The sequence below is a fragment of the Zalophus californianus genome, chromosome 2 (genome assembly GCF_009762305.2).
Source record: "Zalophus californianus isolate mZalCal1 chromosome 2, mZalCal1.pri.v2, whole genome shotgun sequence".
Lineage (NCBI taxonomy): Eukaryota > Metazoa > Chordata > Mammalia > Carnivora > Otariidae > Zalophus > Zalophus californianus.
In genome coordinates, this window is record NC_045596.1 from 20,467,089 (window position 1) to 20,539,177 (window position 72,089).

The 72,089-nt window shown below is 43.6% G+C and overlaps 1 long non-coding RNA gene across 2 annotated transcripts; it reads left to right on the plus strand.

Moving 5' to 3' along the window:
• Positions 1-5,408: 5,408 nt before the first annotated feature.
• LOC113925904 lies at positions 5,409-20,205 on the plus strand. 2 transcript variants are annotated; one of them, XR_003521087.1, is made up of 3 exons: positions 5,409-5,458; positions 6,096-6,342; positions 20,092-20,205. It is a non-coding gene; the product is annotated as an uncharacterized LOC113925904 (long non-coding RNA). The 2 variants fall into 2 exon arrangements; XR_003521086.1 differs by having other exon boundaries at positions 5,431-5,601.
• The last annotated feature ends 51,884 nt before the right edge of the window (positions 20,206-72,089 follow it).

The window sequence follows — 72,089 nt, forward strand, 5'->3', positions numbered from 1 at the left end:
TTGCCACAATGGGCTCGGCACCGACCTGGCCCTTCGGACCCCTGCCCTCAAAGCTCGCTTCCTGGAGGAAGAGACAGATAATAGATAAACCACCCCACAGACAGTGAGAAGTACTCTGAAGGAAAGCTACATAGTGGAGGAGCAGAGAAATGAAAAGCAGAGGGTGTGCTCCTAGGGTGGTCAGGAAGGGCTTCTGAGCAGAGACCTGGATCCAGCCAGGGAGGGAGCCAGGCATGGGGCGGATCAGGGCACGTGTTTGAAAACAATTGTCCAGCAGTTGCCGGCGTCCAGTGGAATGGACGGCCTCCAGGCATGTGAATGCCTCTGAGTATTCAAGGGGTGAGCTCCTTGTATCGGACAAGGAGGAAGATGGATGGTGTCAAATGGTCGAGCCATGTGGGTATCAGGGGAAGCTCAGTCCTGCACAGACAAGACAGGAAGTACCAAAGTCGAGAGATGGGAATGTGCTGGATCTGCTCAAGGAGCAGAGAAGGCGGCAGCGCGTCAGGATGGCTGAGAGAGGGGCCCGCGTGGCAGGGGTGAGGCTCAGATCGCATAACACCTTTTAGATCAGGGGAAGGATGCCGGGTTTGTTCTCAGCAGGATGAGAGCCACGGCGGGTTGTAGGTCACGAAAGGCTCATTCCACCTGTTGCTTGGAGAGTTGGCAGGAGGCAGGGAGGCCAGTTAGATATCATTGCAGGAGTCTCCGTGGGGCTCACGGTGGTGGGGACCAGATAGAGCAGGTGACAAGTGGGAGGTGGGCTCAGGCACACACCTCCAGTGGGCGTGGGTGGATGGCTGGTTCTGCGTAGGGCTGGTTGGGGATGGTGTCCTTTGTTGGTGGGGGGTTGGCTGTCACCCAACACTGGGGTTGTATACACGCCAAGCCCCGTCTTGGATGCTTTGCCCCTGTTGTCTGAGCCTCTTGCTCTTCGATGACTCTGACCTGCTTGGAGGTCCCCCGCCTCTTGAGGCTCCTCCAAAGAAACGACTGGATTCGTTGACTCCCACTGCTAGAGCAAGTGCCCCACAGCCTGGGTGGCTCAAGCAACAGAAATGTTCCAGAGACTGGAAGTCTGAGATCAAGGTGTTAGCATGATGTGTTCCTTGGGACGGCCAGACCTCTCTCCTTGCCTCGCAGATGGGTGTCTTCTCCCTCTGCCTTCACACCATCTTCCTCCTGTGCGTGTCTGTGTCCAAATCTCCTCTTCTTATAAAGACACCAGTCACATTGGGTTAGGCACACGCTAATAACTTCATTTTAATTTAGTTACCTCTTTAAAGACCCTAGGGCTTTAAAAAATGGGTACAGATATCTCCGGATATGGCTACATTCTGGGGCACTGGGGGTTAGGACTTTGACAAAGGAATTTTGGGTGGGACACAAGACAGCCCATAGCAGTGACCCGTGTTCCCTGGGATGTGGTTTTGTGCTGGTTTGTTTTGGTTTACCTCTATCTCCAAGAGGCTGGGAGAACATTGCCCCACTTCGGGCTCCTTTCCTGTTGGCTCACTCCTTCAGTCGCCTGGACCTCCATTTCCACCTCTTTCCCTGCCTGAGCTTGCAAACTGCCCCCAGAACAAGCCCAGGGTTGCTGGAAGCCGGATATTGTTTCTGTCGTCTGCCTGCCGCCTTCTCATTCACCAGCAGGCAGCCCCAGCCCCAGCAGTGGGGGGTACTTTTATAGGCAGGGGTGGCCCAGTAGGGTCCAGGGGGCTTTGTCCTCAGTTTTGCAAGGTGTCAAGCCAGATCTCGTGGCAAGGCTGGGCTCTGGGGAGTATGGGAAGCCTGGTGTGCTCTGGTGTTTCCCTGTTTGACCATCTCAGGACCAATATTATCCTAACTTTCTTGTGCTGTTGATTTTGGCTTTGGATGAGCAAAAGTTCTATTGTGATAAGGCCAAGGGTGTAAAGTGAATCACACAGTATCTGGTGAGTAATAGACCCAGGTATACAGAACTCTTATTATTTCACTCTGTCTTTATGAATTTTTCTTTTTTTTTCTGTTTTAAGATTTATTTTATTTTAGAAAGAACAGGAGAGTGAGCAGGGGGAGGGGCAGAGGAGGGAATCTTGAAGCAGACTCCCTGCTGAACGTGGAGCCTGGCATGGGGCTCGATCCCAGGATCCTGAGATGATGACATGAGTTGAAACAAAGAGTCAGACGCTCAACCGACTGAACCACCCAGGCACTGCTACCTTTTTGCTTTTAGAAAGGGACCTGGAAATGCTCACATCCTCTGAGGCTACCCAGTATGCTCACACCATTGAGTTCCAGGCCACTAGCATTTATAGATTAATCACTATTTGTACCCATCACCTGAACTACCCCCATCTGTACGACATGGACATTTTCACCCTCTTCTGAAAGGTGAAAAAATCTGAGACTCAGAAAGGTGAACTGACCTGCTCAAGCCACACAGTTAAGGGGAAGAGGAGGGATTGGAGCACTCTGATGTCTCTTCTTATGAGGGCACTAATCCTATCTGATCAGGGTCCCACCCTTATAACCTCATTTAGCCTTAATTCCTCCCTTACTCCAAATATAGCCACACTGGGGGTTAGGGCTTCAACACAGGAATTGTAGGGAGACACAATTCAGTCCAGAGCAGGTATTTGACATCAACTCAAGCATTTGCCACATTGTTGAAGTCAAGACTCCAAGTATGCATTCTGAATCAGGCAGAATTTAAGATATTTCAGACACAATCATGGGGAACTCTAATTTATCATTTAGCAAACTATGTCCTGGGTGTTGGGATAAACAAGATATTCCATCATGTGAATAGGAGGCACTTCCTCTTAAAGTCTTTGGGGTTAAAAAGAAAGCACCTCTTCAAAGAGGGCACTCAGGGCTGAAAGGGTTTGGAGCTGGACTAACACTGAGCTGCTGTCGAATTTGGGGCAGGCTGCCTCTCATCTCTGCACCTCCATTTTCTCTGTAAATGGAAATAGAACAGCATCCTCAAATTGTTATGGAATTAAATGAGATCTGTGGCTGCTATTATTATCAATAACAACAAAAACCATGCCCGGAGAAAGTGTTGCCAGATGCCCAGCGAAAGGTCTAGAAAGGGCTACTAAGCAGGTGATTTTGTGGTGCTGGCTGAGGAGAATGGAGATTACCTGAAAGGCAATGCTGCCTGATTTAGGAGCAATAGCTAGCTGGCTTTGGCTGAGCAAGGAGGGCAGTAATACCCCCACTTACCAAACATTTGGAATTTATATGCGGGGGGGTGGGGGTGGGTGGGCGGGGGGGGGGAAGCGGGATTTAGAGGAATTTGCACCCATTTAAACCATTAATGAATAATCTTTCACTATAATGAGGGAAAAAAAAGATAAGCTTGCCTGAGAATCTATGCCCTGAGGCTCACGGCTTTGTTCACCTAACTTGCCGGGAGCCCACACTTGACCTTGGAGGGACCTTACATCAGTTCTGGGGCTCCAAAGTGCCTGGTTTAACAATGTAGGAGGCCAGAAGTCTTCGGTTGCAGGGCCCCTGTAGGAGAGCTTTTGTGCATTTTCTCAGAAGTTAAGAATGAGGTGGATGACTCATTAATGGCCTGATTAAGGAATCCTTCTAGGAAAAACAAAGGGAATGAGAGAAACAGATGAAACATTCATTTTCTTAGCCTGCTTAAAGAGCCAGAGAGAATGGCCTGTAAGCTATATTTCTTTACTAGGAGAAAAAATGGTACTGAATTTGGCTCAGAATGTCCTTGTGTTGGGATAAAATAATAGTTTTTCTACTTAATGTCTGTTTGACCGCTTCCCTTTCTCCAATCTTTTTACTTCAAATGTGTGAGGGGTGTGTTCTGTGCCAGTCTTGGCCGATCAATAACAGGGTTTTTTTTTTTTGGACCAGTCCTTTAGGATCTCTTTATGATCGCAAGATACCCTGTAGCAAAAACCATAAAACTTTAAAAAACCAGGAAACTTTAAAAAAAAATTAAGGTTTGTTGCTTACAGGACCTGGAAATTACACAGCATACCTGGGGCCGTATAGCAAGGTCTCTGGGTGGTGTGTGTGTGTGTGTGTGTGTGTGTGTGTGTGTGAAAGAGAGAGAGAGAGAGAGAGTGAGCATAGTGGGGTGTGAGAGATGGTGGTTAGGGTTAAGGTTGGGGAGTTCTCCTTTTGTTGGGGCTGAGCATGGGGACCTAGGGTTTCTCAGGCTCACTCCTTATTGGTGAATTTTAAATGTAAGAGCAGGGGCGCCAAGGTGGCTCAGTCAGTTAAGCGTCTGCCTCTGGCTCAGGTCCTGATCCCAGGGTCCTGGAATTGAGTCCCGCGTTGGGCTCCTTGCTCAGCAGGGAGCCTGTTTCTCCCTCTGCCTGTTGCTACCCCAGCTTGTGCTCTCTCTCTCTTTCCAGATATACAAATAAAATCTGAAAAAAACAAAACAAAACAAAACATAAGAGCAGGAGTTTAAAGTGTGGCAAGAGCAAAATCAAGTGGCCCAAATAGTCTGTTATCAAAATCAACCAAAATCTCTAAAATAAAGGAGCGTCAGTGTGGGGAGGTGGCCTGGCTCTTTATCTCGTCCTGTGGCCGACCATCTCTGAAGTGGGTGCCTTGGCAATCAAAACTTAAATCAGGCACTTGCATTACAAAAAAAGAGAAAACCCAACCACTGGGGCTTGGGCTTGCTTGCACTACAAGGTGTTAAGCAAGGGACACTGGAAATGGCTGGCTGGGACCAAGCCATGGGAAGAGCTTGCCTGAGAAATGTGAGCTTCTCTCTAATTCTGTTTTTTTCTTTTTTTTTTTTTTTAAGATTTTATTTATTTGAGAGAGAGAGAATGAGAGATAGAGAGCACGAGAGGGAAGAGGGTCAGAGGGAGAAGCAGGCTCCCTGCTGAGCAGGGAGCCCGATGCGGGACTCGATCCGGGGACTCCAGGATCATGACCTGAGCTGAAGGCAGTCGCTTAACCAACTGAGCCACCCAGGCACCCAGCTTCTCTCTAATTCTGTACACAGTGGAAACGCATGGAATTTTTTGGAGCAGAAGGCAGTGTACTATTGGCCGAGGAAGGAGTTTGGGATCTCATCTGACACCAGACTTCGATGGAGAAGCTTTCACTGGCTGTTGTGGTCCCATGAGCTGGAGTACTTTGTCAACCACAAGACTGGTTTTGGGTCTCTCCCCCAGCAGAGTCCCCTTTTGGAAAGATTAGTCAGGCCAAGGCATACAGGCTGAGGTGGAGTGAGGACCCAGGGGGGCTGGGGCCATTGCTGGCAGGCCATTGTTGTGAGCAGGGATCAGGGCGGCTGAGGAGGGCAGGGGTACAGGGAGAAGGAAGGGTGGATCAGAATGATGTCACAATTGAGGCAGTGTCCATGCGACAGAGCATCACTCGGAATGGAGAGAAGACAGCCAACCACTGCAGGGTTCAGGGTGGGTGATGGGGAATTATACAGCACGACACCAGATGCCTGGGACAAAGGGAGCCTTAGGTCTGGGGGAGAGGAGGATGTGTTCATTGTGGGCCATGTTGAGTTGAAGGTGCCTGGGTACACCAGCAGGGAGACGTACCAAGGGAAAGCTAGGGGAGCCATTAACGCAGGGCAGAAGGTGGTCCAGACTCCAGAGACGAGAGGTGAAGGACTGACTACAGTCTCTGAAAAGGGAAAAGCAGATGCATACCCCGAGAGCCAGACCTTTGCGTGCAGAGTCTGAGCGTGGCCTTGAATTCATTTCCCTTGGGCGAGTTGCCTGACCTCCAGCTCTCTCCTTACTAAAACTGGGGCTAAAAGCCAATCCCCTTTGTTGGGTTGTTACAGAGAGTAAATAATGCACTAAATGTTAAACTCTTGTTTAGACTCGTGCCTGGCACACAGCAAGCACTCAATAAATAGGTAATCTTAGAATTGGAAGGTGAATCACAGGGGCTTGTCTACTTGGAGGCTCCTCAGAGGAGCTTCCCTCTATTTATTTCTTTGGCTTGCTGTGGCTCTGCCTAGAGTTTACACCCCAAAACCAAACGTGGACTTCTCCAGTATCCTGGGAGATAAATTAGCATTTGAATGAACAAAGGCTGCTCTAGGAAGCCACGGTCATTCATTGACTTCAGATCTCTGGCATTAATAACAGGTTTCAGTACCTGAAAGTGTTGCCCAAATCCAAGAGTCCCTGCTTCGCAATGCAAGACCTGTGAAAGCCAAGCATGCCGATGGACATGCAACTGCCTCAAACATATTCACGTACCTGTGACTCATGGCTTTAACCAAGATCGATTACTTCACTTGTAAAGACATACAACCCATTGATTTTGACTGTGGTCAGAGAAACCAGTCATGATGAATGAATCTGGCCATAGCTCTTCTTAACAATGTCACAGGTAGGAGCTCTGATCTTTCTCAACTGGAAATGGGCGCTTGTGCATATTAAAATGCTGGCATTTGGGGTGCCTGGGGGGCTCAGTCATTAAGCGTCTGCTTTTGGCTCAGGTCGTGATCCCAGGGTTCTGGATTCGAGCCCCGAGTTGAGCTCCCTGCTCGGCGGGAAGCCTGCTTCTCCCTCTCCCCCTGCTTGTGTTCCTGCTCTCGCTGTGTCTCTCTCTGTCAAATAAATAATATAAATTTTAAAAAATAAAATAAAATAAAATGCTGGCAATCACAGGACACCAGCAGTCCCCAGGCCTCTGGCAGGATGCCATCTTTGCTTATTGCTTTAATAATTGAATGTAACTGAAAGGTCTTTTCATATCTACTAAATATTTATGAGGATCGGCTGTAAGTTAATGAAACATTTTGTTTGTTTGCTTTAATAAACAAATAATCCAGAGTAAGGCATTCAACTGACTGAGCCATTTGGAAGGGCCACTTTGACATCCTTGGGGATACTCCAAACACTCTGGAGCATCTTTTTGGGGATTGCCTTCCTGGTTCTTGGTACCTTCTTTCAGATATCATTATTGGTGGAAAATTTTTTCCTTTAAAGGGAAAAGGTTTTGAAAAGACATGAAGGTCGTTGCGATTTCACTGAAGTCATGCCATTTTTGTTCAAAGACAAGGTGTCACAAAAGTAACAAGGCTATTTTTCTTGCCTGGATCATCTCCTGGTTTGGAAGGCAATCTTTAGGGAGGAATTCTAAAGCACACTTTCCAAGATGAACCTTATTTTTTTTCCAGAAACAACTGTCTTCTTCGTAGATGACCAGCTTGTCCCAGTTTGCCCGGGAGGGTTTGGTTTTAACCCTGAAAGTCTGCAGTCCCGGGCAAACCACGGCAGTTGGGCTTCCTACTCTGAGTCCGGCATATTTCTCTAGTCGACAGGTCTTTGATCCTGTCCCTGTGACATGATGGTCCAAGAAATTTTCTCATCCTGGTTTACTTCCCGTGGGTATAGGCTCCTAACATACAACTGATTTCAGTGTGTACATGGCAGCAGGCTTCTTTGCTCGTGTGTTGGTTCGTTTTAAGACCAGTCTAGTTGAACCACGTGTCGTTGAACTTCACGTTGTTATTTGGCGCAGTGTTTGGAATTCTTTTGTGATTTGTAGCTGCTGCCTCTCGGCACTGTTTTTGCTTAAGAGGAGCCAGCTTGTGGGGTCCAAAGAGTAGAGTCAGATTTCTAGACCAGGGCTCCATTTATTAGCCACGAATCCCTTAGCCTATCTGCATCTTAGTTTCCTTAACCAGCAAAAGGAAACATTATTGCTTTTACTATTTCCTAGGGTTAATGTGAGGATGAAAAGAGACAATATATGTGAGTTGCAAAGTTATTAATTTTTAATGATTAATTTAGTCACAATTTATTGAGTGCCCGCTACATGCAAGACCTTCTAGAAACACATAACAGACACACATTGCATGTTTATGTATCTACATGACTGACCACTAGGTGATATTTGTAGTGCTGTAATAGTTATCTGAACAAGGTTCTAGGACTTCAAAAGAGAGCCAGATTAATTCTGCTTGGGGCACACCTGAAGTCTGCCCGGAGGAGGTGAGGCTTGTATTGGATCCCGAAATCTGACAGAGGAGAGGCATGAGCAGGGACAGGGAGGTGGGCATGTTTGGGGAGCTGTGCATTCAGAGGGAGGCAGGCTGGAGCCGGACCTTATAGGACCTTAAGTGCTAAGCTGAAAACTATGAACTTTGACCTAATCAAAGCCTAATCAAAGACCAGTTATTGAAGTGTATTGTGTTCACCCAGGAAAGACCAGGGCAGAAAACATGAGTATATATATTCGTGTTTATTGTCCATTTCCCCCACTATAACGGAAGTTCCACAAGGCAGGGCTTTCGTTTCATTCTTTACTGTAGACTTGGGGTCAGACCAGTGCCTGGTATACAGTAGGTGCTCAACACATATTTATTGATTTTAAATATGTAAGTAAAACAAGCTTGCGGTCTTTCCCACTGACTATGGGAATCAGCTGGGCAATATGGTCAATCGGCGCCCATTTTCATGTATGGATTAAACGTGCTTCATTCTAAAAAGCGTTTGACGTGGCATTAGAAATATATACACAAAGAATGATTCAAGAAGACAGAGATAAATCAGACCTAGAGGAAAAAGAGAATTGAATAGGCTACTGAAGCACTGAGAATCAGTAGGCAGATGCGGGTGTCCCCGGGCTCACTAACATTTTCAAAGCGGGAAGCCAATGCCTGTCTGAGCTGCTTGACAAGCCACGGCAAGGAAGGAACCGTGATCAGCTGTGAGGTCCACAGTCCACCTTAAACAAAGATGTCGCACTCTCAGAAGCGCCCTGGTTCTTTTTCATGGATAACGACAGCGCTGAAACCATCAGCTTTAGTCTTCATGCCATTTGCGATGGGGCGGTGGCGGGGGAACTGCTTGATAGCCCCTTGGCTGTTTTGGACGGAGCTTAATCTACTGTGTAACAACATTCATTGACGCTAAGAGGTGACAGGAAACTTACCCGAACCAGAAGCAGCTGGTGACAGGTTAAGTGATACTCCCTCAAGGGCAGGATTGGGTAGGTAGAGGAATGTAAACAGTCAGTTCCGGTCCTAATGTCCCCTTGAGAACATTTATCAATCTCCAGGTCTTATCTCCACTAATAAAGAGGAAAGTTACATGTTGTACACCTGAAGCAAACATCACGTTATATGTCAATTATACTTCAGAAAGGAAAAATGAGGGAAGTGAACGAAAAAATCCAGCAGAGGTTGTTGAAATCTGCATCCTCTGAGTGTTCTGCTTCCTTTGATTTATTCAAGTGCTTTGGAGGTACCCCTCAAGTGAGAGGCTGAAGTAGAGGTTTGGTTTGGCTGATGGTGTATTTTCAAGAGAGTGAAACCAGGCGAGAAGGGGAGAGAAAGCTGATTCGACAAGTGATTTGAAGGTGGTTTGACTCCAGTAAAGAATGTTCTTCTTTACAAGATGTTTGAAAGGATTTTTGAAAAAGGGATACATCCACATGGTAAAACAAAAATTCAAAGGGTGCAAAAAAAAGTCAACTAATAATGCTGCCTTTTTGTATATTCTTGCAGAGATACTCATATTTGCACACATACATAAACACTTTTTGTTATATAAGTGAGAATTTATGATACAAACTCTTTTCTTGCTTTTTTTTTTCCCCACTTAGTAAGTCTTGAAGAACACTCCCCAGAAGTTCCTATTAAGCTACTTTATTCTTTTAAAGTGTGGAATGGTATTCCATTGTATGAGGACCGTCATTTATATATCCAGTTTCCCAGCTGGATATTCGCTGTTTCCAGTGTTTTTGTTTCAAGCAGCACTTCGATGAAATCAATGAAATTGGAATCTGCATCAGTCAGGGTTCTGGAAGGAAACAGCACTGCAACTAAGAAGACTCGCACTAAGAGACTTATGAAAGGGACTTCCTGGCAGAGGTGTGGGCAGGGTGAAGGGAATATCAGTGGAGCGGTGCCTGGGTGGCTCAGTCGGTTAAGCGTCTGCCTTTGGTTCAGGTCATGATCCCAGGGTCCTGGGATGGAGCCCCCCCACTGCCCCGGGGTTCCCTGCTCAGCGGGGAGTCTGCTTCTCCCTCTCCCTCTGCCCCTCTCCCTGCTCATGCGCGCGCGTGCGCTCTCTCTCAAATAAATAAATAAATTCTTAAAAAAAAAAAAAAGGGAATATCAGTGGATATTGAGGCACCCAGGGACTGACAGCATCAGGAAGCTCTTACCACCCCCAGGCCCAAAGGGGAAAAAAGGGGCCTTGGAGCCTCCAGAGAGTGGGAGCACCAAGGAAGGGCTACTGGGCAGGCAGGAGCTGTACACTTCCAGAAACACAGCATCAAAGGACGGTGTGGTTCCATCACTCTCTTCCTGCCCTGCAGTGTCTTGCCAGTGCCCCCCATTAGCCAAACCCAACTACAGAGGCCAGGTGGCATGGGACCTAGGTGACCAGAGTCGTCACCCTCCTGACATAGAGGTGGGCACAGAGAACAGGCAAGGGATCTGGGTTGGGAGTGGAGCATATGTACAACCTAGAAGAAATTTCTAGAAGTAGGATGGCTGACTCAAAGGTGTATGCATTTTTATTATTGTTTTGTAAGTCAGTATTCATTTAAATTTACCCTTTTTTAAGTTTTCCTTCCCTTTCTGTACTTCTGTATTTCTCTTGGGAATAATTTTCCTTTTAGCAGAAGAACATCCTTCAGGATGTCTTTCAGCGCCGTTCTGCCGGCTAAGAAGTCTCGGTTTTGCTTGTCTTTGAAGGGTACTTTAGTTTAGTTTTGAAAAATAATTTCATGGCGCATACCATTCTAGGTGGACAGTAATTTTCTTTTTGCACCTTGTCCTCTGAGTTTTATTGTTTCTGTTGATAAATCACCTCTGAGTCATAATGTTGTTCCATTGAAGGTCCTCTTTACTTTCAAGCTTTTCTCTTTCTCTCTTTCAGCAGTTTGACTATGATATGCCTCAGTGTGGTTTTCTTTGTTTTCATCATGATTGGATTTGGTGACCTTCTTGAATCTGAGTTATAATATATTTCATCAGCTTCATCAGAAAATTCTTGCCTGTTATCTTTTAAGATATTGCTTCTGCCCTTTTCTCTCTTTCAGTCTCCAATTACATAAATGCTCTTTTTCACCGTGTGTCATTTGTCTTTTACACGCTTTTCTGTATTTTTCATTCTTTTTTCTCTTTGTCTTTAGTCTAGATATTTTCTATTTTCTTTAAATTCACTGATCTATCCTTTCTGGGTCTAAATCTGCTCTTAAACTTACCTAGCAAATTTTAAATGTCCACTTACCGTTATTTTTCAGTCCTTGTGTTTTGATTTGATTCTTTTTTTGTAGATTGTGATTATCTGGTGAAACATTCTTCGTCTGTTTTATCCATTGCTTTTTGCTATTTAAAAAGAAAACATTCATTTGTAGGTCTATTTCTACTTTTTTTCTCCTCTTAGTTTTTGCCCTTGTCTCTTAGCGTGTCTGGTAATTTTTGAATGAACAACGAACATACTGTATGACAAAATGTTGAGACTACAAAGGATGTTGTCTTCCTCCAGAGGGAGTAATCCTTTTGTTAGCTGGTCAGGGGGAGTGGGCGTTGATCATCTTAAGACGGTCAGAGATTGGGCCGACTTTAGGCTAGGTCGCAGTTTTGACAAGCTTCTAAGAAATAGCTCTATTTCTTTCCACTGTTAGGATAGATCTCTGCAGGGATCCCAGCTGTGAATCTGGGGGATTGAGCAGGGATCCTCTCTTTTAGTAGGTCTTTTTTTTTTTTTTAAGATTTTATTTATTTGACAGAGAGAGACAGTGAGAGAGGGAACACAAGCAGGGGGAGTGGGGGAGGGAGAAGCAGGCTTCCTGTGAAGCAGGGAGCCTGATGCGGGGCTCAATTCCAGGACCTCGGGATCATGATCTGAGCAGAAGGCAGACGCCCAACGACTGAGCCACCCTGGTGCCCCTTTAGTAGGTCTTGAATCTTCTACTTGCCCTGGCACCACTGTGAGATTGCCAAACCCTGCTTTTACTTCCTGAGGCTTTCTATTTGTCTTCTTAGCCTCCTGCCCAGACAGCTTCAGAAGGTAGCAGATGTCTTCTGGGAGAACCGGTAGTGTTGAACTCAGTTCATTTAGAAAGGCAAAGTAGATATTTTGGGACATGTAAGGACAGAAAACTTGGCATCCTCAGAGTCTCTGGGAAAAGACTACTTGGGGCTATATTCCAGTAACATAAAAAATAAATACAGGAAACAAGAAGATGAAGGTTATGAGGACCAGTGCAAAGCCAAGAAATGTGTAAAGTTAGTGTTAAATCTAAATGAGAGGCATAATGTAAAAAAAAAAAAAAAAAGAAGAGGAAGAAGTAACAATCTAGATCTGATGGGAAATGACTACAATGTGAGCAGAGGTGAGAGGGGGCGTGAAACTGTGAAGTTTGCTATCCTATTCAAAGTGAGAGATAATGCTCATTTTTAGGTAGTTATGGAAAATTGGGTATTAAAAATCTAAGGGTGGGGTGCCTGGGTGGCTCAGTCGTTAAGTGTCTGCCTTCGGCTCAGGTCATGAACCTGGGGTCCTGGGATCGAGCCCCGCATCGGGCTGCCTGCTCTGCAGGAGGCCTGCTTCTCCCTCTCCCCCTGCCTGTGTTCCCTCTCTCGCTGTGTCTCTCTCTGTCAAATAAATAAATAAAATCTTAAAAAAAAAAAAAAGTAAGCGTAGCCATTAACAGGGTAGATATAGGATTTGTAAGTTCCTAACCAGAAGCATGCAGCGGGGAGGCGGGGGGTGTAGACATAAAACTGATCCAACCAGACCAAAGGAAAAATATAAATAGAAAAAGAAAAGAAACAATAAGAAAACATAAAAAATTGCAACACATAAAAGAGGGTGGAATGGTTCCAGATATAAAAATGAATTAAAGGATACAAATCTTTTCAATGGAAAGGATTTTAAAATTTTAAAAAATAGTTTGAAAACTGAGAGTCACTTTGAAAAACTCAATCCTAACAAATGAAAATCAAGAGGAATTGGTGAAAACTGTATGTCAACACAGCAGATAATTTAGGTGAAATGAATAAATTCTTAGAAGACACAAACTACTGCAACTGACTCAAGAGTAGAAAATCTGAATACACCTATAACAAGTAAATATACTGAATTAGTAATGTAAAAACGTCCCAAAACAAAAGCCCAGGTTCATGTAGTTTCACTAATGAACTCTACCAGATATATCAAGAATAATTAATACCAATTCTTCACAAACTCTTCCAAAAAAAAAAAAAAAATAAGTGGAAGGGAACTTCTCAACTCATTCTGAGGCCAGCATTATCCCAATACCAAAAACAGACAAAGACATCACAAAAGAAGACAACTATAGACCAATATCTCTTATGGACACAGATATAAAAATTCTCAACAGCATACTAGCAAACTGAATTCCAGCAACATACAAAAAGGTTGATACCCCATGACCAACTGGGATTTATTCCAGGAATGCAATGCTAGCTCAACACGTGACAAGCAATCAATGTAATATACTATTAGTAGAATGAAAGAAAAAAAAATCACATGATCATCTCAATAGATGCGGAAAAAATTTTTGGCAAAATCCAACACCCTTGCATGATAAAAACACTCACAAAACTAGGAATAGAAGGGAACTTCCTCCACCTGATAAAGAGCAGCTATGAAAGACCCATAACTGATACGCTTAATGGTGAAAGACTGAATGCTCTCCCCCAAAGATCAGAAACAAGACAAAGATGTCCTCTCTTGCTACTTCTATTCAACATGGCACAGGAGGTTCAGGCCAGGGCAGTTAGGAAAGAAGATGAAATAAAAGGCATCTGGATTGAAAAGGAAGAAGTCAAATGATTTCTATTTGCAGATGATATATTTTTGTAGTAGATTAGTGGCTGCCTAGGGCTGGCGGTGGGGGAAGTGGAGGGGAAATGGAAAGTGACTACTAGTGGGTACGGATTTCTTTTTGGGATGAGGGAAATGTTCTAAAATGGATTGTGGCAATGGTTTCACAACTCTGTGAATATTCAAAAACCACTAAATGCTACACATGAAATGTGTGAATTATATGGTATATGAATATTATTTCCACAAACCTGTTTTTTTTTTTTTTTTAAAGAGGAAATAGGTGATTTTCCAGGAAGGTTAAAAAAATTGACTTGTGAAAAAATGGAAAACCTGAATAGTTGAATAATCCTAGAAGAAATTTAAATATTGGAAAATTTATCTCATCCCCACCCTTCTCCCTTCAGCCTGAGAAAAAGATACTAGGTCTAGAGTATTTTAGAATCAAGTTATATAAAACCTGTAAGCTATTCCAAACATTATGTAAATTATTCCAGAACACAGAGAATGATGGGCAACTTCCCAACTCACTTGACTTGGCTAGTATTACTTGATAATGTAATGAAATGAGATGATGATAGCATAAAAGAAAAAAGGACAGAGAAACTATGGACCAATATATTGATGAGCCAAGATGCAAATATCCTAAACATCACACTAACAAATTCAATCAGTAAAAAGCCAGTAGAGTTGATTCCAAATCTTCAAGGATGGTTCAACATCAGGAAATGTATTAAGAAATCCTTTCCAGGAATACATTTATGGAGAAAAAATTCATGATCATCTGAATAAATGTTGAAAAGTATTTAACATCTAAGGTATAGAGTTTCAGTTATACAAGATGGATGAACGCTGGAGACCTAATGTACAGCATGGTTACCACAGTTAACAATATTGTATTACTGTCATAGTATGTTACTCAAGTTTTCTGAGAGGGTAGAACCTAAGTGTTCTCAACACACAGAGAGAGAAAATGGCTACCTATGTGAGGTGATGGATATGTGAATAAGCTTGACTGTGGTGATCATTTCACTATAAAAAATATATTTTATATATATTGTAAAATTATATATATTATAAATATACATATTTATATCTTAAGTAGATACAATTCCTGCATGTCAATTATACTTCAATGAAGCTGACTAAAAGGGTTTTAAATTTAAGACCAATACCTGATTAAAAGTCTTAGCAAGTTTGGAAATGAAAAAATTTACCTTAACTTTATAAAGGATATCTTCTAAAAGTCTATATCAAACATCACATTAATAGTGAAAAACTGCAAGCATTCCTGTTAAAGTCAGGAATAAGATAAGAATGCCCACCAGTTGGGGCGCCTGGGTGGCTCAGTCGTTTAAATGTCTGCCTTTGGCTCAGGTCCCGGGTCCTAGGATCAGGCTCCCTGCTCAGTGGGGGAGTCTGCTTTTCCCTCTCCCTCTGCCACTCCCCCTGCTTATGCTCTCTCGCTTTCTCTCTCTCTCTCTGTGTGTCAAATAAATAAATAAAATCTTAAAAAAAAAAAAAGAAAAAGAATGCCCACTAGTACCACATCTGTTCAACATTCTAAAATCCAGCCAGAGGAAGATAGTTTCTCAGAAAAAAAATGTAAACATTTCAACAGAAGAGACAAAACTGCCATTATTTACAAATGATATGATTACTTGCTGAGAATCCAAGGTAATAAAATTTAAAAAGTCTATTAAAACTAATGAGTTTAATATGAGTGCTAGATATAACATCAGTGTTAAAATATTAATAGATTTTTCCATATACCACCAATAAGCAATCATAAAATGCCATGAAAAAATCTCATGCATAAAAATATCCAAACCAAACCAAAACAAAAAGCCAAGGAATGAATCTGAAGAATGTACAAGGACACAAAAGGACTTTTTAATAAATAGACATCTTATGCTCCAGGATGAGGATATTCCATGTTGTAAATGAACCAGTTTTCTATAAATAATATATAAACTCACTGTCATCTCAATAAAAAAGCCGATGCAATTTTTCATGGAACTCAATAGATTCTAAAATTCATCAAGAAGAGAACATGCAGAAGAATTCTAGTGAATAAAAGGAAAAGAAGAATAATAAGGGATGGAGAACTTATTCTAGATATATCAAAAGCTTCTTCAAAGTTATTGTAATTATAATATTGTGGTATTTTTACAGGGATGATAAAATAGATCATTGGACATGAATGGAGAATCCAGCAATGCATTTAGACATGAATGGAGATCTCTCTATATAAATAAAGTGTAATTGAGGTCCGGGGGAAATGGATGAGCTATTTGACTAATGATATTGGGATAATTGGCACTCTATATGGAAAAAATAAAGTCAGATCACTATTTTATAACACATCCCAAAAACAAATACACACACACACACACACACACACACAATCTAAAAAGTACTTGAAGAAAACATAGAAGAATAATTTCATAATAAGGATATATGGATTTGGGAAGCATTTTTTGTTGTTGTTGTTGGTTTCTTCGTTTGTTTGTTTTTTGGGAAGCATGTTTTAAAGCAAGACATAAAACCCCAAAACCGCAGCGGAAAAAATTGACAGAGCTTTGAGTATACAAACATTTAAAAATTTTGCATGATGAATAAATAAACAAGCAAAATGTGAAGACAAGTGTCAGATGAAGAGAAAATACTTGATGTATTATGGATACTGGATAATACTTACAACCTTGGGAATCTACTGTGTGTGAGACCTTGTGGGGGACACTTTCATTTATGTCATCTCATGTAACCTTCAAATTGAGTCTCTGAAGTAGAAGTGACCTACCCATTTGACAGATGAAGAAATTGAGGATGTGACATTTTAAGTATTTTGCTTAAACCTCACGGCTCAGAAATAAGTTGGGATTTGAACCCAGACCTAGCCTGACTCTGGCCTCCTCTGCCACTTCTATCCTCAGGAGCTAGCATGATTTCTCACCCCTTAGAGTCACTTGACTTATTCTTGGTGGTTTTGATTTGTTTGCTTTTGGGTATCTTGTCTGGGTAGCGTGCTTCTGGTAGTGGAGAGGGTCCTGAGGTGAGGATGGACAATGGGCCATGATTCCATGACATGCCTTCTCATGAGCTCTTGGGGGACAAATACAACTTTCTTCTTTGGCTTTTGAGTTTCCTGGGGTGCCCTTATTATCAGCCCTTGGCTCAGGGGGTGAACTAGGGGGAGCTGGGCGTGGTTGCCTCCCTTTGGTCCTGCCATGCACGCCCACCCTCTTCCCCTTTTGCATTTACTCCTGACAGGAAGAGCAGAGTTAGGGTGAGCCCTCTGGAACTCATCTGATGGTACCGCGGGTGGGATAATCCAGGGCTCTGCCTGACTGGCTTGACCTGCTCTTCCGTTTCCTTCTTGAGTCCCCTCCCTGCTTTGGCTCACTTCTTTTCTGACTGATAGATGTGGGCTGTCCTAGGTTGTTGTGAGAGGGGCAGTCATCATATTTAGAAAGGCTGACTGCTTGCTAATAAGCATACCCCCCACCAAGAGCTGAATTGGGGATTTAGCAAGCCCTGTTCCTCTCAGCCACGATCCCTTTCTCTCTCGAGTAAAGCCTCCTGTGCCTTCTTACTCCTAGTCTCCTGCCACAACAAGGTCAAGTTCAACTTCCTAAAGCACAGATTTTATCACATTTCTCTCTTGCTTTAAAACCTGTAATAGTTCCCCACTGAATTTTCAAAATGAAGTTCACAGATGTTACATTGGGAACCAGGAAGGAAATATTAGATATTCTATTTATACTTAATCCAAAAATTAAGAAAGAAATTCAGCTTGGGTAATACATCTCTAATATACTGATTGTTTCTGGGGCACCTTCTTAGTCCATCTGTCGTGTGGTCCTGCGTGTGCCCACATCGGGAATAGCATAACATAGAGGGACTAGGAGACGAAGACACACGTTCAGTTTACTGGGAAATACTGCAGTTCCCATGAGCCTGGTCACATGGATGGATTTCCAAGCTCCTTCCCCCCAACCCCAAAGGATACAGCTCAGAAAAGATTCTTAGAAATGGAACAGGCAGGACTCTTTGGATGTAATCATGAAAGTCCCTTTAAAAATGTCTTCTAGGATTTTCCTTCCCCTGTCCTGTGAATGAGGACACAGGCATGGCATTTCTCCCTGTCTTCATGCCTCCGGCCAAGGAGGTGGTTGTGGTGGCCAGCTTCTCTCCCTGTAAGCCTTGCCTCTGTGAGGGAAGAGAGCTAAGGGGTGGAGAGGTCTTACTCGGCTGGTGCTGGAATAATCTGACCCTGTGCTCTCCAGACATGGGAGATTTTTGAAGCTGGCTTTCTTTCGTGGGCACTTCTGTGGGTTCTCCAGAATTCCTGTGCAAGGCCTGCCCCCCAACAACTTGGGGTGACAGAAGTGCTTCTTCTGCGCCTTGCTGCTCCCCACCCAGCCTCAGTTTCTACCTCCAGTGGTTCCAGCCACTGCCTCTTACCACCTGGGTCTTGCTGGCTGAAGGCCGCCATCTTGGGAGGACCCCTTCTAAACTGGCCCAGGTCAGCATTCTTATTGGCAGTTCTTATGGCACCAGGCTGGTCCTGGTGTTAGAGGGGCGTCTAGGCCCCCTTTTGGCCACGCTGCTGGAGGAAGAGAGAGCAGTGCCTTCCCTAACTTGACCAGAGAGGCTTAGGCCAGTCCATGGAGGCCAAGTTTCAGGTTTCCAGATGCTTCCTCACTAAGCTGAGGGTAGGAGGGTGCTCTCTGCCAGCCCTCGCCCTTGATATGCCAAGCACTCTAGACGCCATCACTGTGGATGGAGCGGGCGGCTACACTGATCTTACCACCAGGCTGCCTGTGTTCAAACCCTACCTCTGCCTCAGTCCTTGCGTCAGCTTGCACACGTGGCTGGAAATCCCTGTCCCTCATTTGTAAAATGGGCATAACATGAGTCCCTGCCTGGTAGGGCTGTTGTACGCTCAGTACATTTCCAACAGCTAGAACGTTGGAACTATAGTACGTGGCACTATAAAGCACCTGACACTATAAAATATTAGCTATTACTGTCTTTATAAAAACAAGACCTTTAGGGGTAGAACTTCTATAATACTTTACAATGAGATGGTGGCGTCTCTGCAGGGAATGCTTTGCAGCAGTGATACGGTGTTTATTTCAAAAATTCATTTTTTAAGTTTTAAAAAATGATTTAAAGAAAAATATGAGCTAGCCAAAAGTGCTCGGAAACAAAGCAAAAATTGTGAAGGCGTGCCTGTGACTGGTCTTGGAAGCCACAGGTCTGGCCTCTGAGCTCGCAGGGGCACCCAAGGCTTGGAAGGGGCTGACAGTTAGCCTCCGTGCCCAGGGGCTCACACAGAAGCAGTTTACTTTGTTATCTGAGCTTGCCAACTTTCCTCAAAGGTGAGTTTTATTTTATTTATTCTTATTTTTTATTTTTTTAAATTGAACACCTTTAGTTAGAAACAAAACAAAAACTTGAGCACGCAACCCCACTGTATGTTTGTTTAAAATTATATTTGTATATGAGAGCAGAATAAGCTGGTAGTGATAAATATAAACTCTGTAGCCAGACTGTGGGGTTCAAATCCCAGCTCTCCCACATGTAAGCTGGGTGATATTGGAAGGTTCACTTGACTTGTCTGTGCCTGAAAAGTATAAATAATAATACTACCTCATAGGGTTGTTGTCTAGGTTAAATGAAATGATGTGTGTAAGATTTTAGAATATTGCCTGGCATTGGGGGCCTAGGTGGCTCAGTCGGTTAAGCATCCAACTCTATTTTATTTTATTTTATTTTATTTTATTTTATTTTATTTGAGAGAGAGAGAGAGAGCACAAGCAGGGGGAATAGGAGAGGGAGAAGCAGGCTCTCTGCCAGGGACCCCCATGTGGGTCGCAATCCCAGGACCCTGGGATCATGACCTGAACCGAAGGCAGATGTTTACCTGACTGAGTCACCCAGGTGCCCCAAGCATCCAACTTGTGGTTTTGGCTCAGGTCATGATCTCAGGGTTGGGAGATGGAGCCCCACATCGCATCAGCTTGGTGCTCAGTGGGGAGTCTGCTTCTCTCCCACTCCCTCTGCCCTTCCGTGCATGTGCTCTCTCTCTTTCACTCTCTCTCTCGCAAATAAGTAAATAAATCTTAAAAAAAAAAAGAAGAAGATTGCCTGGTATGGAATAAGAAACTCAGTAACATTGTGTGTTAATAGGACTATTGTGTAATAAAATCAGTATATTATAAAATACAAAGAAAATAGAAAAAAAAGAAAATTTAAATTTAGATGAAAAAATAGCCATAGAAGGTCTAATATGTCGAAACCTTGACATTCCCAGATTATCTTGTGAACCCTGGGGCCCATTCACTTCCACTCGGGAGACGACTGGCATCAGCAACGACAAGAACATACCATGATTCTTGAGGTACCTCGTAAAGCGTGGAGGACTGTGGGTGGATTTCCCCACATGTGGATTATGTGCTCTCTCATTTCTACCCCAATCTCCTGGCTTCTCTGCTTGTAAACAGTAGTCAGGTCAGGCTGAACGTGGGGTTGGTGAGTCCTTGGCGGCCTGGCCAGTCCTGCCTCATCATTACTCAGGATGGAGCCGTGCCTGGGCTTTGCTCTGTGCTTTGTCTGTGCCTCCCTAGGCGTAAGCAACTCCTACCCAGCTTAAAGCCAGGGAGCTTTAAGCCCATGGGAACAGCTCCCTGCTAGTCTGTGCTGTGAAACCAGCCATCGATTTAATCAAATGTGATAACAGCTGATTAAAACAGAACTGCCTAAGCACAGGTTGGTAGCATGCTCACACTGAGTCTCCTGCTCCCGGCAGCTTCTCTTCTTCACACTTGGCCAAACTAGAGAGCTCCGGCAGCCAGGGGACCGAGGACCCTGGAAATCCTCAGAGTGGCTGGCTTCATCAGGACTGGTTGAATGACTGGCATGGGGGGAGCCCCAGCGAAACCTTTGACTCTGTCCAGGGAAGTGGTTGGTGGGTGTTCCAGGAACAACGGTGACTAGTAGACCTAGTGGGAACTGGGCCTAGTTACTGACAAGAGATCTCCATGGACCTGCAGAAATTGTCCCAAATTCCAGCTGATTTAGGTCAGATAATTTTAGAGTTGTAAAGGGCCCCAGGGACCATCTAGTGGATTCCATGCCTGGCTGCTTATGGGGTCATGGGGGAGCATTAAACTTTTTGTGGTAGCTTAGTTCACACAAGACAATGTAACCGTATCATTGTACATTTCACCTAGCTTAAAAAACCAAACTTGCCCAGTACAGCTGAAGTCCCTGGGTGATGACTCCTAATTGGCTCTCCTTCTCCCTCAACCCAAAGGTAACCTCATCCAGAGTTGAGTGTTTATCATTCCAATTAGGGAAAAATTAAAAAATAAAAATTATCTCTGAAGATCTGGATCCAGTAGACCTGAGATGATGCTCAGGATTTTTTTATAAGATGTATGTATTTATTTATTTATTTGAGAGAGAGAGAGAGAGAGAGAGAGAGCAAGAGAGAGCACGAGTGGGGGGAGGGGCAGAGGGAGAGGGAGAGAAGCAGACTCCCCATGAGCTCGGAGCCAGATGCGGGGCTCCATCTCATGATCCTGAGATCATAACCAAAGCTGAAATCAAGAGTTGGACACCTAACCCACTGAGCCACCCAGACGCCCCAGGAATCTGGTTTTTAAAAAGTTCTCAAGTCCCTTCGATGATGCGTCGGAATTGGTGGATACCCATCATCGCTGAGGTTTGGCTGAGTGACCTGAGTGCTAAAGCTGGAGCTAAAGCCTCAGAGGTCCCACCCGGTGGTGCCACCTCCCCTCTATGGGCCACTGGGCAAGGGATAAATGCTGTCTAAGCCTCAGTTTCTTCATCTATAAAAAAGAAATAAGGATAACAAAATCCCTTGATAGCTCAAATGTGCCTATGAACCTGTAAAAGGCTACACTGACGTAGGACTCAAGGGCTCATGCCATGGGGCTCATCCACCCTAGGGGTGCCTACCTATTGATGGGGAGCTCATTCCAGAAATAGCCCATTTTTTGGGTGGGGGAAGCTCTGAGATACAAAAAGTCCTTCCTCACCCTGGAAGAAGTCTGTTCCCTGCAATTTCCTCCTACTGGATTTAATCCTCTCGCTGGGGGTCTGTGGCTGAAATGTAATCCCTAACCTGCAGACCTCTAAATTACCTCTGAGTAATTTCAGACAATTGTACCCTTTCTCCCCTCTCCATATCTCAGCTGTAGGCGTCTAAACACACTGTCGACTGAGAAGGTCCCTTTATGATTCTGCAATATCCCTCCCTGCCAAATTATTATGGGCATGGCTGCAATCCAGCAAAGCTAGGGAGGTGGGTTCCAGGGTTAGTAATTCAAGAAGAGCTGTTTTGCCTCTAGTTAATTAAATCACTTAGTTAAATTAATCGCCTATGCTCTGGTAGCTACTTACTAAAGAATCTACTTAGTAAAGGCATAACATTCATGGAGCCCTTTTTATGTGTCATGCACTTTACTAAGTGATTTGTAGGCACTTAGCTCTTACAATAAACCTGAAATTACTCCCGTTTTACGGATGATGAAACTGAGGCACAGAGAGGTCCAGAAAGTGCCCAAGTTCATGCAGCCAGCAAGTGGCAAGGTGGGGTTTAGGCTCAGGCCTGGCTGACTCGGAAGCCTGCATGCCCATCACCGTGGCATCACCTCCTGAGCTGGTGGCTTGCACCATGGAGGGAAACAGCGGAGGTAGTTAGAGCATGGCTGGTTCCTCTTATTTGTGGATCATCTCCCTTTGCCTTTGGAACATTCCCTGCTCAGGCAAGAGCTAAATGCTCTGAACACATCGACGACACCCTACGTTTACCTAATCCTCATCAGATTCACAGAAGAGCTTTGAACTTCCGGCGGAGACAGCTTTACTTCTTCCCCATCGTGCATCCTGCCTCTTCCCTCCCCTGGAAGGCTGAGCGACTCTTGAGCTGCTCGTAGGTTTGGAGTGAGACTGGCGTCCCTTCCTGTCCTCGCCCTGCTCTCCCAAACTGGGGGCACCTTGCACTCGTTTCCCTGCTGAGGGGGCCTCATCGAGGAGGAGCTGCCGGGCTTTGGAGCAGCAGAGTTTCTGGCACCCAGGGCAAGAAAGCTTCCCGCCTGGCTGGCCCTGTGTGACTCCTCAGACAGATATTCCTCCACGCCCGGCCTGCCTGCCCACAGAAAAACTACCCTGAAGGGAGTTGAAAGGATAGAAGGATGTCACCCTCAAAAAGCATGCCAGTCCAGCCCCACGTACTGCCCAACAACCTGCCCCTGAGTGCCTGAGGTGGTTCATCTTGTAGGTGAAGCTGTTCAGAGAGAACAGTGTTCTTTGTAACGTACTGTAAGCTGAGAAGGTGATCGGGAACTCGCAGTGTGTGTTGTGCAGGTGGAGGATAGTAGACTGTGCACCTTCCTTCAGGGTCCATTTCTAGGTGGAAAACTTATTTTACCTCCACTCAGCAGCCTCCTCCTGGACTAGAACAATGTACCAATCCCAGAACCCTGTTCGGCGCTGACTCCCACCAGCCCCCAACTCCCCTGAGCTTCTCTTTGTCAGTCTATAGAGCAGGCTCCTGGGGGCAAAGTATTTACCTCTTGTGGGTGTGGTGGGGGCGGGGGAGGGACCAATGGAAGAGTTTGGGATCACAGTGGGCCAGGCAAGAATAAAATGTCATTACTGTTGGCAAATGCAGCTTCATCTCTTTGGCCCAAACTGATGGGACACTTTTGAGATGATCCCTTCCTTTAGGTTTTTATACTTAGCTGTGATGGTTAGAAGTCTGCAGTGATTGGTATATATTTGACATCATGTATTACTTGCCTGAAAATACTCCCCAGGAGCAAGGATGTAAGGCCAACTCTACTTTGCAAACAAAGCAAAGCAAAACAAAACAAAACCAAACCAAAAGGAGTCTGTCTCTGAACAGAACCACATTTTTTTTAATGATTTTATTTATTTGAGAGAGAGAGAGAGAGTACAAGCAGAGGGAGTGGGAGAGGGAGAAGCAGGCTCCCCGCTGAGCAGGGAACCCAATGTGGGACTCGATCCTAGGACGCTGGGATCATGACCTGAGCTGAAGGCAGATGCTTAACTGACTGAGCCACTCAGGCACCCCAAGAACCACATTTTTTTAATCATTTTTTTTTTTTATACTATGACAAACAGGGCCAAACTGTTTCCTCCTATCAAAACAACCTAAAGAAGCTGAAAGAAACTTAGGTAGATATTCTAAAATGATTGAGACCCAGGATTCCAAAATAGTCTCTGACCTGGAGCTAAAGCAAATTGATATTTCATTCTGAATTGATTGATACTAAGAAGTTGGACAGTCTATTTATAAGAATAGGTTTTGTTTTGTCTTGAGGGAAAATTTCCGTACTGAGAAAGGTACATATCTAGAGTGTACCATTTGGTGACTTCCAGCAAATGCATAAACCCATGTACCCTATACTCCAATCAAAACAGAGTAGCTTCAGCGTTATAGATTTCCATGTACCCCTTTGGTTGGTTCTCATCCTCAGAGATAACTAGCCACTGTTCTGATTTCTAACACTGTAAATTAACTTTGTCCTTGGCATTTCTTTTCTTTCTTTCTTTTTTTTTTAAGATTTTATTTATTTGACAGAGAGAGACACAGCGAGAGAGGGAACACAAGCAGGGGGAGTGGGAGAGGGAGAAGCAGGCTTCCTGCGGAGCAGAGAGCCCGATATGGGGCTCGATCTAGGACCCTGGGATCATGACCTGAGCCGAAGGCAGACGCTTAACGACTGAGCCACCCAGGCGCCCTGAGCCACCCAGGCGCCCCTGTCCTTGGCATTTCTTTTCTTTTCTTTTCTTTTCTTTTTTTAAGTAAGCCCCTGGGGCTTGAACTCATGACCCTGAGATCGAGAGTCACATGCTCTACCGACTGAGCCAGCCAGGTGCCCCTGTCCTTGGCGTTTCCTATGAGCAGAATCCTACAGTACATTCCCTGTTGCTCAACATGCTTTTGAGATCCAATCATGTTGCAGATGGATCAGCAGCTTCTTCTTTCTCATGTCTGTATGGTATTCTGTGATATGGATGTACACAGTTTGTTTACCCGTTCTTGAAGGCTAGTTTTTACACTTCTACAAGTCATGTATAGGTGATCATACATAAATCACTCATCTATTCATCAGGCAAATGTCTTTTTCCAGAACTTTCTCTAAGCCAGGTGGTGTTGGAGGCGCTGGGAAACTGTGGCGAACAAGACAAAGCCCTTGCCCTCATAGAGCTTTTTTATTCCTGTGGCGAGAGAAGCAATATACCAGCAACAGAAACCATGCGCAGGACGGCGGTGAGAAGTCCTATGAATGGGCTTGATCTCTGCAATGGCAGGAAAGTGGCTTGTTCAGCTTGGGTGGCTGGGACCAGCCTCTCTGAGGAGGTGACACACAGGTGGCCAGGTGAAGGTGAAGACCCAGAAGAGGAACATTCGGTTCTAGAGAACAACTGGCTCAAAGGCCATAAGGTGGGCCTGGAAGGGCCATCTCAGTGTTGAAGGAACAGGAACAAGTCAGGGGGACTGGAATGACATGAATATGGGCGGAAGTGGCAGGAGATGGGGCCACAGAGGAAGAGGGTGGAAGCAGGAGGTATGTGCGGAAAAGGAGCTTGGGTTTTATTCCAGGAGTGACGGAAGGCCAGTGAAAGGTTGAAATAGGGAGTCAGATGGTCCGATTTATAGTTTTAAAAGGCCGTTCTGTCCAAGGGTTGGGGAGGGGAGTATCTGTGAGATCAGTTAGGAGGCTTTTGGAGGGTGTGTGTGAGATGGTGGTGATTGGGGTGAGACCATTGCCAATGAGTAAGGGGGCATGGGTAGGGGGAAGGGGTAGGGCCATGATAGAAAGAGAGGCACCAAGGATGATGACTCCTGGGTCTTTGGCCTGAGCAGCACCATCTTCTGAGATGGGTAAGACTCAAGGTGGTGTTCAGCTGAGAGGGGTTGGGGGACAGGGGTCAAGAGCTGTGTTTTGGCCAGGGTCGGTTTCGGACGCCTGTTAGTCATCTGCAATCGGATATGTCTAGTGGACAGTTGGGTATGCGTCATCAGGAGCTCAGCCGAGAGGCCCAGGCTGGATACAAAGCCATGTAAGTCCTCAACATAGGATGGATATTTAGGGCTGAGGGGCTAGATGAGATCACCTAGGAGGAAAATAAGGATTAAAGACTGGGTCCTAGAGAAGAACCAGCAAAGGCAGCTGAGCAGACAGATACAATTGGGTCTCTTACTCTCATCTCTATAGCTCTTGAAAATTCACCAGCGACTCAGCCATGTGCTTCATTATTTGGGCTTCCTGGCAGTCCTGTTGAGATACTCAGTAGAACCTCTGTTGCAAATTGACCTAGGCTGATTTGGTGACACATTGGTACTAGGTTCTCTTTGGTAAATCTGGTAGCCCCGGGGAGTTAGAAGTAAGTGAGGGTTAGCTACTCACCTACAACCTGGATAAAAGGCAAGAAACAAAATATGTATCAGACCAAATGTTACTACACAGGTAGATATTAGCCTATAGGCTCAGAGGAGACCTACAGAAGAGTCCTACAGTGGTTCTGTGTGGGACATTGGGTGTTTTAGGGGATCAAGCCTCTGGTGCCATCCCTAAAGGTTAAGGGCGAAGGATCTAGTAAGGCTAGGAAGTGTCTAAATATCTTATCTTGTATTTTACTCTGTATATGGAATGCCACTAATTCTATCAGTGGAGCCCATTTGGTACATCCATTATGCAGATCAACAAGTCACTAATACCCCCCATAGAAACTCATTCTGACATTCATTATGTGGATTAACAGAGCCTCTAAGTGTCATGATTGGACATAAAAATAGAGGAAGTGCTTATAGTTCTGTCCTCTGGGGTAGAGTCTGTGGGGTTTAGTGATCGCTCACCAGGCCTGGAGTGTGCAACCTAATCAGGGTGGCTGATTGTCCCTTGTCGTGCCCTTTAACGTGCCCCCACATTCGTATCACACTGACTTTGCTGAAGTATTTTATTTTATTTTTTAAAGATTTTATTTATTTCAGAGAGAGAGAGAGAGCATGAACGGGGTGACGGGCAGAGGGAGAGGGAGGAGCGGGCTCTCCGCTGAGCAGGAAACCCAACACGGGGCTTGATCCCAGGACCCTGAGATCATGACCTGAGCCAAAGGCAGACGCTTAACGACTGACCTACCCAGGCGCCCCTTTCTGAAGTATTTTAAAGTAAATCATTAATATCACAGTAAGATTTGTACAATTAAAGGACAACCTGAGATAATAGAAAAAGTCTTACGTTTAGAATAGTAAAAATAATAATAAATAGATACTAAGGACCGATTCCTTATTCTGCACAAGGTGTTGAGCTAAGTTCTCAGCACGAGTGTTTCATTTAATTTTTACAAGCACCCTGGAGCGAGATGGTATCATCTCCGTTTTCTGGATGAGAAAATGGAGACTCAGAGAGTGACTTGTTCAAGGACAGCCTGCTGGTGTGCACCAAGAGATGACTTTCAACTTGGCTCCAATTCGGCAGCATGTGTTGTAAGCACCGATCTCTGCTGCTTGGGTTCAAGACCCGGATTTGCTCTTGGAAAAGTTGCTAATCTTGCTCTGCTTCAGTTTCCTCATCTATAAAATGGCGGGTGTGGGGGGGATGGTAACGGATGAGCCAATGCATGTGAATAAGCTCCCTAAGCTGTGAAAATGTTCCAGTGTCAAGTGCCACCATTGGCATGACCCCCATCCTCTTCCTGGTCCCTCACTTAAGTGACACAAGGCTTTCTTGTTGACAGGAGTGTGGCTGGGTGTGTTTTGTGCAGTGTCCAGCATAACCCCTTGGCCCTATCTTTCCTTGATTGTTCTGCAGCCTGAACAGCCCAAGGCATTTCCTGGAAAGTCACTGTGCAGACTATAGTCCCTTCCTGTTTCTTAGAAGCAGCCCCAGGCCATCCTCCTTGGGAGGGCAAATTTGCCTCCTGGTGATGGGTGGGCCAACTCTGGTCTTTCTCTGGCAGGTGTGTTGGGCATCTGTGAGGGCACATGGGATGTGTTGTGACCTCTCACAACACACCTGGAGGCATGGAGAAAGATGAGCTCAAATCCCACCCCTGGAGCTTTATGCGCCTGTTCATTCATTCATTCATTCATTCAACACATGTGAATTTAGCATCTACCACTAGGTGAGGAGAACATAATGGTGAATAAGCTGACATAGCTGGAGCTAATGGTCTATTGGGAGAGAAAGACAATAAAACACCTAGAATAAATAAATTCAATGGAGTGAGCCAAGAATGCATATAAAGTACCCGGAGAGCTGCCTTATCATAGTCTTGGGGAAGTCAGGGAAGGCTTCTAGGAGGAAAGGTTGTTTAGTATGAAAGAATTCAGCCAGTAAGGAGAATGAGGAGATGGGAGAGACTTGCTTGTCATGGCTTTTGGGTGTGATTTAGGCTTCATAACTGAAATGCATTTGCATGAAAATTGGAAGGAATCCACTTGGGGCCATGCATAGAACAACGTTGCTCATTTTCTGCACTATCTTCCAGCATCCAGACACCAGCTCCCCGGGCCATCTTTTCTGCTAGATTGGATCTCTCAGGTGTGGTGTGGTTCTAAATCGCATTTGATGCTTGAATGAACACCCGATGCTTAAAGAGGTGTGTTCGTGGAGCCAGCAGCTCTGGGAGGGGCTTCTTTAGTCCTGTCTTCCTGATGGTGGCAGAAACGCAGCTCCTCTGGCAGCTACTTCTGCATTGCTGTCCCCAGCACCATGGTCTGGGGGTCTTTCTGGCCTCGAGCTCACTGCTCTAGACCTTCCAGCGAGTTTTACAAATTCTCTTTTTAAAAATTGAAACATAATTGACATATAACATATACCATGTCTTGTATTAGTCTCAGGTGTAGAGCATGATTCAATATTTGTATATATGGTGACATGGTCACAGCAATAAGTTAACCTCTGTTAGTATACCTAGTTACAAATTATTTTTCTTGTGATGAGAATGTTTGAGATCTACTCTCAGCAATTTTCAAACGTACAATATGATATTATTTTTAAAAAGATTTATTTATTTGTTGAAAGAGAGAGCACGTGAGTGGGAGGAGGGGCAGAGGGAGAGAGAGAATCTTCAAGCAGACTCCCCACTGAGCACAGAGCCTGATGCGGGGCTCAATCCCAGGACCATGAGATCATGACCTGGCTGAAACCAACAGTAGGATGCTCAACCAGCTGAGCCACCGAGGCGTCCCATGTACAATTTGATATTATTAACCATAATAACCATTATGAACATTACATGTCATGACTTATTTATTTTATAACTGGGAGTTTGTACACTTTGACCCCTTTCACCCATTTTGCCTACCTCCCACCCCCTGCCTCTGGCAACCACCAATTTGTTCTCTATATCTATAAGCTCAGTTTAATTTTTTAAAATTTTAAATTTTTTCATATTCCACATATAAGTGAAACTATACAGTATTTGTCTTTCTCTGACTTTTTCATCTAGTATAATGCCCTCAAGGTGCATCCATGTTATAAATGGCAAGACTTCCTTCTTTTTTATGGATGAATAATGTTCTGAGATATATAGAGATAGATATATATACACACCAGATATTCTTTGTCTATTCATCCATCAATAGAGATTTAGATTGCTCCCACATCTTGGCTACTGTAAATAATGCTGCAGTGAACATGGGAGATGCGTGTATCTTTTTTTTTTTTTTTTTTGAGTTAGTGTTTTCATTTTCTCTGGATAAATATCCAGAAGACGAATTGCTGGATTATATGGTAGTCTTATTTTTAATTTTTTTTTTCAGGAATCTCCATACTGTTTTTTATAGTGGTTGTACCAGTCTACATTCCCACCAACAGTGACAAGCATTCCTTTTTCTCCACATCCTTGCCAACACTTGTTATTTCTTGTGTTCTTTTTTTTTTTAAACTTAAAGATCTTGATGTGATTTTTTTTTTTAAAGATTTTATTTATTTGACAGAGAGAGACACAGCGAGAGGGGGAACACAAGCAGGGGGAGTGGGAGAGGAAGAAGCAGGCCTCCTGCTGAGCAGGGAGTCCAGTGTGGGGCTGGGATCCCAGGACCCTGGGATCATGACCTGAGTCAAAGGTAGACGCTTAACGACTGAGCCACCCAGGCACCCTATTTCTTGTGTTCTTGATAACATCTATTCTAACAGGTGTGAGTTAATAGTTCACGGTGGTTTTGATTTGCATTTTCCCTGATGGTTAGTGATGTTGAGCACCTTTTCATGTACCTATTGGCCATCTGTGCATCTTTCCTGGGGGAAATGTCTGTAAATTCTTTTTTTTTTCCTATTCTTTTTTAAAATTTAGATTCAATTTATTGACATATAGTGCATTATTGTTTCAGAGGTAGAGTTCAGTGACTCAGCAGTCTTATATAATACCCAGTGCTCATTACACCATGTGCCCTCTTTAATGCCCATCATTCAATTACGCCATCCCCCTACCCCCCTCCCCTCCAGCAACCCTCAGTTTGTTTCCTATGAGAGTCTCTTATGGTTTGTCTCCCTCTCTGATTTCATCTTGTTTTATTTTTCCCTCCCTTCCCCTATGATCCTCTGTTTTGTTTCTTAAATTCCATATATGAGTGAAATCATATGACAATTGTCTTTTGCTGATTGACATTTCTTTTTTTAAAAAAATTTTTAAAGGTTTTATTTATTTATTTGTGAGAGAGAGAGAACAAGCAGGGGGAAACGGCAGGCAGAGGGAGATCATGGGATCATGACCTGAGCTGAAGACAGATGCTTAACCAACTGAGCCACCCAGGCACCCCAATAAAAAGAATTCTTAATGATATATTTCATGTTTTTTCAGACTAAGTCTTGAAAATTCAGTGTTTAGTTTTTACTTACAATACATTTTGACTCAAACACAAAATTTTCATTGGATATATTCGATCTCTGCTGCATTTTATAAAATTTACAGTTGAAAAAGTAGTTTACGTACCTAATATATTCCAAACAAAAATTTTCACTAACCAAAAACAGGACCAAAAGACAATATTTCTTTAATATTTACATCCATATTGACAAAACCTATTCATCTTCTCTGAAAGAATTAATTTGACTTTGAAACAAAAGAATATCAGTTTCTTTCTTTTTAAAGATTTTATTTACTTATTTGAGAGTGAGAGAGAGAGTATGAGCAGCGAGAACGAGCAGAGGGAGAAACAGGCTCCCAGCTGAGCAGGGAGCCTGATGTGGGGCTCGATCCCTGGGATCATGACCTGAGCCAAAGGCAGACACCTAACCGACTGAGCCACCCAGGCACCCCAGCATATCAGTTTCAAAACGAAATCTCTCCAAGTTAAGTTAATTCACCAGCTCTTGGGCCAATTCAGAAGCCTACTGTGTAAGTTGAAAAGCACTTAAAACTTATCCATGACAATGAAATGTTCCTTATATTTTTTTGTCTTTATATCTAATTTGCATAACATCTGTCAATTACAATGAAAATAATTTGCATACTAATCATTTATAAAAAAGTGTAAAATCATTATTGTTGATTTGTACTATAAAAGTTTCAGTTTCAATGTAAATTCTCATCTCTGTCTATGTCACAAAAAATTTTTCTTACCTTGGAATTTCAAATTTAGCTCATTCATATGCAGTATGATTTTGATGAGAAAACATAAATCATATAGCTATTTTCTGTCTTTGATTATTGAATATTTGACAAGTATTCCTTTGTTTCAAAAATCTCGGATTGGAGTTAAAAATTCCATAAGTCTTTGTAAAACTCTTCCATGACTCAAACACAGAACATTGGCAAAGAAGAAAAGTTCATTAAAGTCATCTTCTATTTCTTTCATGGGGTTCATAAATGAGAAAATTTATAGTATTTAAATGTATATAATAAACAATTTGAACAACTATATCCATAATGCCTTTCATAAAGTCTGCTGCAGGAAACTAAGAACAAATATTTTCAATATGTATTATACTGTGGAAAAAGCAATAAGGAAAATACTGGTTTCTTATTTGAAAATTCCCACAAATCCAGGGGTGCCTGGGTTGCTCAGTCGGTTAAGCGTCAGACTCTTGTTTTTGGCTCAGGTCATGATCTCAGGGTCTTGAGATTGAGCCCTGCATTGGGCTCTGCCCCACGCGTGAAGCCTGCTTGAGGTTCTCTCCCTCTCCCTCTGCTTCCAACCGCCCCCCCCCAAAAAAAAAAAAAAAAAGGACAATTCCCATAAATCCAGATTTTTGACCTGGCATAAATGGAACTACCATTTGTGGTGATAGAAACTAATTTTTTTTCTTATCCAGCTGGAATACTTCTTTTATAGCATGTAAAAAATTAAAAATATCTATGCTGTGTGTTAAATCTTTTAGGCTGTGAATTGGCAACATCTCTTCATAAATTGGAAGTCCTTTGAGACAAAATGTACCCGAAGTATTAATTGGGTGGTGTCTATTATATGACATGACTCATCTTAACCTGAGGAAAGTAATTGTGATTTTTCAAGTTTCTTGATTGGTCTTTGCTATTGTTAGAAAAGCCTTGTATTTTATGGGCAATTATTTGGTGACTTAGTGGAAAGGTTTTCACTTTTTATAAAATACTTCTAGTCTTTTCTCAGGATCTTTTAATAATATTTTCATTACTGAAAAATAATTTCTTTTACCAGTTCTTCATCTAAAAGCATTTTTCTTTTGTGCAAAAATCCAAGCTCTTAAAGCTGGCTAAATTTATAAGCACAGATTCTGTTTAAATTTATTTTCAAAAGTTTAAAAAGTTCAAAAAAATTTTTTAAATAAAAAGATTAGTTTTTTGTTGAAATTTAATTGTTTTTAAGCAGCTAATTTCATTGATTTTTTTGGACCCATTGGAAAGAAACTTGTTATCAAATTCACTGTGCATTTGCTGAAAATGTCTCTTAATATTGTCAACTTTATCGTCTTAAAATTTTGTTTTATACCACGATCTGCTGCAGCAAATTGCAATTGCTTTTCATTGTCTTTGTTTCCTGCTTTACTCTTTCATGTAGTACCAGCTTCTGCATCTCCACTCGATTCTGAATCGTTAGTATATCTTCATTTAAAATGTTTAAATTTGGTGGGGGCACGTGGGTGGCCCAGTGGTTAAGCGTCCAACTCTTGGTTTTGGCTCAGGTCATGATCTCAGGGTCATGAGATGGGGGCCCCAGGCTCCGCCTGCTTAGGTTTCTCTCTCCCTCCCCCAGCCCTCAAATAAATAAATAAATCTTAAATTTTTTTTTTTAAATTTGGCTAAACCTTTTTTTAACTAGAAAAATTTAATTACATTATGATTAAAATAATATTTTACAATTTAATTAACAATTATGATTTACATAGGTATCTCTGTACCCTTATTGTCTGCAGAAAATATTCAAAGAAACACATTATGTTATGTAGGTGCATTAGAGAAAAGCCATTTGAACTGGAACAATTCATTGACAAGTTTACATGTAAACATGACATCTGTGCTCTACATGTGCACTATAATAATAATATATTGCATAAGGCAGTGGTTAAAATGAAATGTAGTTTTAGCACAACAATAACATCGTATCAATGGCAAAACAAGAGTTTTTCTCACTCCAATAAGACTGTCCCGAGTCTCACCAGCCTCATTTCAAATGCTCAGTGGTTCCCATCCTGGTAGATGGTGAATCTCGGTTATGTAGTGCTCTGAATATCAGGCTAAGGAATTTGACCTGCATCCTTGGCAATGGGGGTCATGAGTATGACCTTCAGCAGAGGGTCCTGGGAAGAATGTGGTTCAGGAAAGTTAAGTGGTGGATGGGGAGCTGGAGAGCCCAAAGGTCAGGCAGGGACAGAAGTCTGGGCTTGGGTTCCTAAAGGTGTACAAAAGTGATGGGAACACGGGAGAAGGTGAGTTAGATGCTATGGGGCCAAGAGAATTATTACCAGGCCTTGAGGACAGGAAGGTAGTGGAAAAAAGGATGCATCACAGTTTTCTGGTCTGAGTAGCTGGAGAAGAAAGGGATAGAATACCGTCAGCTTGAAGCTGAGTTTAACTGGCTCCTTTTCAACTTGTATTTTATTTTTTTGTCTGCTTGGTGCCAGCCCTGTGTCAGCCTGTGGGGATCACAGCACCTGCTCCCCTGAGCTGGAATGAGAATGACTGTTACCCTGACTCTGTGAACTCAGTTCTTGGGGTGAATACTGAGGGAGTAAAGACTGAAGAGTAAAACCCTACATAAATTTGACCTTGTCTCCCTCTCTGTGCACCTGTCTTGAGAAAGTACTCATTCTTGAAGTGTCCCTGAAACATTTTCACGCACACATAATTTTTCACCTAGATGGAGTTTTTAATGATTTGTGATTCAAAGATCTGGCTGGACTATATATTTGCTATGCACACTTCTACCCTCAAATCAAATACCTATTATGTACACATGTCAGGGGAAAGGCAGTTTACAAAACAAATGTTCAGTAATCTTGCTTGCTTTTTTTTTTCTTTTCTTTCTTTCTTTCTTTTTCTTTCTTTCTTCTTTTTTTTTCTTCTTTCTTTATTCTTTCTTTTTCTTTCTTTCTTTTTTCTTCTTTCTCTTTCTTCTTTCTCTCTTCTTTCTTTCTCTCTTCTTTCTTTCTTTTTTCTTCTTTCTCTCTCTTTATTTCTTTTTCTTTCTTCTTTCTTTCTTTCTCTCTCCTTTCTTTCTTTCTTTCTTTCTTTCTTTTTTCTTCTTTCTCTTTCTTTTTCTTCTTTCTTTCTTTCTTTCTTTCTTTCTTTCTTTCTTTCTTTCTTTCTTTCTTTCTTTCCATCTTTCTTGATAATCTAAAATATGCATGTGTATTTTGAGAAAAACAATAGAAGTTAATGAAACCGACTCAGAGGAGCTTCTCCTGGTTTTCAGCCTTGCTCCAATGATCCCAGCCCTCAAACCATAGGCTCCTTGGTCAGAGAGGCATCACGCAGGGTGTTTTGGAGGCTGAAAGAGAGGCCAAAGGCCCAGGTGGACAAGAGGGTGGTGCAGGGGGCCGAATGCCGCGAGAGAGGCTAAGAAGAGTGCGTGGAGAGGGGTGGGGACAAGAGTAAGAGGGACTGCTTGGGGCTGGGCGGTGAGTGGTGGCAGATAGCTAGGACACAGCCTGTGGTATTGTGAGCAGCTCCAACTTGGAGAGAGGAGCCAGACGAGAGTTGAAGCAGTGGGGCCACAGTGTCAGAAATTAGTTTTCAGTAAGTCCGTTGGTGGCAATACAGAGAATGTGGGGTGCATGCGTGCGTGAGTGTGTGTGTGTGTGCGTGTGTGTGTTGGGGCGCGGGGAGGTAGGAGAGCCCAAAGACAGGGAGAGCAGGTAGGGGGCTGCTGAACAAGTCCGGGGAATGACAATGAGGATCAGACACAGAGGACTATTGGGTTTCTAAGGACCTCTTTAAGGTAGAAGCAACCAGAATTGATCACCATGATCTTCCGGGAGAAAAATAGGACTTATTAATCTTTGTACTCCTGGTTTTCTAGTACAGTATCAGATGTGCATTCTTCATTCATGTATGCATCCATCCAACAAACACCAATTAGGGCTCATTGTGAGCCAGGCCCGTGCTGGGTTTGGGTGACTAAGACAGATGCCACCACCTCACGGATTTGGGGACAGACATCAAACCAGTAAATGCACAAAAGGAAATGTGATCATTTCCAATTCTGTTAGTAAGTATTATAAAGAAAATTAAAACAAGAGAATGTGACAGTGGGTTAGGGGAGGAGATGGGAGGGTGACCTCAGATCCCCTGGGGCTGAGTCTTGAAGGAACCAGCCACACAGCAGTCAAGACCCCTCCTGCCATTACTGAGGTATATGTTGGCCATTGTTGATACTCTGAGCAGGGCCAGTTACTCTTTTTCCTAAGGACTTATTTCTAAGTTGCAGTATGGCTTGATGTAAAATGTACAAATCTAAAGGGCATAGCTTGGTTAATTTTTATACTTTACTTTTTAAAATATATTTTACATATTATTTTCATATATATAGGTCACCACCACCCAGATCATATATAGAACATTTTCACCTCTCCAAAAGATTCCCTTATGCCCTTCCCAGTTAATACCCCAAACGTGACCTCTTCAGACACCCATCATCATCAGATTTGCATGTTATTTATTTTGTATAAAGGGAATCATTTAACGTGTAATTCTTTTGTTTTCATCTGGATTCTCCCACTCAACATTGTACCTATGAGGTTCACCCACAGTGCCGTGTGTATCGGTAGTTTGTTTTCATTGCTATATTGCATGCTGTTGTACAAATAAATAGATCATTTAAAAAATCTATTCTACTGCTGGTGGGCACTTGAGTTATTTCCAGTTTGGGGCTATTATGATTACAATTGCTATGAATATTATGCATATCTTCTGGTGAACATAAGCACTCGTTGCTGTTGGTTATATATTGAAGGGTAGAATTGCTAGTTCAGACAGTAGGTTTAGATTTAACTTTAGGGGACACTTGCAAATAGTTTTCCAAAGAGCTTGAATCAATTTGCACCCAGCCCACAATGAATGGGAGTTCCCGTTGCCCCACATCCTCAAGGATGGATGTTTCAAATCTTCTCATTTCACCCAGTTTACAAATCAGGAAACTGAGGCTCAGGGATGCTAAAAAAAAAAAAAAAAAAAAACACCCAGGAGAACGTAGCTAGTGAGAGGCGGATCTCTACTAAACTTGTATTACTGCAAATTCAGTGTTCCCCATCACACCACATTGCTTACGAGGATACTAAGTAAATGGTAGAGGTCATGAGTATCCATGGAATTCTAAGAAAGGTGTGAAGATCTGCTTTCAGCAGAGATGGAACTTGAACTTGGTCCTTAAGGACAGAAGAAAGCTGAAGGGCCCCGGGCAGAAGGGCAGACCTGGCTAAAGGCAGAGAGAGAATACACACTGTGTTATTATACGTTTGGGGATGCAAGAGGTGAGGTTGCCTCTCACTCATTTGAGAACCACTGGTTTGGTAAGCATCCTTGTCTCAGTGGTCTTCCCGGGTTTCTTGATTGCTGCCATAATCTTAACACCCAAGAAGTCTCCATTCCTGGCTCAATACACAAATCTCCTCTTATTGAAGAGAAGGCTAAGGCCTAGCTGAGCTCACGCAATCTGACTCCCTTCTTCCTCACTGTTTGAGTCTGTTTGGCTGCTGTAACAAAAACACCGTAGTCTGGGTAGGTGGCTTAAACAACAGACGTTTGTTCCTTACCATTCTGAAGACTAGATATCCAAAATCAAGCTGCCAGCCAGTGTGGTAAGAGCCCTTTTCTTGGTTTGTGAACAGTCACCTTCTTGCTGGGCTCTTAGAAGTTCTAGTCTTTTTTTTTTAGATTTTATTTATTTACTTGACAGAGAGAAAGAGAGCACGAGCAGGGGGGAGCAGCAAGCGGAGGGAGAGGGAGAAGCAGGCTCCCAGCTGAGAGCTGAGCAAGGAGCCTGAGGTGGGACTCGATCCCAGGACCCTGGAATCATGACCTGACATCTAATCGACTGAGCCACCCAGGTGCCCCAGAAGCTCTAGTCTTTTCCTTTCTTATGGGGGCATTAATGCCATCATGGGGGCTCCACCTTCCTGACCTCATCTAAACCTAATTACCTCTCAATGGCACCACCTCTAAACTCCATCACACTGGGGATGAGGCTTCCAATATGTGAATTTGGGGGATACAAACATCCAGTCCATAGCACTCCTTCTTTATTCTGTTCAATGAACACTATTTGATTCACCTTTATTCCTTGTGTATTTCGGGTGAGCAAATCTAGCCTTTCCAATAAGACCTTAGTCCCCCTAAGGGCAGGGGCAGGAAGTGTGCCCCTCTTTTGCACATCTGAGAATCCCTAATGCTTTCTCAGCACATAGGTGATGGGGAGATTGAGCATACCCTGTGTGGCTCACGGGCTGATGAAGTCACTCTTACTGTCAGCTTACCCATGAGGTCTGATTCCTTCCCTCACAAATCTATGTATTGCCCACTTGTGGCTTTTCAAGTCCCCACACCAGCAACTTATCAGCTGTTTGGACTCCTGTGATGAATTAATCTAGGTATAATAAACTGTGCCTTTTCTTCCTTATTATTTCTCATAGCTCAGTGCATTTGGGAAAACTCATAAAACCAATTGTAATTCATTATAAGCTGGAAACTGTGTCTGGGAGAAAGATACTAAAAATTGCACACAATTTCCTCCCAGGTCCTAGTTCCTAAATTTTGCTCTGTGCATTGATTCCCATCTCCCTTGTTTCTGGCCTTGAACCTCCCTTGAAGCTTGATCACAACTCGGCTCCCTCTCCTTCTCCTTCTTGAATAGGGGTAGTTTCTCTATTTTATGATGAAAGCTCTTTTCAAAACTGCTGTGAGTGGCCTCCTTGAGCTTCTCTGCTCTCATGGTTGCACTACATCTCTTGGAATCCATTCCTCTCCTGGCTTCCTGGTCCTATTATTTCACCTGTTTCCTATCGGCACATGGACTCATCTCATCCGACCAAAGTCAGCCTTGCTCTCACTCACATTCCCTTCCACGCTCTCTTCTTGCCAAACCTTCCCACTCCAAGCATACTGGAGGTGACCACTCCCTTTTTCTGTTTTTTTTTGCATGAGTTCAGACTACAGCTTAGGGGGAAAAAAAAAACTTTATTTACTTAGACCAGTGTTAAATTTACAGAATAACTGAGCAGATAGTACATAGAGTTCAATATACACATCCCACCTCCACCCCACACTCTCTCCTATTATCAACATCTTGCTTTCGTGTGGCACATTTGTTACAACTGCTGAACCAGTACCAATACGTTATCATTAACTATAGTCCCTAGTTTATGTTAAAGTTCACTCTTGATGTTAGGCACTTCTGTGGGTTTTCACAAATGCTGGTATGACATGTATCCATCATTACAATTTCTTATAGAATGGTTACACCAAAATAACAATCCCCTCAGACCATCCCTTTCAGGAGGCCTTTTTTTCTCCATGGAACTTCATCTCCACCTGACAAGACTCTGGAGTTGAATAATAATAATAATAATAATAATTATTATTATTATTATTATTACAAAATAACAATAAAAACAAAAATAATAAAAATAATAATTATTATTATTATTATTTGTATGTTGGTTGTCTTTCCCTCACCCCAACACTTTCTAGAGTGCAAGCTCCACGAAGGTGCAGATTTTTATCTATTTTGTTTGTTGTTGCATTTCCTGGCTCCTGGACCATTGTCTGCCACATTGTAGGCACTCAATAGATATTTGTTGAATGATGAATAAATTAATGAATGGATGAGTGACTTAATGACCATTTGGAGCTGAGTAACACGTTAATCTATGTGTCCTCTTTGTTAGTTGTTGAGAGTTTTGTCGTATAATGTGTTAGAAGATATTAAAACATTTATGGATTCCTGCCTATCTGAAAATGGCCAGCCAGTTCTGATCAAAGTGGAGGGACCCTGCTGCAATTAGTTAATCATACTGAAGGGTGTTGGCAGCTCTGGGGAGATCCGCCATGTTTGCTCGGAGTCTTATCCTCTAGACTAGTGTTTCTCAACCATTTTTTTCATTATTGTCCCCTTAAGGAACTTTATTAGACACTTTTCCCCAAATACCCATCCCTCTTAGGAAATTTTAACACCACAGATGATACACTGTATACTCATTTGTGTGCTATGGATATCTATGCTTTATCCATACAAAGAGCAAGATGTTTTTTGCCCCTTTGGAGTGATGTCACCCCTTTTGCGAATGCATGCTCTCAATAGTCTTACTGATGACCTGGAGAGAAAGACGGGAAAGGCATGCTGACAAGACTCAGGGGGAACAACACTGAGATGGGTGGGGAATATAACAGATGGCAGAATCCAGATTCAAAAGTATTTAGAACCATTAGATTCTCACCAACAAGCTTTCAATATAAACTCCCGTACCCAAGTTCGAGAATTCAATTGCATGGAGAGCCTAGGGGAAACCAGCTTGATGGGTTGCGTTCACTGAATGAGAATTTGTTTTACTTGGCAAGTGCTGGATTCACTGTGTTCTCTACAGTCATGTTACATATAAAGAAACCTGTTCTGTTCTGGGAATGGAACTAAAAAAGGATCCTACCAAAGTTGAGGATGTCCAGAGGGGAGTTACTGAGGCTCTGAGACATTTGGAAATTGTGGCCAATAAGACTAATCTCCCCAGACAGGGAAAAGGGAGGCAAAGTTGAGACAAGATGGCTATGTTTAAGTGTTCTAAGTATTGATGTTTGGAGCTGGAAGTTGGCTTCTTTGGCCTAATTCCATAGTGCATGGCATGAGCTGAACATAATGGCTGCATGTCATACCTCCCGTCCCCTACCTCCCTGCAAAGGTATTAAAGTCCTAACCCCCACTACCTATAAATGTGGCCTTTTGGAAATAGGGTCTTTGCAGATGATCAAGTTCAGATGAGGTCATTAGGGCAGACCCTAATCCAATATGACTGGTGTCCTTACAAAAAGGGAAATTTGGACACCAAGACAAACTAGCATAGAGAGGAGTTGTTGCAAAGACATAGTGGAGAGGACAGCCATCTACAAGGGATGCCCAAGACCACCAGAAGCTAGGAGGGAGGCACGGGACAGATTCTCCTTCACAGCCCTTGCAAGGAACCAGCCCTATCAACACCCTGATCTTGGACTTCCAGCCTCCAGAGGTGTGAGACGGGACATTTCTGATGTTTAAGCCCCCCAGTCTGTGGTACTTTGTTACAGCAACCCTAAGTAGGGTCAAAGGGTAGGAACTTCAGGGAAACAGCTTTTAGTTTAATGAAGGCTGGAAGTGAGAGGCAAATTCATGTAGCTAACTGCGCAGTTAGCTCATGCATGCTCACCAAGGGCCCCAGAAACAGGTGTTATTGGCATCTCCATTTCACTTACTGGGAGAGGGAGGCTCAAAGATAGAAAGCCACTCTCTCAGACTCGTGAATGTCAGAGCCAGGCTTCAGATTAATATATTGATTCTATTTCAAAGTCACATCCTTTCTATGAAGCCTGACTGAGTCTGGAAGACAGGGGAACAAGGTGCACCATGCCGATGAGCTGGGGCTGATCAGGCCATGGGTGGTGACTTCCGCTCAAGGTGGTGTGAGAAGGACAGCAGGTGCATCCTGGGTTGGAAGGGAAAGATGATCATGCATCCGGAGTGCCTGGCCGCTGCTGTATTTTCTCCTTGAGTTCTCCTAGCAGCGCTGGGAGATGGATAGCAGTTTCCCCATTTCACAAGTGAGAAAATTGAGATGCAGAGAATTTACAGAATTTACCAAAAGTTACCACCTAGTGAGTGAGTGGAGAAACGGGGCTGTGGTCCATCTGAGTGCAGAGTCCTGCCCTCTCTCTGCCTCCTGCCATCCTCCCCACTCTGTCTGCCTCGCCCCAGGTGCTCTGTCCTATGATTGAGAATAAATAAGTCCCTGCCCAGAGGAATGTTTGCCCTCAATCAGGCCAGCCAAGTTCCTGATGCCCAAATGTTTTGCTACTTTGTGTGTTCTGCTTAGTTACAGCAGAGTGACCGTGATCGGTAACTTTGCTAAATGCCCAGACTGTGTAGCACAGTATTTAAAGCTGTGGATTTAGACCCAGGCTGCCTGGGCCTGAAGCCTAGTTCTGCCTTTCACAAGCTCTGTGTACCCTTGGGCAAGTTGTTTAATCTCTCTGTGCTCGGTCTTCTCCCCTGCAAAACACGTCCTATGCTGAAGGTACCCACCCCATAGATTTCTTGGCCGGCTGAGCTACATTCTCACACATAAAGCACTTGGAGTAGCATCTAGCATGTGCCAAGCTCTCAGTGCTACCTGTTGTTGTTACTTTTCTTTGTGAATGCCTAACATACCTCTGTTGGCTCCTGATTTGAGCTTGTCGAGGGGACTGCATTTCCCATAGTAACAATAAAGCAGACAAATTAGAGGCAGGAAAGAAATGCAAAAAAATCTTATTAGAAGGGAAGGACACTTTAAAAGTCAGAATCCACATAAAATGAAATAGCTCTTATTTATTTTCTCCCCATGGAGCGTTTTGTCTTGGACCTTCAAGAGGCACCTACAGTAATTTGCAGTTCCAGTTGGTGGTAAATCCTTAAAGGGCTATTGTCTTCTGTCAGCTCGTTTCCAGAAGACACACAAGAGAAACATCCCCCAGGATGGCAGGATCTTTTGTGCCTTTTATTTGTGTTGCCTCTTTGGCTCAGTCATGGGTGAGTCTGAGCAAGTAGGCAGTATTTAGTTTGATATAAGGACCCAGAAGGGACTTACCACTTTGTGGGGGGCGGGGGGCATTACTCCAAATGGTCTCAGCGGAAGGAATGAGTGATCACAGAATGTTTTTTTCAGAGTCTTGGGAAAGAGCTCTTGTAATTCTCAAGCTCACTCTGGCTGTCAGGTTCTTGCTCGCTTTGGATTAGCCTGGGGTCACCAAGGAGGAGCTACAGCTCTGAGTCCTGGTTCTATCATCTAAAAAAGGGAATCACAAGACCTGGTGATTTCACCAATTCAGCTTTCCCCTTTTCTTTAAGGGAGGGTGATTTGGGCAGGGCTGGGGGCGGTGAAGAGTTTGCAGGGAGCGAAGTTACCTGGGAGAGGCGACTTTAAGTCACTAACACTTTAGTGTGAATCAGTGATTTTACCGTCCTGCTACTATTGACTGATGGTATTCTCTCAGAGGTATCTATGCGCTCTGTGCCAGGTGTCCTGCTAGACCTCGGATACCGTGATTCATGTGGTCCAGAAAGGGATGACAAAGCAGAAACTCCCAATGATGAGGCTGTGTCCGAGGGGTTAAGGGCAAGACTGGAAAGAGGCTAAGGGACGCTGGGAGCAGGTGGGTATCTCTGGCTTCTAAGAAAAAGGGACTCATGGTCTGAGTGTTAATCTAGTAATAGGAATTAGCCAGATAAAGAAGGAGAAAGAGAAAGTAGAACCAGGTTGAAAGCCCATCTTATGTAAAGGCTGGGAGATAAGGACCCTAAGAGTCCAAAATGCCCTTCACTTGGGCCGGGGGGCAAATTTCCAGAATTGAAAGGCTGATCTCTCTTTCCGGGGGCTGGGGGAGGTTGAGGGTGAGATAATGAAGGGGAAAGTTAAACTTTGTTTTTTTTCCTAGTGAGCCTATCACACCAAAACAAATAGTGTGTGTGTGTGTGTGTGTGTGTGTGTGTGTATACAATTACATGTATGTAACTAACCTTTCCCAAACGCTTTAAAAGCCTTATGAAACTCCCCAACTTTCTAGATCAGGATCCCTTAGAGACCACTAGGTAAGCTGGTTAGGGTCTCAGGTATATGTCTGAAGGTATATGGAGCACCAGAGTCTCCCCTTCATACCATGTCACTGATTGATTTCAGTTCTCTCAGGAGGAGAGAGAGAGAGAGAGAGAGAGAGAGAGAGAGATGGAGTTGGAGAAGAGAAATAGGATCCCAGAAAAGGGAGAGTTGCGCGAGGGTTTGGAGAAAAGCTAAGGAGAGGGGCATTTCCCTCTGCCAGAAATCCTCCCCTGTGCTCAGCTCCAGGAGCTGGGTCCATGCAATCCTCCTTGTAGTCACCCAGCAGCGCCCCACTACCCCCAGCAGCCTGAGACAGGCTCTGGTTGGCTTCCCAGATTTTTATGGAGCCATTTACATTCCCCCCAGCCCCCTTTGCATCTGGCACTAGACAGGACTCTTCCTTAGGCACGATCCAGAAACTGAAAAGCCAACCAGGCACAGTGCATTCAGTGCATATCATCGCCAAGAAAGCAAGGACTCGGTAATTCATAGCACGCCTCCCACTTCTGCCCACCTGTGACTCCGAAGTCACCCCAGTTCATTCAGAGATGAGTGGCTTTCATTGTGCACAGGTCATAGTGCAGATTTATTTGTGGATGAGGAGAGTCACATTCCCAGACAGGGAGGGGTCATGATAATTAATTTCCAGAGACAACAGCTACACGTTATGATCTCGATAGTTCTCTTGCCAGGGAAGCTGGACTCAACCCGGCAAATTCAATGATAATGTGTTATCTTCAGGTTTCCATTTCTCGGATGGAACAGGTGGCCTCGCTGGGCACAGCTAACCAAATTGCACCCCCGACATTGCTAGTCAAGTTTCCCCGTTTGGATCATTTACAGCTGACCAGGTTTATTGCTGCTAAATTTAACTTCACGTCAGACAAGTTCCAGAACGCGCCCACCATATTGGAAAGGGCAGGAAAGCAAGCCACTGAGGCCAAGTGTTTGGACCTTCTCCAATCTCTTCACAGGTACAGGCAATGGAGGCATTAGAAGAAGACACCATGCCATGCTATGTACGTGATAACCGCTTAACAACTTAATAGCTTATTTTGATTATTTATTTTCAGAAGGGTGGAGTGATTAATGCAGGCCCCGGAGGCAGCTTCTTTGGGTTGAGATCTTGACTCTGCCATCTCCCAGCTGCATGACTTGGATGCAGGCCCTTAACCTCCTTGCCTTATCTGAAAAATGAGACAGAAATTCCCCTCGGTTTTGAGGGAGTTAAATGAGTTAACCCAGGTGAGCCACTTAGAACAGTACTCAAAAAACATTAGTCATTGTTCATTATCTGTACTGTGTGAGGACTTGTGGCCAATTAGAAAGGTTGACCCAGTGCGGGGCCTGTTCTCTGGAAGTCACAGGAAAGAGTTACTGGAGACTTTTTCTCCTTCTTGGGTGGTCCTACAGAGACAGAGCAGGAGATATTGTGGGGACGGCCAAACCTCTCGCCTTCCTAAAGAGGGGGCTCCCTGAAGGAGAGCAGTTTTGGAAAAAAAAAATTTAATTTATTTTTTAAACTGAGGTATCACTGACCACATATAGTAAAGTGCATATGTATGTTTACACCCATGGAACCGTCACCATGATCAAAATGTAGAAGGTTCCCATCCTCTGTAAGATTCCCGTGGGCCTCATCCTGGGCAGGAGGCCGCCCCTCCAGGGACTCTCCTCACTGACTTCTAACTCTGAAAAACAAACTGAGGGTTCTCGAGGGGAGGGGGGTGGGGGGATGGGTTAGCCTGGTGATGGGTATTTTTTTTTTTTTTAAAGATTTTATTTATTTGAGAGAGAGAGAATGAGAGATAGCACGAGAGGGAAGAGGGTCAGAGGGAGAAGCAGACCTCCCGCTGAGCAGGGAGCCCGATGTGGGACTCGATCCTGGGACTCCAGGATCATGACCTGAGCCGAAGGCAGTCGCTTAACCAACTGAGCCACCCAGGCGCCCCCTGGTGATGGGTATTGAAGAGGGCACATTCTGCGTGGAGCACTGGGTGTTATGCACAAACAATGAATCATGGAACACTACATCAAAAACTAATGATGTAATGTATGGTGATTAACATAACAATAAAAATTATTAAAAAAACATATATTAGTTTTTCCTATGCATGAACTTCATAAAAATGAAATCGTGCCTGTGGTTTGCTGGCAGGTGCTTGACAACAGGCTCTCCAACACTGGTAACAATGGTAAAATAATAATTATAAAGCCTGGTTTTGTGGCTTTTGTCAATCTCCCTGGCAATCGCCACCACTGATTTGAAGCTATCAAGGTGAGGTCATTGAACACTGAGCTGAGAATGGATGTGCAGTGAAACAGTTATAAAGTACTTCCAGCACACAGATGCAAGCGATGTAAATTGTCTCAAATGCATAGATAATAATATAAATGTACTAAAAGAATTAGGCAGTGAAGAGGTTTGAGAATTTACTACTTTTGTTTTAAATTTAATTTACTGAGTTGTAAGTTTATATCATTTGATTTTTTAACAAGGCTGCATTTAACAATTGGCTTGCAAAATTCCTGAAAATGTAACAGTTAGTGCTCATGACTCACATACCATGTCGTCATCTTTTGTGTCTGACTTCTTCACTCAACATAATGTGTGAGTTTCATCCTTGTCCATCTGGGTATCAGTCATTTTGTGTGTGTGTGTTGCATGGGTACACCACAATTTATTTATTCATTTCCTGTGGATGGCCATTGGGTAATTTCCTGGGTTTTTTGCTACTAATTAGTAAGCTGCTGTGATCATTCATGTACATGTATTTTAGCGGACATATGCTCTCATTTCCCTTGGATATGTACCTAAAAATGGATTTGGTTTGTCTTTAGTAGATGATGCCAAATTTAGTTTTACCACTGGTTGAACCAGCTTACCCCTCCATCTGCAATCTTTGAGAGTTTCCCTGCTCTACTTTCTTGCCAATGTTTGGTACTGTCAGGCTTTAAAACTTTAGCCACTCTAGGGGTGCCTGGGTGGCTCAGTCAGTTAAGCGGCTGCCTTTGGCTCAGGTCAGGATCCCAGGGTCCTGGGATCAAGCTCCTGTCGGGCTCCCTGCTCAGCGGGGAGTCTGTTTCTCCCTCTGCCCCTCCCCCCTGCTCATGCTCTCTCTCTCTCTCTTTCTCTCAAATAAAAAAATAGATCTCTAAAAAAAAAAAACAAACAAACTTTAGCCACTCTCGTAGATATGTAGGGGTTATCTCATAATATTTTAATTTGTGTTCCTGATAAGTAATAGCGTTGAGTTGTTACTGGGTTTTGCCTTTTGTTTTCCCCTCCATTTCAGAGGCAGAAATTCAGTTTTAGAAACGGTTCCTGAGATTACCGGTGATCTTACTCAGCTTTGCCAGAGGCACTGGCTGCTATTCTGGAATTTTCGAGTGAGCACTGGGTACTTGTTAACACCTTGGCTGTCACCAAAGGGGCTATTTGTGACCAGAGTGACAGATCCTTCGGGCCAAACTAGGTGGCTCTTGACGGTGCATGAAGTCCCTCCGGGGGTGCCTTTCAGATGCTGCACTGGAAGGCATATGGGATTCAGACCCGGAAACCCTGAGATTCAGGTTCTAGTCTGCCCTCTTTCAGCCGCAGGACCTTGGGAAGTCATATAACCTCCGAATCCTCAGTTTGCTCATGAGTTAAATTGAATAAGTGCTACTGAGGAGCCTCAAAGAGACATAGAGAAAAACACTGTAAAACAATGAATGGATGTCAATTCCAATGTCATCTCTATGGGGGTCAACAGGAGAGAGGCAGTGGTCTCCCCGGGAATGCTGGAGCTGGCTCTCAAGGCCTCCTCAGGGAACCCCATGCCCTGGGAGATGCTTAGCTGAGTGTATAATGAGCCCTCAGCCCCTAGTTCTAAACCCTAACTGTGGAAAATACCAAGGCAGGAAGAAGGCTGACTTTAGCGGTAGTGCCTGGAGGCCTCAGCCATTAGCCAAGGCCATTCAAGGGACAGGCAAAATAGCGTGATGTCCTATAATGGGGAACCAGGGCCCAAGGAGCCAGGTGTCCACCGAGAATGGGAGCAGAGGGTGGTCTGAGGTTTCTGAACACACCACACCCCGCAGAAAGGTGAACTCCAGTGAGCTGATTTTGGCAAGTGCTCCTTGCCAGTGGAAAGTTTGACATATTTTCTGATTCTAAAAATCATAAATCCTAACTAAAGGACATGTGGGAAACCCAAAAAATTATTAAAAACAGAAAAACTATGGTCTCTAATTCCAACCCTCCATGTCGATTATTGTTAATATTGTACATGTACATATCCTTCCCGTTTAGCATTATAATATGCCATTTGTAACTCCTGAATGTCATGTTCTTAATGGTTGCATTGCATTCCATTTTGTGGATATATAAAAAATCACATAGCCATTTGTAGATATATAAAAATTTATTTAACAACCCCAAATGGTGTTCTCTATCTGTCCTCTACTTAATACTTGCTGATACTTTAAGATTTACTAATCTTGCACAGCTTATGGTGCTATAGGAAGAAATTGCCAGAACTTGCCTAGTTATCCCTTTTTGAGCATTAAATATCCCACCATGAACATTAATGCCTGCCTAACAGTTGCTTATGGACAAAGAAGTGACTCTCGAAGTAAACAGGAAGAAAACCAGAAGTCCCAAAGTGGGGACTTTTACGTTTCTAAAATACATAATAGTGTTCATTCATTGTTCCTTTATCTTTCATTGGATTATTTTCTCAGACATTCATCATTCCATATTTTTTAGAGCCAGCCATATCTCTATTCTTGGCTTGGCTCTGCCACTTATCAGCTGGGAGGCCTTATGCCAGGGACTTATGTTTTCTTGGTTTCTTTTTTCCCCATCAACAACATGGGTTGCAATGTGTCTCAAGGTTGTTATGAGGATTAAACCCAATAGAGTACACGAGGTACCTTTTCCTACCTGCCCCTTGAGCTGCCTCTCAGTTGGTTGAGACTATGGCAAGCTCTAATGAATCATGCACCCAGAGGACTATAAAGTCAGTTTTGCTGAAGAGTGGGAGACACAGGCAATGCGTCTGGTGGCAAGTAGGGTCGCTCATAAAATCAAAGCTAGTGGCAGAAAAACTCGGTCTTCATTCCTTCTGATAGCCTCAAGTGTCTCTTGCAGGTTGTTTGTCTAGTGGAGTTCAGAAAGCCATGCAAATATTTCTGACCCCTCACCAGGCACTTGGAGGTCAGACAGAATTTGAATTTCATAGCTGCACTTTGCAAAATGATACTTAGGATTCTTAATGTTTTCCCCTGGAACTTTCCGAGTGTTACTTGAGTGTTACTTGAGATTTCATTTCATCTGTTTCTTTCTGATTCTTTCCAGTAGTTTTCTGGAAGAATAAAGGAAGAAGCCCTTTTGAAGTCTCCAACACTAATGATGTCACCTAAGTGACTTCCATGGGCCATTAGGCAGCCAGTCAGCTGTATTTATGTCCTTGCTACCAGCAGGATATAGAATACAGGGGAAAGAGGGACCATTCCCTCCTGCTGGTCCGACATTCATTAATACATTGTTAACTGCAGCTCCCATCTAAGAGACAGGCTTCTTTGAAAGATTCATGTTCTTTTTCATATATATAAAGGACAAAAAACAAACCACCTAGCCCTTCCAGGAGAGAAGACAAGGAAGGATGTGCCTTGTGCTACTCCTTGCCCCCTGCTCCTTCTATTTCTGCTACTCTCTGTGAAAAAAGGATTTCTCCATTTCTACCGCAAATCAGACTCCAGTGTCCAGTACAGGGCAGTGATCGCATTTCCTTCGTGCGTGGATCCGTTTGACACCCCAAAGGCATTGGGGAGACGGATGCCGTGCAATCTCTATCACCTTTTGCATGATGGAGTCAAGACTATCACAGCTTCCTCACCTCTTTGTCACCCTCGGCCTTTGGTCCTCCACTGAGCCCGTTCCTGCCAAGATCACAGGGTCAGGAGACCCTCTGGTCACAGTTCTGTCCTCATCGTAGCTGCTTTCCCCTTAGCCCTCGGAGCCTTTGACCATTCCTTCCTTCCCAAAATGCTCCGCTCCTTAGGCTTCCTGGTCAGTGAATATTCCTCCCTTCTCTTGCATGTTTGGCAAATCCTCTCACGCTCCTTTGTGAGTTGCTCTTTTCTCTGCCCATTGTTTAACTCAGTGGTTTCCAAACATTCTTTTTGCAGTGAAATCTTTTTTTTAACAGACGAAACTTTATGTACATCCAAGCCCACTATAAAAAAAAAAAAATCCAGAACACCACAGCTGCTGTGTTTGAACACGAGGGCTGGTGGTGCAGGGGTGGCACCTGTCCCTCCCCAGCTCCTCTCCCAGAAGCTCGGAGGGCACCTTTCCTGATCCTGGGGCTCTGAGAAGTGCAGTTTGCAAACCACCGAAGTTTGCAAACCACCGCCTCAGCTGCTGAGATTCTATAGCACCTTTGACTTGGCCTCTTCCTCTCCCTCCAGAACACCACCTGGATGGCAACAGTTACTATCCTAGAAGTAAGAGTAACTATCCTTCCTCCAAATGTGGTGGGGGTGCGGGGGTGGGGGGGTGCGGGGGTGGGGTGTTAAACCACACCCTATAAATGACACCCTCTTCTTTTCTATTATTCTCTCCGCGCTTCTTTCAAGCGATTGAGAAATGAGACACAGGAGACAGATAGTAAAAAGTCAGCTTTATTACTGACCAGGCTGATGAGAGAACATGACTTTAAATCTGTGGCCAAAAAAGGCTTGCCATCCTTTCCAGAATTGACTCGCCCACCAGCCCAGTGCTGCGCTAGACTTTGAAAACATCTCTGTCTGGCTGGAAAACAGTCCAGAATGTATATATCCTCCAGTAGGCTTCCTCCACCAGAGAAGCTGGATGGGTGATGTCCTCCCCACAGCACCAATCAAAAAATAACTCCTCCTTGGGCGCCTGGTTGGCTCAGTCGGTTAAGTGTCTGCCTTCGGCTCAGGTCATGATCTCAGGGTCCTGGGATCGAGTCCCGCATCGGGCTCCCTGCGCCGCGGGGAGTCTGCTTCTCCCTCTGCCCCTCCACCCACCCGTTCTCTCTGTCAAATAAAGAAATAAAATAAAATAAATTTTCAAAAGTAACTCCTCCTCTTCCCACAGGGAAGAAGCAGGAAGGGGTGGGGACAGAGACCAGGAACATTGCCCCCCACCAATAGGGTGGTTCCATTCCCTGAGGTGCTTTGTAATGGTTGGGGTGCTAAGGTACTTAGTGGGTGGGGCCGGTGGTGCTAGGCATCACACCATGGGGAACAATCCTGCACGTTGAAGAACTCTGCCTAGTCCTGCAGGTGTCCCACCAGACATTAATACAGGTGAATGATGGTTCTAATTACCTGTGTCTAGAGCATAACTCTGTTGTTACGTAATAAGAACGCTTTTTTGCAGTTTTTGTTTTTTATTGAAGGTGTCACAGTTTTGATAAACATTTTACCCTGAATTTTCTGGAGAAGTACATATGACGAGAATTGAGTATTGATTACAATTTGGTGGATTGAGGACTTATCTGAGGATTGTTAATATTTCAGAAAAATATGTTACTGATGATAATGTCTGCTATAGTATTTTCATGTCATTGTCACTACTGTATTGCCAGTCTCGTTCGCCGTTGTGTTCACTGTGTTTCCGCATATAGGTACTGACATCTGGCTGCTTCATTTCCGCTTCTAGTAAACTTGTGCCCCAGCATTTACATACTGAAATGCATTTTATTCAAAATTACCCTCTTTTTCCCTCTTATATTATACTTAGGGTAGTATCATCATTTTTAAAAATATATTTTTTTCTGGGGCCCCTAGCTGGCTCAGTCGGTAGAGCAGGCGACTCTTGATCTTGGGGTTGTGAGTTCAAGCCCCACTTGGGAGAAGAGATCACTTAAAAATAAAATCTTAAAAAAATATATATATATATTTTTCCTTAGGCAGATTATATTGCCTGTGCATACCCTTTTATGATAGCAAAGGTGGTGCTGCAAAATATTCCTTCTAAAAATGAGGCATGAGTCTGATACCATTCTAGGGGAGGACGCTCATGGAAATACGAGGTCGAAAAATGGAGTCGTACCCACAGGGTGATTTTTTAAAAATTCAGATTTCTGGGCCCCATCCCAGGCCTGCTGAATTGAAGCCCTCAGGGGGAAAGACCAAGTTTCTTCTAAGGCTTAGAGATCCCTCTGTTAGGTGACTGCTGCCTACTTCTTCACCATGCTGTGCTCCAGGCTGCCTCAGACGCAAGCAGGTCCTGGAAGGTACCATGCTGTATCTTTTCCCCCAGGCTCTGCCCTCCCTGTGCCTCCCCTACTTCTCCAGAAGTTTCCCCGACACCCCTCTGGGCTCCCAGGGCATTGCTCATCCCGAATTGGATTCTCTGTTCGTTTGCAGCCTCTGCCCCCAGACCTTAAGGTCTGCCAGGGGGAAGGCCATACACTCTTGGTCTTTGTAGTCCTCACGCCTGGCCCGGTGTAAGCATCTCTCCCCCTGATGCCCTGCACAGGGATTTGGATATACATCTTCACACCAAAACAAACATCGTTTATTTGGAAAGCTCTAAATCTCCACCCAACAGGCATTAATGGGGACAAAGGATGGGATCGCCCATCAAAACTCAGGTGAAATAAAAATCTCAGAAGGAAATCTTTCCTCCTGACATTATTTTGGGAGACAGTGTCTTTTATTCTTCAGCGTCTCTGCCAGAAAAGCAATCATTAAATTAGTCATCGAGGCGAATCGGGTCCTTTTGAAAGCGATCTTCATGGCATGTAAAGGTTTATCAAAGTTGACATTATTCCTGATACCGGAGCAGATTAGTTTTTATAATTTAATACTTAATCTGTCCACAAAATAGAATGAATGAAGAAAATATCACTGCTTTCTGGATACCAAGGTGAACAAAGGCCTTGATGGGTTTTATTCTCTCATTACCTTATCAAGTGAATGAAACTTGAAAGCCATAAAAAGGGACTCATGAAACAGTGCTCCTTTGGGTTTACATTTCTAATCCCTTAATTACCAGCAGCTCCAAGGCCTCTCTTGACTTCCTGCTGCATGATAGGGAAGGAGCTGGGAGAACGGTGGGCGGGACCTGACCGGTTCTCCTTACCCGCAAGTCAGAACAAGTGGGGTAAAGGCCATGGAGGTCAAGCTGGCACATCGGACTTGTGACCTTACATCACTGAGGGGCCTCTCCAAGGCACTTCTCTGAACTTGTTTTCTTCACGGTAAGATAGGAGTGGGAATGTCCACTTAGCAGAGTTGTGGCAAGGACTGAATGAGTGATGAGTCAATGACCCCTGAAACCAAGGAGATACACAATAAAGGTCAGCCACCTCCCCGTGGGGACGGAGACTGCCATGCGTTCTTTTCTCCTACTCCGTAAGCATTACCAACTTCGGCCTGAGGCCCCAGAACATCTCATTTCTCCGTCTAATTAGATCTCTTGGTTAGAATTTGAGTCCTCCTCAGAAAGTCTCTGGGCTGGTAACTGCATATTATCCCAGTGGGAATAGGGAGATTTGGGTGTTTAATAAAAACCATGCTTGTAGCTCAAAGGGTGGCAAGGCCAGGGTGAGATTTTCTTCACCAAGAATTGCAATTTTGGAAGAAGTTCAGCCTTAACTTTTACAAAGACCCCAAATTCTCTTTACGGAAAGAACCCAACTCCACAGTTCACCAAGCCTCAAAGCACTCTGTTATTGGTTGGCGAGGATTAACCCATGAGATACCTGGTGTCATAGACCAGGACAAAGATCTTCCCTGTGGATCATCAGCAACCTGAGGACAGGGATGATGTCTGTCTCTATACATCAGTACCCCCTAAGACAGTGCCTGATGCCTCTTTGGTGTTCGAAATACGATTGTCAAATGAACGAGTGAATGTGTCTCACCCATTCATGGAATTCTAGTATCGAAATGGACTTGCTTCTTGGGCCACATCATCAGTGACTTTATGTCCCCCAAGGCCTTCTGTAGCCTAAATAATTTTTCATGTGTTAGCCTGCTGATGGTTGGTAAGCCTATGGTATTTTGGTGGCCATGTACCTACAGAACCCAGTTCACTTTTGCCTCGGTGAATCTCACAGTTCACCCTTGATGAGACAGCTAGAGGAGATGTGGGAAAATTTGTGCCAGTGAGAAAGTCACTTAGAGCCCCAGTGAAAAGAACTTAATGACCTGCAATCATTCTGAGGTCTGAGGGCAAAGTCTCAAGTCTCTTCCCTCCTGAAGCCAACGCTTGCTTTTCCAACCTTCTCAGTGCTTTTGTAATGAGTTCCTGTTGTTGTTCTTCATGTTGAGATTCCTAGTGAAATACGGACCATTCAGATAACTGTTTAAAGCACTTACTTTAGTAAATGAGAAAATCTGAGAAATGCCTCTCTCTGTGTTAATTTTACCAGATTTATGCCTTGGGAAGACATTGGATGCCATTGGAATAGTTAGGGAACCAAATATATAGCGATTGGAACAACCTTATCATTATTACTGGCTCTAAATTACTCTGGCTCTTTTCAGTTGAGATACTGTAGGAAAATCTCAATTAGCTGGACATCAGCCTTCCGGGAACGTCAAGTCATTTGGTTAAAACACAACACAACACGATAACAAAACTTAACCTAATTCCTGTGGGGGATGGGTAGGTATGCTCCGTGCTCAATGCATGTTTGGTCTACATTTTGCATATTACTATCCTTAATATCTACTTACAGCATTAAATAATGAGATGTGAGATGAACCAGGATGGTCTTAGGCCCTGCAGCTTCTGCGATGATGGAAATGTTCTAAAATTGCACTGCCCAATAAGGTAGCCACCACTATCTACTGAGCATTTGAGATGTGGCTGGTGTGACTGAGGAGATGAATTTTTAATTAAATTACAATAAAATTTGAATGTAGGTGTAATTTAATGATTAGAAAGCCCAATTCTGGAGCGTCTGGGTGGCGCAGTTGGTTAAGTATTCGACTCTTGGTTTTGGCTCAGGTTGTGATCTCAGGGTCGTAGGATCGAGCCCTGCAGAGGGCTCCACGCTCAGTATGGAATCTGCTTAAGTTTCTCTTGCCCTCTTGCCCCTCCCCCACTATAATAAATAAATACATCTTAAAAACAAGAAAGCCCAATTCTATTATATTTGGTGTAAGAAATACTTTTTATTATGAAATGTTTTAAACATTCAGAAAAGTCCAGATAGTATTATAAACCACCAACTAGATTAAATACCTTGTTAACCTTTTGCTGTATTTTGCTTCAGATAATTGCAAAGAAATAAGATATGAAAGACGCAATTAACGTTTTTTTGCAGCCCTTCCTTTTCTCCTCCTTCCGTTCCCAGAAGCATGTGTATCCTTCCCATCCATGTTTTGGTAGTTTCACTATTTATAAACAATATGTAGCATTGAGTGTTTAAACAAATAAACAAATGGCAGTTATACTGTATATATCATTCTGAAACTTGCTTTATTTAACTTTTTGGGCCCTAGCCACATTGGGGCCCTATCCACATTGATACATAAAAATCGATTTTATATATAAGTCAATTTTGTTTGTTCTAAACTCTTCTAGAGAGTTCCAACTTACACTGCAATGTATCTATCTACTCGTCTAAGAATGGTAAATTTGGGTTGTTTCTAACTCTTTTTTTGTTACAAACAATACTGTGATGAACCTCCTAGTATATTTTTTCCCTGTGTCTATGTGGGAGGATTTCTCCATGGTCATTTATATTTCTTATGATTACTGATATGTGTGGACTTGTTTATACCAGATTATTATTTTTTTTTTCTATTCATCATGATTTTTCTCTGCTTCTCCACCCACCTCTTTCCCCATCACCTGTTTGGAAGTTATACATTCGATTTCTGCTCATTTCATGGTTAACTGTTAGCATGCATGGTTAAAAGTTTAGATGTAATCAATAGCCCTATCATTTCTCAAACAATACAAGGAACCAAGAATATTTTAACTCCTAAATCGCTCTCCCATCTTCTGTGTTATTGTTGGGTAATATTTTGGCTCTACTTAAAAAAAAACAAAAAAACAAAAAAACAAAAAAACAACTCCCAGTTGGTCATCATCATTGTTACTGTGATTTTACATTCAGAATTATTTAGATTTATCAACTTTTTCATCAATTTCTTGGCTTACCATTGCTTTTTGAATCCTACCCCTTCCTTCTGGGTTGAGTTTCTTTCTTGCTGAGATATCACTTTTGGTATTACTTTTAGTAAGGGAATGTTAATGGTAAATTATCTTGGACTTTTATGTCCAAAAATTCTTTACCTATTCACTCCTGCATACTGATTTGACCTGGACCTCTAATAGTATCTCCTGGGGTCTCTCTCCTTTCTCTGGATCTCCTATTAAATGTATGCTGAATTTTTTCATTCTATATTATGCATCTCTTAATTGCTTTCATATTTCCCACCTCCCAGCTGTGAGCTGCATTCTGGATGATTTTCTCAAATCTACCATTCAGTTCATTAGTTCTCTCTTTAGATGTGGGTCCACTGAGTTTTTAATTTTAATGACTCTATTTTTTGTATTTCTAGAAGTTCAGTTGATTCTTTTTTTTAAATTTTACAGCCCCTCCCTTGGTGTTGTGTTCTTTCACTTTATTTTTTCTTACTTTAATGCATTTTATTCCTTTATGTTATTGCACGTTCAAATTACATGATTTTAAGATCCCTTTAAGACTGCTTTATATCTGTAGTTCTTGGTTCTGAATTTTGTTGCATTTGTCATGTTTGCTGATTTTCTCCCACAGTGATTATTTACTTAATGGGATTAGTAATTTTTTATTGTGAGCTCATCTTCACTGGGAATGGTTTTCAATGGAATACGTGTACTTGGTTGGGATCCTGTAGATTCCAGGCCTGTTTTATGTAAATTTCTCAGAATGGGTTCTTGTGCTTCATTGATAGTATGGATTCTGATCAGGTGCCTGTGCATGACGCAGATGGAAGTTCTGGTTTCTTTGGGGTGGTGTTTTGTTTGTTTGTTTGTTTGTTTGTGTTTTTGTTTTTTACCTTCTCTGGCCCTGAAAGATGTTTGACTTCCTTTTCGCATCACTGGCCAATGAACAGACTTCTGCTGCCTGTTGCAGAGTCAGAGAGCTTTTGTGACTCCCAACTTGAGGCAGGAGGTGGCTCAGTTCCAGCTTCCACCTCTCATGGGCTGAGATCCTGGTTAGTTGTTTCCACACCAGTCTCTGCCACCTGGTTCCAATACTCACGTGGACTCTTTTCCTTTTAGCTCCAGCTCCCTGCTCCAGATCTTCAGGAGAGTCTTTTCTAGTTTTCAAGCTTGCTCAAGTATTTAAACATTGGGGGGAAGGGTTTAAGTTGTATCCAGCATTTGTATGTGATGGGAGTAGAAGGGTCTGCCAGTCTGCAAAATGAATTAGAAATACAGTAATCAACTCTTCCAATTTTGTTCATAGGACATTACTTGTTCTTTTTGAGCCTCGAGGTCTTATAATTGTACATGAGAATATTAGTACCTACCTAACAGGATAGTTGTCAAGGTCAAGGAAAGGAGATAATGGAAGTGTTACTTAGATGTCAGTTAGGGTCTTGCTGCCCTCCTAAGTTTATTTTTTAAATTGTTTTTAAATTTAAAGTCAATTAATTAACATATAGTGTATTATTAGTTTCAGAGGTAGAGTTTAGTGTGCCCTCTTAAGTTTAGATAGAATGCCCTCGAATCCTCTTCCACATGAGGTGAATGGGGAGGAGGTGGTGCTTTACATTCTTCCGCTCACCTCTGCTTCTGAATTTTAGCATCTGGTGAATTTGCTGTTTAGGAGTTGCTTCTATGTCCTGAACAAGCTATTCCTCTCCAAAACTCTGTTATTTCATATGAGAAAATTTTATAAATACCAAATAAAACCCACAAGCCACTCATAAGGCACTGTGTGCTCTGTACCAGACACAGGGAAGGACATTGTTAAACTGAAGACTGAGGAATCCCTTGGTCATTTCACCATCTTGAGATCCATCCACCTGCCCTGTGGACCGACCTTCCTCTCTGCTCTGCCCGTTCCCGCCTCTCTTCCTCATCCCTCATCTCCAAGATTACTTCAGAAACCCACATTCTTCTCAGTTCATGAAGCAGAGCAGTTGGGCTCTCTCTAGTTTTGAGCACCAAATTTACTTCCCTGCTCATTTTGCATAATTGAACTAAGGTGCTCAGCAGAATAGGACTCTCCAGATACGAGACTCCCTCTCCTTGGAAGGAAGCTGTTATTTTAAATAGCAAGTTTTTCATTCCTTTATATCTGTAAAGCCCATAACACAGTGACTAGCACATAATAAACACTCACCAAATGTTAGCTATCAGAATTTCCACTTCTAAAGACTGTGATTCTAAATTAGATTTAATGACTGACTAAGCAAAACTGACTTAAAAGGGGAAGTGTGGGGACCAAACACTGACAGTTCCAGAGTTCAGTTAAAATTATTTGTGAACTACTTGCATGTCTGTTCCATGGCTAGTGCCTATGAATGAAGAAATCTGAGATGGCTGGGTACAAGTCGGGCATGATAATTTGGAACAGAGAAAGAAGGAAATAAAAACCAAAAACGTGTCCTACAAAGGGGCTCTTAACTTCATTCATAACCAGGGAAATGCAGAGTGAAACCACAGGGGGATACCGTTTTACGATCACTAGAATGGCCAACATTCTGGCAAGAGTCTGAGAACACCAAGCACTGGCAAGGATGTGGAGTAACGGTGATCCCCCTTCATTGCTGGGGGGAGTCACCTTGGGTGGCAGTTTGGTATCTGGCGAAAGTGAAGCGCCTGCCCTTCTAGAGAAATTCATACACATGTATACCTGAAACTTGATTAGAACGGTCATGTCAAGATGGCGCAAAACAGCCTCAAACTGGAATCAACCTGAATGTCGCTAATGGTGGGGTACATTTGATTCTATTCTTGCCATGACATTCCATACAGCGGTGGAAATGAACATAATTTACAGGTGCACATGGATAAACCCTGCAGTCAGAATCTGAGGGACGGGAGCAAGTCCCAAAGGACGTGTAAAGGATGAATCTTTTATATATAGTGCAAAAGTAGGTAGAACTAAACTATATTCACAGCCAGTTCTTCGGTGCTCCTCTCTCCCCTGCTCCCTCTCTCTTGCCCTTGGAGCAAGGTCTTCATTTCCTAGCACAAGTCCCGTTCTGAGCGTGCTTACACCTCTTGCTTCTCGATTCCATTTGTTCATACATTCATTCAAACAAGTACAAAGTACCAACTCCACGTGAGGCACTGTTCTTGGTGCTGATGGCAAAACAGACAAAAATCCTGCTCCCATCCCGGAGCTAACTATTTTTTGGCAGGGGGTTGGACGATAAGTAAAATGAACAGGTAAATTTTATAGTATAGTAGAGACTGATAAATATGATGAAGAAAAATAAAGCAAGGAGAGGTTTTGTTAGATGGGGTGGTCAGGGAAGAACTCTGCAAAGGTATAATATTTATGCAAAGACTTGAAGAAGTGAAGGAAGTAGCTATGTCAGTATCTAGAGGAAGAGCTTTCCAGGTGGAAGGAACAGTAAGTGCAAAGGCACTGAGCTACTTCCTTATCAATCATCATTTTGGAATCTTATCAACGTCTACTCCAAAAATCTCTAAATGTCCTCTCACTGTTGGATGGTTCTTGCCACAAATAGAAGATTCACTCCGTGTTTTACAACCCCAAAGAAAAACTTCTGTAATTTGTGAGCCTCAAATTGTGAATGTGTGTGAAGGAATAATCTTGGCGTAAAGGAACACTTGAAGTCCTATTTTGTTATTTCATTAACTTACAGCAGTTCCTTTCAGCGAGCATGAGTTACCACACAGAGCACGTATGGGAGCTCTGGTGGACAGAGGTTTTGATTTTTGTTTCCGTGACTCTGTGGACTTGAGCAGCTCACTTAATCTTCCTGTGAAAAAGATAAAAATAATGCCCGTCTTTAAGTGTTGTTGTGAAGACTGGGAGAAAACACAAGTTCGCATCTTTGTGGTCCTTCAGTGAGACTTACAATGTTTCTTTACATAGATCTCGTACATTTTTTAAGTTGTTAATATCCTAGGTGTGCTGTATTTTTTGTTGGAAGGGAAAATTCTAAAAGCTCCCAGTGAGAAAAGGCAAATGGCTTAATGAGAAGTCTGGAGTTCAAGTTCACGGCTGGTGGAGTGGCTCCACAATGTTCTCTGTGCTTCCGGTCCTCGGTCTTTCCTCCACGCCATCCTTAGCGTGTGGCTTCTGTCCTCATGCTTATTGCATTGTGCTTGCTATTTCACTCCAGCCTCAGGTCCCTGTAAGGAAGAAGGAAGGCTCGCATGACCACTTTTAGACCTTGGACCGTCCTCTACAACATCACTTAAAATGCCTGCCTTTGAATAGGTGTGCCGAAATTTATTTACTCTTTCCTCATTGGTGTGTTTATTTCATTTATATATATATAATATATATTAAATAGTATATGTTTATATCAATTTTTATTAATTATATTTCTATATATTTCTATAATATATAAATACATACTATATAACATATGCACTATATATTATATATAAACAAATGTATACTTATATATGATCTATATGTGATGTATAATGTATATACATATGTATGCACATATTTACTACTACTAAAAACATATAATTACTACGATGACAAATATTATTACAGTATGTATACATTAACAATGTTGCAGTAGACACCTTTGCAGCAAAATCTTTGCACGTATCCCAGATTATTTTTATTTTTTTTTTTAAAGATTTTATTTATTTATTTGACAGAGAGAGACACAGCGAGAGCAGGAACACAAGCAGGGGGAGTGGGAGAGGGAGAAGCAGGCTTCCCGCTGAGCAAGGAGCCCGATGTGGGACTTGATCCCAGGACCCTGGAATCATGACCTGAGCCGAAGGCAGACGCTTAACGACTGAGCCACCCAGGCACCCCCCAGATTATTTTCTTAGGACAAATTCCTAGGAGAAATATCTTTGAGGCAGAGCATATGCCTATTTCCAAGACTTTTGATGTGTTTTGCCAAATTGTTCTTGGGAAATATAGAGGTTTCTACTCCTTCCAGAGCTGAATGGGAATACCCTAGCACATTCTATCCATCTCCGTCATAACACTAGCCATTGTCAACTTTATTCAATTTCATTTAAGTCATGTGTTCATTTAATAAATGAAAAGTCATATTTCATGATTCTACTTTCTTTGGTTATTAGTAGGTCGATCATTTTTTTTTTACATCTTTTTGTTCAGTTTTTGATATTTTTTAAAGGTTTATAAGATAGCTTTGGGGTGCCTGGGTGGCTCAGTCTCAGTTAAGCGTCTGCCTTCGGCTCAGGTCATGATCCCAGGGTCCTGGGATGGAGCCTCGCATCGGGCTCCCTGCTTGGTGGGGAGCCTGCATCTCCCTCTCCCTCTGCTTGTCGCTCTGCCTACTTATACTCCGCCCCCCCGTCGAATAAATAAAATCTTTTTTTAAAAAAATAAAGGTTTATAAGATAGCTTAAAGGCTTCCTTTTATCCTTCCAGCTCCAGTAAATCATATGAGAAAAAGAATTAATATATACTATATGCTGACATTGACTCTTAGTGCTGTCCAGCAAAATAACTTATCTGTGTTGCAGTCTTTAAAATCTTGCTTTATGTTTGTTAATGTCTTTGGTTAACACCTGTATCATTTTAGTGTATTAAGATTAGATCAATCTCAACTATAAACATAAAATAATAATAGTCTACTAAAGTCATAATGTTTCCTGCTTACATAGTTTGTTTCTTGGGAGATCAAAGAACTGTGATAGTATTATTTTAATGAATCATTTTCGCTACCCTACCTGTTATTCCATCGAATGGATGGTCATACTTATATCACAAAATTGTTCCTTGTGTATCCGAAATTTGAACTGAACTGGGAGTTCTGATTTGTTTTGTTTTGTTTTCTCCAAATCTGGCAGCCCTGCATGAGGAGGGTCTGGAGTTTGAGATCCTGGGTGGGCAGGTCTGTAGGGGCTGGAAAGACCAGAAGCCGCAACAGGCAGAGGTTGTGAGCCGATGCCCAGGAGATGAGAGTCCCAGACCCTTTTCCTCCAGCACCCACCTGGCTGCCAGTTATGGATCTGAGCCCTCCCTGTGTTGGGGACTCGGGCAAGGGGTGTGGCAGAGGTACCGCTGGGCCCCTGAAGCTGAGCTAGCACATTCCATCCCCAGAGAGATTCTATTTGACAAAAGAGCTTTGGAGGCAGACTGTCTTGACTTCGAATCCCATTCCTTCTTTTAACTGGCTTTGTGATTTGCAGCAAGTTGCTTAAGTTCCTAGAACCTCTGTCTGTGGGGAGAAGAAGGGCAAGGAGGGAAGCAGGGCGAGCAGAAATATTGATGACCAGTGGAACCATTGCACCAGGCCTGAACTTCAACACCGGACTCTCGTTGAATGATCTCCTGTAACAGGACAAAATAAACCCAGACTCAAAGGTCATCATAACGTTTGCATGAGATGATGCTTGAAAAGCACTTAGCAGAGTCTTTGGTACCTGGCAGGCAGCCAAAAAAAGAATCTGAGCCTTGAGGCAGCAGGGATTCATGGAGGTGGGGTGGTTACTCTTGGGGTCCACCTGAGAGCCCCTGGAGAGAGTGACAGCAATAACAAAGCGAGGCAAGACCGCAGGCCCGAGAGCCTGGGAAGTGTGGTGTTTGGTGGCTCAAGGTTTGGACCCCTTCAAAGGGAAGTTATTTCTGTTTTTTCTATACCTGTTTCCCCCTGGGAATGAGAAAAATTCAGTGAAGGTGATGTGGAATGTAGTTGGAAAGCCAGCAGCCTCGGTGGTGCCAGGGGAGGCCCAGCTCCGTGCAAAGCCAGCCGCCTACCCTGGTTTCCCAAGCACAGGAGTAGAAACATGAGTTGCCTGGGACATCCACGTGCTTTATTGCAGGGGCCAACAAAACCCTTGACCAAGGCTTTTATAGATCTACCAGAGCCTCAACAACTTCCTCATGATTCAAGATCTTATTGTAAAGCTAAAGAGTTACCTATTTGTAAATATTTTCCCAAGGGCAGGTGTAGCCGGCCCAGCCAACCCTGTCCCCAAGGGCTCCAGCGAACAGCTCAAGGGCTTTCCAAACTCCTCAAGAAGGAGCTGGTTAACGGTTAAGTGGGGGATGAACTTAAGGGACCAGGGGAAAAATTAGGGCTTCTGGCTGTGTGGGGTCCTGTCATTAGCCAGACAGGTGGCATCTCTTCCTCTGGATCCTGACCCAAGCCGTTGTCATGCACCCTGACCGGTGTGGTCTAGGAGGAGCTCCCTCCAGCTCACATACAGATGAGGGTGTGGGAAACACACCCTTTGCCTTTTCTTTGAGGGTATGACCTTGACCCAGGAAATGGCATGAGCTGAAAAGGATAGGCTACTTTCAGGGAATGCGTCTCAGCCAGTTTCTTTTGGGGACTGCTGAACCAGGTAGAGGTGGGCATTTGTAAGAAAAAGCAGGGAAGACAGCTGCTAGAAACAGGCACCGTTTGAGGTCTAAAGAAGGCAGTATTTCCCAGTGTTTGGGCATTTGTGTTCTACCTTAGTGATTTTTGCTGAATCCTTTTCATGTCTAAGCTGTTGTTTACTTAATCTTTCTTAAAATTGACTCTGTATTTTTACTTAAATATCACCCCTATCCTCAACTTAGGCAATGATATCAATGAAATTAGGGGCAAAGTGTATGATTTCTTTCTAATATACATTTACTGTTAGAGATGCACACTATGAACTTAAAGAAGTGTATCTGTGTGATCTTTAAGATCATCCCATGCAATCATAGCTAAGATTTATTGAGTGTTGTGCCAGTCCGTTCATGGGTATGACTTCGTTTATCGGTCACGGCGAGGTAAGGAGGGGGAGAAGAAGGGCACTAATGATTTCTATTGCCATGTGAGGATTAGCTGGCTGACATTTGCAGAGTGCTCAGAACTGTGTCTGCTGGGGAGAAGGCATGTGTGAGGGTTTGCTAATAGTATTGTCATTCTGTCCATTTTACAGATGGGAAGGTGAAGGCAGGTGTAGGGATGTTAGATTGCGCAGCAGGACCTGAGCTGCTGGAAGGCTCAGCCAGGACTCAAACCCAGACACTGAGTCCGGAGCCTGGCCTCTGATCCACCATGTTGCCCACCTTCTGTTTATGGAAGTACAACCGAGGGACTGGGGCCCAACCCATGTGGGATGCATGCTGGGTGACCGTCACCTGGATGCAAAGAGGTGGATCATGGTGCCCACTTCCATGGCCAGTAAGAGAAAGGCGAGGTGTTTGCAGGAGGAGCAGAGGGTGGAGGAACCAGATACTGTTCAGAGATGCTGGGACCCCACCTGCTAACCTGGCCTGTAACGCCTGGCCAGGGACAACACCCAGGGAGGAGGTTGCGAAGAACTGAGAATGAGTCTTTGTCCGTTTGGGACACAATCTCTAGAGAACCTATTTCCCTGCACCGTTCCTGTAGTTCAGAACCAACTGCTCCAGCTTTGAGCAAAGGCATCAACAAAGAGTGAGTTGCCTACATATTCTGCGTGCCTAATCCTGAAGGAGGTGGGATGGGGTTTTTGAACCCAGCCTGTTCCGGAAGAGTACCAGGCCAGACTTTCTGAAGGAGCTTGCCAATGTCGTTTTTGATCTTTTGGAGAATAATCTGTTTGGGGCCATCCCAGAGGCCTTCATTTATATATGAACATGTTGATTTGGTAAATAACACAGTCCCACCTCTTCTTTATAGCAGACCCTACAGGACCTCAACCCCACATTGGAGCCCAGTGTCGGTGACTCTAGGGACCACAAGGTGCCTCTCTGCGGGCATCAGGTAGTCAGAATTGGAGCTTTTCATTAATTTAGATTCCCAGATAGCACCTAAATAATGTACTGCCTATGCCACATGCATTGTTCAAGTATTCAGAAAACGTTTTTGCTGTCAGACACCCTGCTCCCTCTCTTCTGCCTTTCAGAGAAGAGCATTCATTATAAAACTTCATTTAGAACATGTTTCTAATACAGATTTATCCCAACACATTGAACTAGTTTTATCATTGACTGGCTCCAGGCAGAGCTGTGACATGGGTGAAGTTCATCAGAGTCTCTGCCCCTCCTCACCCCACTTCCTTTCCAGAATCTTACTGCAGACTGTTGCCCTGTGGCTGGTCCCTACCGCCCCTGTCTCCCTCAATGCCTAATAAGAGTAGCCTACTCTACACCAGGGACCTTCCATAAACCATTCTAGTTCTTACCAGAGACGCTACGATGAGGGGACTGCCATCCGCATTTTATAGATAAGGACCTCAGGCCCACCATCACCTGGCAAACAGAAAGGCTGAGCTCAGTTCTGAATGTGTCTAGCCCAGAAGCAACAGCTCCTGCCTTCAGGTGATTCTGTCTTTCAGAATAAGTCTGCCAAACGTAATTTGTGAATTTGTGAGGAGTCCACTGACTTCTGCTCCTACTTACCAGCTAACCCGCTGCACAATCTTGGGTGAGTATCTGCCTTGCTCTGAACCTCAGTGTCTTAGTGTGTTTGGACTCTTATAACAGAATACCATAGACTGGGTGGGTAAACAACGAACATTTATTTCTCACAGTTCTGGACGCTGGAAGTCTGAGATGAGGGTGCTAGCCTGGTCAAGTCCTTCGTGAACACCCTCTGGCTGGTTTATAGACGTCTGTCTCTCATTATACCCTCATACTAGAAGAAAGATCATCTCCTCTTTTGAGAGAGAGAGAGAGAGAGCATGCGTGTGCAGAGGGAGGGGCAGAGGGAGAGGGAGAGAGAGAATCTCAAGCAGAGTCTGCCCTCAGCTGGAAGCCCAATGCAGGGCTTGACATGGGGGTCAATCACACGACTCTGAGATCATGAGATCATGACCTGAGCCAAAACCAAGGTCAGATGCTTCACGGACTGAGCCACTCAGGCGCCCCTCTTGTGTCTTCATGTAAGGGATTTTAAGATCCATTCATGGGACCGATCTTATCCATGAGGTTCCACTGGTGTGACCCAATCACTTCCCAAAGGCCCCACCTCCTAACACTATCACATTAGGGGTTAGGATTTAGCTCGTGAATTCGTGGGAGGAACACAAACATTCCATCCAGAACACTCAGTCTCCCTACTTATGAAATGAAGGTTTCAAATGGTGATCCCGACAGCCCTCTAGGTCTAAAATGCTATGATTCTACTGGGTGGAGATTCTGCTCATTCACCTCCAGCGCCAAGTGTGCTGTCCAGTGCCTGGTAAAGCTGTGGTAAATGTTGACTGAACATATATAAGAAAAAAAGGCAAGATGCTTTCTTTCACTAAAAGCACATACCCTCTGAAGGTTTCCTGACAACAGATCCTCATTTTTGTGTTCGATTCAACCATGCGATCAATGGTGGGGGGTGGGGGGGGCGGCGGTTGGTGGGACAGAAGTTGGCAGCAAACGGTGCCTTCTGGTCTCACTGCCCTGAAGGCTCTGGTCCACCTGCATGCAGACACCCAGGTGCCTGCAGGAACTGGAGAACAGAAGGGGATGCGCCCCGGCTCTGGAAAACATTCCTACAATGGCCTGCCTGCCGAAAATTAGCTTTCCCTCTCAGTTTGGTGCTTCTGATCTTCCATCCTCAATAATTTTTTTGGCTTCCCCCCATCTGCCTTTCTTCATTAGTTCCGTCTCAGCTTTCTTTCCTGCTTGGGGCAAATAGACACACCTGGATAGGAAGGATCCCCTTCCAGCCAGTAGGAAGAAACCTGGGCATAATGAGGAAAAAGAGTCTTGTTAATTTTTTATTAATCAGGCCTAATGAGGTACAGCTTGTACATAGTAACAGACACATGTTTTAGGTGTGCGGCTCTAGGATATTGACAAATGTAGACAGTCGCGCCACTACCAATTAAGATACAGAATATTTTCATCAGCCCTAAAAGTTCTTTTATAGGAACTTTCTCTTTGTGGTCAGTCTCCGCCCCGGCCCCCAGGCCCTGGACAACCACTGTTCAGGATTTTGCCTCTAGAGCCTTGTGTTTTTTGGGGGAAGGTGACAAGGCAGCTGTGGTTTTTGTTTTTAATTACACCTTCCACTGGCTCCCCTACAAGTGTCTGGAAAGAAGCTGCTGTTTAAAAATTATTTATATGCCACACTCTGGATCCAATATGGAGATGAGGCAGTCATAAAGCCCCAAGTCCCACAGTGAGAAAGATCACCACAAGGACAGGCAGAGAGTAGACTGGTTCTAGGAGTCTCCTTCACCTCGTTTAAAAAAAATGTTCCAGGGGCGCCTGGGTGGCTCAGTCGGTTAAGCGTCTGCCTTCGGCTTAGGTCATGATCCCAGGGTCCTGGGATCGAGCCCTGCATCAGGCTCTCTGCTCAGCGGGAAGCCTGCTTCTCCCTCTGCCACTCCCCCTGCTTGTTTTCCCTCTCTCGCTGTGTCTCTCTCTGTCAAATAAATAAATAAAATCTTGAGGGAAAAAAGTTCAAATCTTCAAATAAATTGCAAGAATAGGACAATGAGCACCCCATGCCCTTCACCTAGATTTACAACTGTTAACTTTTTTGCCATATTTGTGCTCACGCTCTCTCTATGTCTATCCACCCTTATGTATTTATGTTTGTTTGTTTATTTTTGATGAACCATTTGAGAGTTACCTGCAGACATCACGACGTGAGTGTAGCTGCTTTAGCAGGTATCATAACCATTGTACGATTGTTACCCTTAGTGAATGTAGCACTGATGGAGGGCCATTATCAATGTGGGATCGGGTCATGATGTCCTTTCTCCAGGTGTCCCAACAATGTCTTTTATAGCTGTTTCAGTTTTATTAAAAATTTTATTTATTTATTTATTTACTTGCTTATTTATTTATTTAGTTTTGAGATAGAGAGGGTGCATGAGCGGGGGGGGGGGGGGCAGGGCAGAGGGAGAGAGAGAATCCCAAGCAGGCTCCATGTCCAGCTCAGCGCAGAGCCAGGCCCCGAGATCATGACCTGAGCCACAACCAAGAGTCAGATGCTTAACCGACTGAGCCATCCAGGTGCCCCAATATATCTGTTTCAGTTTTTAAAAAACATTTTAAATCCAGGATCCAGGAAAGGATCCCGGGTTGCATTTTGTGTCTTTAGTGTCTGGATGCTTCCACAACCCCCCCAGCCCTGCTGCTTCTTCCTCTCAGTGTTGCTATGAATCTGAAACTGCTCTAAAAAAGCAAAGTCTTAAATAGATAAATAGAAGAATATCCTAGAACTTCACACCCATGAGGATGGCTGCTATCAAAAAACAAAATGACACGAATTGGCAAGGATGTGGGAACCTGGAATTTGTATGCGCTGCCGGTAGGCATGGAACACATTACAGCCTCTCTGAAGAATGGTGTGAACTACCATATGATCTGGCAATTCCATTTCTGAGCATATAGCCAAAGGAATTAAAAACAAAGATGCAGAGATATTTGTACATCTACGTTCACGGGGACGGGGGCTCTAATCCCTCTCAGTGTTGATCATGGGACAGAAGTTATGGTGCCATAGGGCCCACCTGGTACGACTTCTCTCTTATCTCATTCAGACATCAAGGAGAAGGGCCTCCCTATTCTTTCAAAGAAACAAGCAAATCAAGGCAGAATGATTTCTAAACAAAGAAGAGCTTCTAACATGAAATGTCCTGGAAGCTCCTGTTCTTTCCCTTTGCTACATAATGTGGCCTCTCCCTTCTAGAGGCACATCGAGACCTCAGCACACCTTGCCCGAGAACAAAAGACAGCAGCAGTCTTGGGCTGTTCCCCACCTGTGCTCCCCTGGAGGAGGCAGCATAACTGCGGGTGCGGTCATGGGAACCCACAGCCAGAAGGAGATTTTCCTGAGAGCTGCCCACACCCCTCCCCCCACCCCGGGGCAAGTTCCCTAAACTCTGCAGTTGAGAGAACTGTTTCCATCTGTGTTTGGGGATAATAATATTTACCTCCCATGGCTCTTGTAATGGACAGAGGTAATATATGTAAAATATTGGGCAGATAGTAGGTATTGAACATTAATAATAAGGCTAATAATAGCACAACAGCCACCACCAACTAAACAAGCTATTCTGTGCCAGATGCCATGCTAAACACGCTCTGTGCATGGCTTCTTTTAACACAGAGATCCCATTCCAGAAGCATTGTAAAATAGTTCCATTTTACAGGTGTGAACACTGAGTCTTGGCCCATTAAAATGGCCCCAGTCTGGAACACTGACAACACCAAATGCTGACAAGGATGTGGAGCAACAGGAACCCTCACTCGTTGCCGGAGGGGAATGCAAAATGGCGCAGCCACTTTGGATGACAGTTTGGCAGTTTTCCTATAAAACTAAACATACTCTCACCATTCCATCCAGCAATTGTGATCCTTTACCCAACTTTGTATTTACTCAAATGAGTTGAAAACTTTTGTCCACACAAAAACTTGCTTATGGATGTTTATAGCAGCTCTATTCATAATTGTCAAAACTCGAAAGCAACCAAGATGCCCTTCAGCAAGTGAATGGATAAATAAGCTGTGGTACATCCAGACAGTGGAATATTATGCAGTGGTACAAAGAAACGAGCTGTCAAGCCATGTAAAGACATGGAAGAAACTTAAGTGCATAGTACTAAGTGAAAGAAGTCAATCTGAAAAGACTATATACTATATTTTTCCAACCATATGACATTCTGGAAAATGCAAAGCTATGGAGACAGTGAAAAGGTCTGTGTTTGCCAGGAATGGGATGGAGGGGTAAAGGGAGAGATGAACAGGTGAAGCACGGAAAATTTTTAGAGCACTCAAACTATTCTGATAAATACATGTCAGTATCCATTTGTCAAAACCCACAGAACATACTAACACCAAAAATGAATCCTAGGGTAAACCATGGACTTGGGGTGATTATGATGTGTCAGAGTAGGTTCATCCTTGGTAAAAAATGTACCCCTCTGGTGAGTGATGCTGATAATGGGGAGGCTATGCATGTATGGGGGCAGGGAGTGTATGGGAAATCTCCATGTCTTCCTCTCAATTTTGTTGTAAAGCTAAAGCTGCTCTAAAAAAATAGTCTTAAAAAACAAAAACAAACAAAAAAACTCCACCTGAGTCTTAAAAATATGTTTCTACTTAAGCCACACAGAGAAAGTAGGAAGGTTTCAGATCAAGGGCCGGCTGTCTGACTCTGGAACCAAGTTCCTAGATCCTTAATTGCTTGGCTTCATGCCTTTTCAGATGAGGGAAATACATACATATATTCTTTTCCAGGGAAGTTGTACAGAGGAACTGGGCATAAACTAGAGATCTCTGTTCATTCTGGGAACTTGGGAAGGTCACTTTCCTCTTTGGGTCTTAGGTTTTCTCTCTGTAGGATGCCAAGAATACTCCCAACACCCTGCTTCGCCTGGGACAGATTCTGATTGCTCTTGTCACTTCATCTCTTCTGGGAAGCCCCTTGGGCACCCTTTGTGATGGTCTTTGGCAACAGCATCAAGTGGCATTTATTGTGGATCTAGAAGGCTCTGGCAGGCTCTGGGCCAGAGGGTAGAAAGAGGATGAGCCCTGGCTTTGAAGAGAGGCTAATGCGGGCACAAGTACTGGCTCTGAACCTTCCAAATACCTGTGTGACCTTGGGACAGGCTTTTAACCTGTCTTCACCTTGGTTTCTTTAACGTGTGAAAGAGGCACAGTGCTTACCTTACCAGGTTGTGAGGGCCCATGAGATTGTGTCCGTAGCAGCACTTTAAGACTATAAAATATTGTAGAAATATAAGCTATTCTGAATCGTGCACATGCTCTTTTTTTGTGTGATGCAGAAACATCAAACAGGTCTACCCTGATGCCATTTGGAGAGCCATATAGGAACTTTCAAATCCCTTTCGACTCTGATTTGATCTCAGCAGAGTAAGTTGTACTCATGCTGTAGGTTCACAGGCCTCTTTGCTCCTAACTTAAGCAAACCCCAGGGCCTTTGCACGGCTGCCTGAATACTCTTTCCCCATTAGTATCGCTTGCCCTCTCACTTCATTCAGGTTCTGCTCAAAGCTTCCCTTAGCAGAGAAATCTTCTCTGACTTCTTTATTTAATATACACCCCTCCCCCCACCCCATGCCCACCCATCACTTTCACTCTGAATTTATTTTCCTTCATAGAATGTAGCTCCACCTAACCTATTTTATGTAACTCATTACTCTGATCCTCCCCCAGATGTAAGCTGCATTAGGGCCTGCTGCTTGTCCCTGGTGCCTGACACGGAGTTATTTCTCAGGAAATATTTATTGAATGAATTGAAGAGACAAAGAAGCTGATTTAATACTTCAGGGGCATCAGGGTAGACAGGCAGGGCCAGCTTTTTGGATCTGGCAGGGTTGCTTAGAAGCTCTTTCCTCCTTGGACCCCCTGCGTCTAGGGTTCTGGAATGAGAAAGCAGCACTGCCTTTGGACAACCACAGCTTCTTCTCAAATGATATTGACTCTGCCTTAGTTCCGAATGGACCTAAGACATCTCTGATCTCTGACCACGCACCAGGCTGTTCTAGTTAACTTGCCACTCAGTCGTCAGTCATTTCCTCCTCTCCGTGACCCTTCCCATGTTTACCAACTACTACAACATTTATTAATTACCTCCCGGGAACCTAGAATGGTGCTAACCACTATGGATGATTGAGAGGAATGTAAAGTGTCTCATCACCCTTGAGGACGTTGGAGGCAGAATGGCCTCGTGGTTCAGGTTGGGAGGAGTGTTTACCGATGATAGTCTAAGTTTAAACCCTGTGTTTAGGGGTGCCTGGGTGGCTCAGTCGTTAAGTGTCTGCCTTCGGCTCAGGTCATGATCCCAGGGTCCTGGGATCGAGCCCCGCATCAGGCTCCCTGCTCCACGGGAAGCCTGCTTCTCCCTCTCCCACTCCCCCTGCTTGTGTTCCTTCTCTTGCTGTGTCTCTCTCTGTCAAATAAATAAATAAAATCTTTAATAAATAAATAAATAAATAAATAAACCCTGTGTTTACTACTTACTAACTGTAGGACTTGCACGAGTCACCTAAACTCCCTATACCTCAGTTTCTTGATCTAAAAAGTGGGAAGACTAACAGTATTTCCTTTCTAGGGTAACATGAGTTCATGAAGGGTAACCTGGGCACATGGTTACCACCTGATAAGCTTTAGTTGTTTTGTTGGATTGTACTGTGGAAGGTGAAGTAACAATCTGCGGATCGGTGACTCAGCGCGATATTTATACACACATGCATGCCCCATACGCCTGGGTGGGGTGGAAAGAGCATTGCTCCGGGGTCATCCGACCTAGGGAGGAATGCCCGCTGGTCACCGGCAAGCTGTGAGACCTTGAGCAAGCAACCAGACCTCCTGGAACTCCCGGTTCCTCTTTTATAAAACACAGACCCAAATTTTTCCTTAATAGACTATTCGTGAAGATTTACTGAGACGCCCGCTCTTTGCCCCATCAGTACCTATTGCAGTCCAGGAATCCCAGTGTGATGGCAAAGCCTGTTCTGACTGAGTGGGAATTGGATATTGGAGAACCAGGAAGACTCCATGCAGCAAGAGGGCTTAGAATTCTGATTAAAAAAAAAAAAAAAAAAGAAACCAAAGAAAATGTGTTCTCTCAACAGGCAAAAAGGTAGAGGATAATGGTTTATTTAGGGAATGTGTTAACATCTGTGTTATGAAGATCCTCATCCGATAAGCCAATGTCATAGAATTTTAAAAACCCAATCACGGGGAGGGACCAGGGGGCTGTGTAGCTCATTGCAGAAACCCTTCCACCGTCCCCCAAAATGTCATCCCACCTCTCCTTGAAGACTTCTAGGGTGGCCAATTTACTGTCACATGAGGTTTCGCTTTTGATCAGTTCAGCTCTCAGATTTGTCCCAAACTCTTCCTTCTTTTCACCTTTCACCAGTCCCTGGCAAAGCGCATTTTCTCATTTCTTCTCCCTGCGACTTGGCAGGGATTGAATTTTAATGGTAATCTATTGAGCAGATTACAATGTTTAAAAT